Source organism: Melanerpes formicivorus, unplaced genomic scaffold (genome assembly GCF_026170545.1).
Source record: "Melanerpes formicivorus ecotype bairdi unplaced genomic scaffold, bMelFor1.0.p_v2 SCAF_17, whole genome shotgun sequence".
In the NCBI taxonomy this organism is placed as follows: Eukaryota; Metazoa; Chordata; class Aves; order Piciformes; family Picidae; genus Melanerpes; species Melanerpes formicivorus.
The window spans coordinates 12,001,562-12,058,920 of NW_027142369.1; the positions used below are offsets into that span (position 1 = coordinate 12,001,562).

General features: G+C 42.0%; 2 protein-coding genes across 5 annotated transcripts; one reads left to right on the forward strand and one right to left on the reverse strand.

Moving 5' to 3' along the window:
* Nucleotides 1-2,020: 2,020 nt before the first annotated feature.
* Nucleotides 2,021-22,702, forward strand: DHRS7 (dehydrogenase/reductase 7). The gene is made up of 7 exons (XM_068148957.1): nucleotides 2,021-2,172; nucleotides 7,880-8,032; nucleotides 13,855-13,961; nucleotides 15,191-15,430; nucleotides 19,091-19,213; nucleotides 21,570-21,785; nucleotides 22,494-22,702. Exons 1-7 carry the CDS (start codon nucleotides 2,040-2,042, stop codon nucleotides 22,527-22,529), a joined length of 1,008 nt encoding a protein of 335 aa, XP_068005058.1. The 5' UTR covers nucleotides 2,021-2,039; the 3' UTR covers nucleotides 22,530-22,702.
* Nucleotides 22,703-25,218: 2,516 nt separating this feature from the next.
* Nucleotides 25,219-41,384, reverse strand: PCNX4 (pecanex 4). Of its 4 annotated transcripts, none has more exons than XM_068148959.1 (12): nucleotides 41,129-41,384; nucleotides 38,365-38,417; nucleotides 36,998-37,724; nucleotides 35,245-35,424; nucleotides 34,639-35,153; nucleotides 33,740-33,840; nucleotides 33,468-33,590; nucleotides 32,848-33,211; nucleotides 30,123-30,226; nucleotides 28,670-29,697; nucleotides 27,934-28,120; nucleotides 25,219-27,345 (listed from the first exon to the last, which is right to left on the reverse strand). In XM_068148959.1, the coding sequence occupies exons 3-12, from the start codon at nucleotides 37,684-37,686 to the stop codon at nucleotides 27,094-27,096; spliced, it is 3,543 nt and encodes a 1,180-aa protein (XP_068005060.1). In that variant the 5' UTR covers nucleotides 37,687-37,724; nucleotides 38,365-38,417; nucleotides 41,129-41,384; the 3' UTR covers nucleotides 25,219-27,093. The 4 variants fall into 4 exon arrangements, with proteins under 4 accessions (XP_068005060.1, XP_068005063.1, XP_068005062.1 ...); XM_068148962.1 differs by having other exon boundaries at nucleotides 37,283-37,724; nucleotides 41,129-41,382; XM_068148961.1 differs by lacking the exon at nucleotides 38,365-38,417.
* Between the last annotated feature and the right edge of the window lie 15,975 nt (nucleotides 41,385-57,359).

Consider the following 57,359-nt stretch of genomic DNA (forward strand, 5'->3'; position numbering starts at 1 on the left):
TAACCAAACATTTTTAACAGGAGAAATCTATTTTACTCAGTTTTGTTGTAAAAGAAAGGATGAAGCACCGATTTACAGGATAAATTCTCACTACTCACCAGTCACAGGGTGCTGGGACCTTGTGAGCTTCTACTGTGCATCCTCTCTCTGCTCTGCCCAAGCTGCTGTGTACCTGTCTCTTCAAGGATAGGTGCGAAAATCCCAACTAGGAATATATGGTGCAGTGTACATCCTCCTCCAACTTCATCCTGCCTGCTCTGCTGTATTGTGATGCAAAGCTTCACAATTGCATGTGTAGCACCCACACTTAGCACAAGGAAGAAATAAGATCCGGAAGTTGTTTTACAATTATCTGGCAGGGATGGACAGCTGAATTCTGCAACAAGAAAATTTGCTCATCGTGTCCTATTTTTCCACTGAAATGTAAGGAAAATACTTTCAATTACTTGACTTTATATTATTTATGTTTTGTGTGGCATTAAAGTCCGATTACACTACGTTTTGCACTTGCCAAAAATAGGTGTCAACTCATTAAAACAAGAGAAAACAGGGACATAAAAGGCTATCTGAGCTGTGACATGTAACTGTGAACAGTCATAGTTCTTGTGATGGCCTTCCTTCATAACTTCCAAAGGCCTGTGTCTATTCTGAAACACAAAACCCACTTAATTAACAAAAGGTTTCAACACAGTTAAGCATTAGTGCTTTTGACAGAAACAAACTATGTTGTTGGTGGTGTATTTGTAATTTTCTGTCACCTTTCCTTGTTATTTGAATGAGGTTCTGACTGTTTTGCTTAAAAATCAGTCAGAACCTAAAGTTTTAAAGGTAAAACATGGCAGTATTTTGCTTTTGAAAGCTGTAATGATTTTTTTTTTTTTTTTTTGGTGGCAATTCAGGAGTTGATTCATGAATCCTTGAGACATCCATGTGGAGCTGGGACAGAGCAGGCAGCTGTGCAGGGTAAGTGTGGCCAAGTCTTCTGATAGATGAGTGGCCTTAGCCTGTGAAATTTTGGGAACAGGCTGAACAACTGTGTGGCTTGTCCTACAGGAGCTCTGCATACACTTATGTTGAGTGACAAAGAGGCAGGAATTAAAACGGGCTCCCCTTTTACCTCCTGCTGTGAAAGGTTGGTAACATGAAGACAGTTGCATTTTTTTTTCACCTATGCACATAAGCACTAGCAAATCTATGGTGCAGAGCTGTAGATGAGAGTGATGCAACGTCCAGAAAGGCCAGTCCCTGCGTTTTTAGCCCTTGTGAGCATACACCACATGTTGAGAGTTTAAACCCAAGGTCTGAAACACTGGCCAGAGTGAGTGTATACCCGAACTGAATTTGCCTTGGCAGGTGGATGCATGGCCAAGCGTAGCATCACTGGGGAAACCTAGGTGGGGATGACCTCCATGCTGAGAAACGAGCTGCTGCCTCCTGCACAAGGGATGCATCTGGCCTGTGACAAAGGCCAGGGGTGACTGCAGGTGGGCTGGGGGCTGCTGGACAGATGCTGTGGAGGAGGGAGGAAAAGGCATTGCTGGTTCTCTGTGAGGCTCTCTTCAGGAAGGTGGGCACTGGCTTTTCATCTCTGAACACCAGAACCAAACCCACCCTAGAAGTGCCCAGGGGTGTGCAGCAGTCAGCGCCAAAGGCTGAGAAGTCTCCTTTGCCCTCGGGGATACATCCAGGAGGGAAAATATGAGGGCCCCATTCCCAGAAACCGACCATCACATGCATGCCCTTTTCCCTACAAACCCAACGCTTATCACCGCAGCCTTGACTGCGCCAGCCCCAGCACCGTGGGGCTCCCGGGGCGGCCTCAGGACCGGGCAGCACAGGGCAACGAACGGCGAAGCTGGGTGGGGAACAGAACGGAGCTGCCTGCGGAGCGATGGCGAAAGGGGAGGCGGGGAAGAGGCCGGCGCTGGCCTGGCGTGGGGCAGGCGTTTGGCTTCAAGCAAAGCGAGGGCGGCCCCCAGTGCGCCGGGGCCCCGAATAAAAGCAAGCAGCAGGGCGAGGGCGGGAGGGAGTGAGCGGCTATGGCGTGGGGCTGCGCGCTGTGCCTAGCGCTGGCGGGCGGAGCCCTCTTGGCCCTGGTGCAGCTGTTCCGCTGGCTGTGGGCCGATGGCGATCTCACAGTGCTGTGGGCCGAGTGGCGGGGGAAGAAGCCAGGTAAAGTCGCCCACCAGCAGCCGCCAACCTGCCGGCGGAGAGGGACGTGGTGGCCGGGGGCTTGGAGCGGGAATTGGTGTCGCTGGGGGGGCGCCGTGAGGGGAAATGGACTGGTGCTTTGTGGGTAGAAGAGGGGACGCCAGGGACGGGGCTGAGCTAACACCTCAGTCGGGTAGAACCAGCCCCCCGGCACCTGCCTCACGGGCTTGTCCCTAGACAGAACCTTAGTAACTTAATTTTCCTGCCCTGTGTACCTGTGTGCAAGGCGTGTGGTAGTAAAAGACTCATGTCATTAAAGGAGCTCTCTGAAAGCAGTTTCGCAGCAGCGGTCAGCTCCAGCAGATCCGTGGCGAGGGCTGGCTTATTTGGCCCCAAAATGGTTGCTTTGCAGTGTTTTCTGGGCAGAGCCGCGTCTGTAATCGGTATGTGGAGTAACTGAGTCCGCCTGGGGAGCGTGGGGTTCTGGGACAGCGTCGGAGGAAAGGTCGCAATGGTTTTAGCAACTTCTGCACTGTGCTCTGACATGTTCAAGCAGATCTCAGTTTCACAGTAGTGCTAGAGATGTTTGCAATGATATAAACACGGATATTAATGTTTAAATTAAATGGGCTTCCTCTAATGAGAGCTGTCTGAAAGGCACAAGGGAACAGCACCACACGACTGCTGCCTGTGGTTCTCTACCCCTGTTCCGTAAGGTGCTGCTTGTGACACCTGTGGGTATAAAACTTCAGTAAAATGCCATCAGATTTCCAACTCTTGCTCATGTTGATCTTTGTAATTTGCCTACAGTTCCTCCCCCTACATGACAAAGATCTTTAAAAAACCATAGGGTGTAGTTGCTTAATAGAGGCTTGATCAGAAGAGCCACATATTGCCCCCTTAGCTTAGCCGGCAATGGTGATATGGGGCTGCTGGGAGCTGTGCTTAGTGTGGGTGGCTGAGATAAAAGCAGAGAGCTCCTGTTTGTGTCTGACTGGTCAGGGGAAGAGGCTGATCTGAAAGATGTGACAAGGGACACTATAGGCCTGTCCCATGTGGAAAATGAAAATGGATATTGGGTTGATATAGGGATATAGAACTGCATTGAATGATGGTGGATTGTGAAGGTGTGGCTGGGGGGAACGTGGAGTGAGAGAATCATAGAATGGTCCAGGCCAAAAGGGTCTGACCTCCCCACAGTCAGCAGGGATGTCCTCAATTAGACCAGGCTGCCCAGGGCAGTTTGAGTGTGAGACCATGGTTTGGTGCAGATGAAGGCTGGCATTAGGAAGGGCTTGAGGGGACAACTCTGTCTTCTGTTTTCAGTATAAGCGTACTGCTTAAGTGCCTGTCCATATACTGGAGAAGAGAACAGAAGAGATGCACAAATAATAAATCTCCAAGAAACAGAAAATTTTAAGTCTATATGAGCAGTCTTCTGTAATTCTTTGGATATGCAGCCCAAAATTTTATTGTAGCTCCCTTCCTGTAAAAAAAAAAACCAAAACTTTGTATGTGGACTTTTCAAAGATAATGGAAAGACTAAATCTTGACTAATTCAAAGAGAATTGAAACTTGTCCTGAGGGTTCTATTTACAATTCATGTCAAAATATAGCAGCTGTCAGGTCAACATAGTGTTGCCTTCAGTCTTATTTGAAACCTTTTAGCTAGTCTCTAAAAGTTCCTGTATAGACATTAATGTAGTCATTTTCTAATGTAGTTGTTTTAACATAAGAAGAATAAGACAGAATTACAGAATCTCAAAAACATTCAGGTTGGAAAAGACCCTCAGGATCACCAAGTCCAACTCATAACCTACTCTACAAGGTTCACCCCTAAACCGTATCACCAAGCAGTGCATCCAAACAAGCTTTAAACACATCCAGGGTTAGTGACTCAACATAAACTACTTTCCCCCTACTTCTATTTCCCAGCCTCAGTGCTAAGATACGTAGCTGAAATGGTCTCATTTAAGTGGCATTTTGCTGATAGTCCAGCCATCCTAACTGTAGCTAACTGTTCAGGTAGGAAAACAGGAGGGATGACCACTAGAAAACATGTTTGCCCTCCCTTTTCCTCTTGCCTTTATTGTGCACATAATATAACATGCTTTAATATGCAATGTGTGGATCCCATGGGAAAAAATCAGTTTTCATTTAAAGCTGTTATGGGAGCTGTCACTTTTGCAATCATTATATTATGTTATCACTTCTACAACACTGTTCTGGATGCCAAAGTTTTTGGACATAAAAATGCTTACCAGAAACCAGACTGATCTCATGTTTCTTTCTTTTGTGCTGTACACTATAACTATGAAGAAAGGCCTTAATATAGGTAAGATTGGTTCCATTTCAATGATTCAGTTCTGAGGGAGAATTCACTTCTGGATTTTGTCACTGGCAGATGCTGGATTGCATCCCATCTTCTAAATATGTGTGGTCGGGAGACAAGGATGCTGGGTGACTTTTTCATGTGTTGTGTTTAATGAACTGAGCAGCAGTCACCCTAAACAGTTGTTTTTTTCCACAGGCAGAGTAATATTAGCAAGCTAAGGAGGATCCTTTTGCATATGACAACCTATGTATGTGAAAGCCTACTTTTAAAGCTGGCAATAATGGTATGATTCTTCAGGGCTGTGGGGAGGATGTGCTGCTGTAAACCTCCCCACTTCAATTTTTTTTTTCTACAAATCAAATAGCATGGTAACTTCACGTTCCAGGAGCTATAAAATGTTTGGTCTAAGGTGCCAAACAGAGGTATGAAAACACTTACTGGATTACTTGTGATACTGCTCTGTTCAACATCTCATTTGTTATGCCTTGTAACACAGTAGTTAATGGTTAGTGATAAGTATAATCTGCTTTCATTTTTTAATTTGTCATAGTTAATGTTTAAATTTATTTCCAGTAACAACAGGACATTTATTCTGGAACAAGCTGGTGGTCTGATACATGTTCTACAATGGCATTTGAACTAGGTTTTCCATTATGTTAACTCCCAGTAGCTCACTGCTTGGTAACTATTGGCACTGGGGAATTGGTGGATAAGTCTCCTTATCTCAGCTAATTATTCTGTTCACAGAACAAGATCCTGAATAACTGCAGTGAAGCTGCCCAAGACAGGTTGGGAACAGGGAAACTGAGTGGTAGGAGGAAGTGGATTTGTTTTCAGTAGCAAGAGGAGATGAGTGTGGTAAGCAGGGTTGAAAGCATGTCTGTGTGTTCTGTTTGTGTAGTGTCTGTCTATACAGATTTTCTGCTAAAGCAAAATATAGCCAGAGAGATAAACTCCAACATTTCTTGTGGTTAATTCAATGAATTGGTAACATTTTGGAAAAAACTGTCGGAAAAGAGTGTAAATAAGCTTTAGAGGCAGCAGCCATTTGATGTAATGGTTAATACAATGGTTATTCCTACAACTTCAGCATCTCCCAAGTTCATAACCCTAGAATACATCTTTGCTTTGGGAAGTGACTGTTGTTGCTGTTAATGTTTTTAAAAGCAAGCAAAACCCCCAAACAACCCTAAACTACCAAAGCATGCTTTTAGGAGGGATTTTTCTTTGGCAAAAAATACAGTCAGCTTAAAAAAAAAGACAAATAATACTCTCTGCCAGTCCCACAGATTCAGATGAGCTCTGGTAGTCTTGAGTGCTCTCTGCTCTTGCCACAAGGGTGGAAAGTTTTGGTGCTGATCGCTTCATGGGATTTATGTCACTAAGACTCTGAAAGTAGAAATTTAAAGCTGTGTGGTATAGGGAGAACCAGGAAGTAAATCAGGAAGCAAAAGCAGTCCCAGCCCCTGTCCTAGTGAAATAGAAGTACTTTTGTTACATTAAACAAATGGGTTAGTTTCAGTGAGCTGGAAAACCCTGTTTTGGCCTTTTATAGAATAGAGCTACCTTTAAGTCTCAGGAGCTGAATTTGGCTTTGCCATTTGAATTACACCATGGAAGGTTTTTGGTTGGCTAGACACTGGTGGAATACTCTTCTGTACAACCCTAAGAAACAGAAGGAAGCGTTCCTGTCAGTGCTATGGCTATGTGGGTCAGATTTTCACCAAAAACCTGATCTTTAAGAATACATGCAGGTGTTAGACAATGTTATATTCTGGAAAGTGCTCTGATATTAGTGATCATTCAGTCTTAGAAAATATTCTAGAATTAAATGGGTGGTTTTCATCCATCTGTTGTATTTGAGTTTTGGATGTGTACCTGGAAAGCTCAGCCTTTTCCCAGTATCCAGGTGTATCATAGAGCAGGGATGAAAGAAAACAAGGGGGAACAGGCATGTAAGCAGAGGAGTAAAAAGAGTAAGATACTATTATTTTTATTACAGGTTAAAAAGCATGCCTGGGCAGGAATTGTGAATACACAGGAAATGTATACATGAGCTTGCACCTTAGGAACTCTGTGTGCTGTGCTTCAGCCAATGCAGGAACTAACCTGCAGCAGATACAAGAGGGGATGAACACCCATTTGCTTTGTTATGATTAACTGTCTTTCTTCAGAGAATTTTCTTCTGTCACAGAATGTTAAGGGCTGGAAGAGACTTCTAAAGATCATCTAGTCCAACCCCCACTGCCAGAGCAGGATCACCTATACCAGATCACACAGGAATGCATCCAGGCAGGTCTTGAATATCTCCATAGAGGGAGACTCCACAGCCCCACTGGGCAGCCTGTTCCAGTGTTCTGTCACCCTCACAGTGAAAAAAATTTTCCTTGTATTTCCATGGAACTTCTTATGCCTCAACTTCCCCCCATTGCCCCTTGTTCTGTCATTGAGCATAACTGAGCAGAGCCTGACTCCATCCTCTTGGCAGTCATCCTTTACATGTTTATAGACATTAATGAGGCCACCTCCTCTTCTCCAAGCTAGAGAGCCCCAGCTCCCTCAGTCTCTCCTCATAAGGAAGATGTTCCACTCTCTTACCATTCTTGTGGCTCTGCACTGGACTCTTTCAAGCAGTTCCTTGTCCTTGAACTGAGGGGCCCAGAACTGGACACAATATTCCAGGTGCAGCCTCACTGGGGCAGAGAAGAGGGGGAGGAGAACCTCTCTTGACCTACCAACCACACCCCTTCTAATACAGAATGCCTTTGGCCTTATTAGCTATAAGAACACTTTGCTGGCTCATGGTCAACCTTCCATCCACTAGGACCCCCAGGTCCTTTTCCCCTTCACTGTTCTCCAACATGTCAGTCCCTGACCTATACCAATACGTAGGGTTGTTCTTTCCCAGGTGCAAGACTCTACACTTGGCCTTGTTGAGCTTCACTAAACTTCTCAGTGTTGACAATTACTTTGGAACACTCTTGAAGTAGAACAGTATTGGGAAAGATTTGCGTAGGCTTTTGTTTGGATTTGCACTACCATAACTGTTTCCTGTTGTTTCCAAGAATTCTCCCCTTTCATCTGAAGCTCTGTTTGATGAGGCTCTTGTGTGGATGGCTTGCAGAAATGCAATCAGATTTCTTTCATCAGGTAGACAGTCAATGTTTATTCAGATTAGCTTTGGAACAAAGTTCAAGTGGCAAATGAAGAGCTATGAATGATTTCACAACTGCATGTGACCAAAAAAATAAGGAAGTCAGGATTTGTAATAGCCAAAAAATTGAGCATGTTTCTTAAACAGTATCAGATGAGACCCTAGCAGGACCCCAGCAGTGAGTTAAATGTTTACTGGCCCCGGCAATGTGTGAACTACTGTCTCAACTCTTTTGATAGAAACTGAACTGCGTGGCAAAGTTGTCTGGGTGACAGGAGCTTCAAGTGGAATTGGAGAAGAATTGGCTTACCAGCTATCCAAGATAGGAGCCTTACTTGCCATCTCAGCAAGAAGAGAGGATGAGCTGGAAAGAGTGAAGAAGAAATGCCTTCGTAAGTACAGCTTGCCACTTCATTCAAGCAGTTCCACTCCTGCTGTGATGGAGTTGTCACAGAAGTGCTAGCCTGCATATCACAGGAATAAATTTAATGGTGAAAGTAAACTTCATACATAACTCCACTGTATGTTTGAATCCTGTATTTTCATGAGTGAGAGGCCTTTGTCTAGACTTGCATTACAAGTTGCTTCATAAGCTAGTGTTACCTAAAAACCTAATTAGCAATTTCAAGTGCTCTCGTAAGATACTAGATTAAGAAAAGGCATAAATACTGTGGGGAATGCAGGAACAAATCTGAGGGGTATCATCCTATTAAGAACCAAACCATGTAGCTCCATGCTACTCTTCTTCCTTCATACTTGTGCATCTTACAGGCAGACAACTGACTTTCCGTTTTGAAAAGGAGAACAGAAATGCTCAGAAAAAGTTGTTCAGAGCAAGCACAAGAAAGAGGCTCTCCTGTAGATCAGGAGGATCAAATATTAAGTGGAATATTTCTATTTCAGTTATCTTTCACATGCCTGCTGAGTCAGTAGTCTGGCTTCATTCCCTCTGTTTTCTGGATTGACAGCAAGTGGGATAAACAGTTAGTCCATGTTGATAAATAGAAGTTTTGAACGTGTTTAACATTATGTCTTTTTTGGACTTTATATATCCTCGGTAAGTCAGTGTGCCATATTTTATACGCAGTATATTGTGACACTCACTTTCCTGGTAATGTTGACAGAATGTCTACAGTTTACTTGGAATGAATACTGGTGAAAAGTGATGCTTATTTTGGGTTAGCACCTAAACATTTCTAGAAACCTAAAAGTTGCAGTGGGCTGCTAAAAAAATCTATCAAGGAGCTTAAAAAAAATGCACAACTCCTTATTTCTATTTTCTGATGCTTCAGAAAAGAAGCCATGTACATACCTTCAAAAGCAAGCAAAGGACCTGAGTTGACACTGTGGTTCATTGGTGGCTATAGTAAAATTCCACTGCTGTATGATGTAGTGTTTAGTTTTCAGCAAAAGCATACAACTGGATTTGTGTCAGTGGCCCTTTGCTGTCATTGCAAAACTGATAACACTGGATAGACCGGCAGGAGCTGTAACCCTGCACAACCCAGCTTCCCACCCTTTTGCTTGATTATCATGTGTGCTAGACTCGCTAACCGTCTCAGTGGCCCTGTACTGCACTGTCTCTAATTTATCAGTATTTGCCTTCAACTAAGGTGGTCCAGAATTGCACACAGTACTCTAGATGCAATATTAAACTGCAGGCACTTAAAAACGACTTCCCTCTGTCTGCTTTTGCTAATGTAGCCCACTAGCAATGATAATTGCTAGAGCTCATTGAGTTATGTTCAGCTTGCTGTTGTCCTTCCATTAGGACCTCAGGTCTTGTTTGGGGAGCTTATTCGTAGCCATTTGGACTTTGACTGGCAGTACTGCATGGCATTGTTCTGTCACAGGTGTGAAATTCTGCATTTGACTTTGAGCTTGGTGAGGTTTCTCTGACTGTACCTACAGCTTGATAAGATGCCTCTAAATGGCAGTCCTCCCCTCCAGCATAGCAGCTGCTCCACTAAACTTTATCTTAACTAGAAATGTGCTCAAAACTTGTGTTTTGTTGCACCATTGGAGTCATTAATGAAGGGTTACCACTTAAAACTGGCCACCAGTTAGACTGTGAATGGTTGGTTGTTATTCTTCAAGCCCTGTGGTCCAGCCTATTTTTCACATGCATTGTAATCCAGTCATCCAGACCTCTTGTAATTCTCCAATATAGCTTCAAGAGAGCTGTGCGGTCAAGGTGGACATCCACTGCTCCCCTCTTGTCCACAGAGCCAGTCATCACAAAAAGCAATTAAGTTGGTCAGTGGGTGAATGCCTCTGTTAAATCTGTGCTGGCTTTCCACAGTCCTTCCTGTACTTGAAAATGGCTTTCAGGAGTAATTGCCACATAATTTTCCCAAAGACTGAGGTTAGGCTGTGTGCCTGTTGGTTTAATTGCTGGGGAGCTATATGCCAGTTACCAAGTACCTTCCATAGAGGAGTGAGGTAAGCTCTTTTAAGCCTTGCATGTATATATTGGCCTGCTTATCTTTGCAGTTCTTCCATAACTTGGTCTTCCTGTGATGTTGGTAGTATTTCTTTCCCCTGGAGTCCAGCCTCAGGAGTGTGGGACACCTGAGAGGAGATCTTGCCAGTGAAGACTAAGGCAAAGAAGGCAAATGAGGACCTCCTGTTTTTCTGTGCCCTTTATCACTTTTTCACTGTCTTTGTTCACCAGTGAGCTCACTCTGTCTTTGGTCTGCCTTTTGTTGGTGCTGAAGCTTTTGTTGCCTTTCACATTCGTCATGACTTTCAACTCTACCTGAGTGTTAATCTTCCTGTTTGCATCCCTGCATGCTTCAGCATTTGGGTCCCCATGCTTCCTGGGCATCTTGTCCCTGCTGCCACCTGCATGTCGGCTTTTCACAGTTGGGTTCAAGAGGTTTGAGTAGTGTGGGGCGGATTGAGATTAAGCTGCAACATGTGACATGACATGAGTGTGAATTTGGCTGAATTATATGGCATAATTTGAGCTGATAGACTTTAATGTGCCAGCTGTAAATGCTCTATACACTGGCAACTTAACTGGATAATTTTCATGGTAATGTCAGAAGCAAGCACATTTCTTCTGTTCAAAACTCAGAGACACCACCCTATCTTACTTGTTTATGCATTTTACACTGCTTAAAAGCTAAAAAAGAGAGAGAGAAGGAAGGTATCATAAAAGCTATGGCAATACCTGTTGAGTCATGCATAGGCCAGCTCAATGTTTCTCCATAGGAGAAAACAACTTGTATAACTTACATGGTGCCTGCAAGTAGCTTCTGTATATTCCCCAACTGCATTCTGCAACATGAGTTGAATTTCACCAGTAATGGAGAGTGTATTTCTTGCTTTGACTAGGCTCAAATATGATTTAAATATAGATAGGCCAAACAATCTATAAATTATAGACTTCCATGGTAATTGACCTCAGGAGGTCATGTTGTTCAGCCTCTGCTAAAAGCTCATGTTCTGTTAAACAACATCATACTAGATGGAGATAAAAGAGAGAAGGGAAGTGCTGAAGGGCTGAGTATTGTTAAGAGAAACTGCTGTTTTGAATTAACATGTATTGGAAAGAGTTGATCTGAAATCCTCTGGGGAAAGGAGGTGAATCTTTGATGTTGGACCTGATAATCTCTTGAGGCCCCTTCCAGCCTCTAATACACTGTGATATTGTGGTAACAACAAAATATCATTCTAAGCCAGCATTAGTTAGGCAGCTGTCTTTCAAAAAACCAAGTCGGCCTTGGGTAATTTTAACTGTGTTTTAGTTAAAAAGTAACTTGAACTTAATGACCCACCGACAGGGAAGAAGCAGCCCATGATTGCCCAAAAAGAAAATGTCAGGTAGAAGACCTACTGCTTGGGTCATTTGATCCTAATGTGAAGCCATGGAGTGCAAAGTCTCCTATGTAAGGAGACTTCAAAAGCCTTCCAGAAGATACTGTTTCACAGTTGCATAGCTGTGTGAAAGTGGCCTTTGTTCTGGGTAGACCGAGCTTTGAGTGCTGGGTTGTAGATGTGCTGCATATGAAGGTTTGTGCAGTTCACTTTGCAGCTGGAGACACTTCACTGAGGGATGTTAACTTACACATGCTAGCATTGTGAGCTGTAAGATAAGGTCTCCCACTTGTTCCCAAGTGTTTTTCTGTGTTATTTTAATTCATAGAATCACTGAGTGATGGGGATTGGAAGGGTCCTCTGGAGAGCATCTAGTCCAACCCCACCCTGCTAAATCAGGGTCACCCAGAGCAGATTGCACAGGATCACATCCAGGTGGGTTTTGAAAGTCTCCAGAGAATGAGACTCCAACCTCTCTGGGTAGCCTGCTCCAGTGCTGTGTCACCCTCACTGTAAAGTTTTTTCCTTATTTTTAGGTGGAACTTCCTATGTTCTGGTTTGTGCCTATTGCCTGTTATCCTATGGGCACTACTGAAAAGAGACTGGCCCCATCTTCTTGACACCCATCCTTTAGATACTGATAAGCATTGATACGATCCTCCCAAAATTAAACCCTGTTAGTGAGAGGAATTTTGTTTTGCCTTAAAACCATCAGTTTGGTAGCAGGCATAAAGAAGTGGCATATTAGGAGTTATCAGTGAAAGAAATAGAGAACATAATTCTGACAGTGTATAAAGTGAAACATAGAATTGTGTACCTGCCTTCAACTCCATGTCCAGTTCTGGTCATCTGCCAGGAAACCAATGAGGTGAGTGGATGGTAGAAGGAAGTTCAGAAAAAGTAGCAAGAATGTTTTGATGTTTTGCAACATCTATCTGAGGGGTGACAAGAGCGAGGATCCCTCTCCCTAGAAAAGAAGTAAGGACAGTGGTGTATGGTTTGAGGGTGGAAATCGGATGGTACATCTGGTTGATCTAAAAGAACTAGGCCTCTGGTTCTTCAGAGGTTCTTCACATGTAAGACTACTTCCTTCCTTCATTATTAACAGTCTGTGCCTCTTCCTCTGCCTTTTTCTTTCCCTCCTGTGTAGCTTTGTTGGCTGGGTTGGCCATGTGGTCTTGTTAATCCATGGTAGAAACACTCCATATCTCAGCAGGTTTCAACTCGGCAAATCTGCTTGAGGGGGCATGAGGTAGAGGTGTGTCTCTGATAGGACAGTATAAACTTCATAGAGTTCACTGATGTGTTTCTGAAAGAAATAGCTGGAAAGATGCACATGGAGGGACTGGAAGTATTGGTAGCTTTAAACCAGACAGGTGGGTTTATTTTAACCCGTTACCTGAATACTAGTGACCTTTGAACAGAGGCAGTTTATGGATTTAAGTAGCCTCTTTATTTGTACATCACTGTAAAGACAAAGTTCAACCTTATCTGTATATGAAAGAAGTAGTAATAAAAATCTCAGAGCCTTAGGCTCTCTGGAGAGTGCAGCTGGTTAAAGAGGAGCAGGAACACTTAGTTGTGGCTAGGAATCAGTTTAGAAACAAAAATAGTACTATGAGACTTAGTATAAATAAAGTTACAAAAATCATGTTATGTAGTTAAAACCCTGAAAAGATAAACATGGAAGATTTTATTTTTGTGAGTCATCTGCCCCAAAACCCCAGGGTAACAAATCACTGCTCAGGAAATACTTTCTATGGAAAAGGTCAGTTGCTCTGGAGAGACAGTGGTAGAAACACCCACCATGAAGGCTTGATCTTGATGACAGCTGACTTTTTATTTCAGGAGGTGGATATGTTAAAAGCTATCAATTAAGCAACAACCTTCTCCTTCTACCTCCTCCAATAATCTTGTTTGTCTAGACTTCGTCTCACAGCTACTCATGTACCTATTGTAGCGATTTGGGTCTAAATTATACTGTCCTGTTGTCAGGAAGAAACATGCTTGGCCTGTTAACACACAAGCAAAATGTCAAGGCTGCCAATATGCTGAGTTTCTGAATGCCTCTCTGAAAAACTTCAGTATCCTGTCATCTGTTACACTTAGCTATGGAAAATAACTTGGAGAATTGAATTGTCTGTATTGTGCTACACAAGCCTGTTACTTTTCACAAGCAAAAACATAATGATGAGAAAAGAAAGGCTTGGTAGGAGCAGACTGAAAATGGAGATCAAACTGAAAAAACAAAGCAAGCATTTTATTTCCAACTTAATGTTACAGTTTTTGGTATTCTTTTGGTGTAATGTGATGTTTAGAAGCAGATTACATTTCCCATGGTTGTTTTATCAGGAGTTTTACTGGTTCCTATTCACTTTGTGGTTGTTTTTAGAGATTAGCAACTTGAGTGAAAAAGATATCTTTGTTCTGCGTCTTGACTTGACTGATAGAAGCTCTCATGAAGCTGCAACCAACGCTGTTCTTAAGTATTTTGGCAAGGTAAGGTGTGCGTCTGGGATTAAACTCCTTTGACTTCCCTATGTCCTACTCCTGCATTTATGTTTGTATTGCACTTCTCTTGTGGTAAATTCATGAACGCGTACGCCTTTCTTAAGTTTCAGTATTAAACCTGCCCAAAAGTACCTGAATTTTCATCCCCTCTGTTGCTTGTGTCTGGGTGTCAGCAGGCTTTTGCGGCTGCTCGGTATGCAACAATGAACAGATAGTCACTGATCTTTACCAAGAACTGAAAAGTCACTTCCTTGACAGCTCTGGATTGACTGGGACAATCCTCAGATGCTTTTTTAGAGCTTAAAACAGTGTATGAAAGTCAGAACCTTTATTCTGTAGTTTCAGTAATGGATGTAACTTGGGTTCAGAGGCATATGACAGACTGGACACCAGGCCTTCCTTGTTTTGTGCATAGTTATCTGGATTGCTAGTCCAAAGTATGGAGCTAAAGTAAGGAAGCAGCAGTCAGGTGTAACTAACATTAGACACCTTGCAGAGCTTCAAGGTTTTTCATTAGTTCATGGGTATTTCAGTTGTGCAGTGAAATCATACAATTGTTTTGGCTGGAAAAGACCTCTAAGATCATTGACTCCAACTATTGATCTAATGCCACCATGGCTGTTAAACCATGTCCTGAAGTGCCATGTCTACACATTTATTTATTTTTAAACACCTCCAAGAATGGTGACTCTACCACCTCCCTGGGTGGCTTGTTCCAGCCAGACCACTCTTTCAGTATACAAATTTCTCCTGATACCCAATCCAAATTGCCCCCCGCACAACTTGAGGCCATTTCCTCTCATTTTAAATTACTGGTAACAGATTTAGTTTTTCTGTTCTTTGCTCCAATTGTTTTCCGATTTTACACAAAACATATTTTTAGAGGTCACCTTGCAGAATCTGAGAATGAAGTGTTGCTTGCTACAGCGCAGTGAGGTTAGAAAATGTTCTTTGAAATAAACCTTTGCAGCTTCCAGTGTTCCTGTATGAGGAGTTAACCTTGTTTAGCATCAAATATTGGCATTCCTGCTTTAACTCGGCTTGAAGTTAGCCAGCCTTGATGCAAAGAGGAAGTGTATGGCAGGACAGCAACTGCTGATAGGTCTGGTTTGTGTATGGCAGACATCCCTGGAGGGCTGAGAGCAGTTGCTTAAACAATTGCCTGAGGAAGTGCCAGTGTGTGTGTTACATGCCTTTATTATTGTATCTTTCCCAAGATTGATGTTCTGATCAACAATGGTGGACGTTCCCAGCGCTCTCTGTTTGTGGATACAAACCTGGATGTCTTTAGTGCCATAATGGAACTGAACTACCTAGGTACCATCTCTTTAACAAAATATGTCCTGAATCACATGATCCAAAGGAGAAGAGGAAAGATTGTTACTGTGAGCAGTGTGATGGGAATCATGGGAGCTCCTCTTGCCTCTGGGTACTGTGCCAGCAAGCATGCTCTGCAGGTAAGTTACATTTCTGAGATGAGTCTCCTTGTGTAATAGACCAGCATCAGATTGTCTTGTGGCAGAGGACTTCACTCTGTGCTAAAACCACAAGTCTCACCAGAAATCACACACAGCATATGTAGCTTTCTCAGGTTCTGAATGTCCTTTAAAATTAATTTGCTCTGTGTTGTGAAATACCTCAGCTCCCAGTGTAATTTATTTTCCTGACTAAAATTCAAACACTGTCTTAGTTGGACCTAACCACTATGTAGTTCTGTTCTAGTGTGAAACACAAGATCGTAGCCTCTGGCCCTTAGCTGAAGGAATAGCTAAATCTGAAGATTATTCTGTTGCATACTGAAGCCCTGACATTGCCTTGATTCAGTTACAGAGGAAAAGTCACTGCAGAGAGTTTTAAGATCACAGCAAATCTTTAGGACAGTAAAGTGAGAGCAGTGGTTGTTAAAACAGACCTCATGGAGAAATGGGAATTCCTCATCTAGCTGAGAACATCTGAATGAGACGTTCCAACAGAGTCCTGTCATGGTGTGAAAACCTGGCAGTGTCTTACAAAGTTACCTCCTGCCTGACACTTTACTTTCTGTATTTCTTGGGAAGAATTTTCGAAGGTAGTCTTGCTTGTGTAGAAAAATACGAAACCAGAGCTCAGAAAAGTGTCTGGAGAAAAAAGATAGTCTGGATCATCAAAGAATCATTTGTTTAACTAGTAAATGTATCTAGACATATTTGTCTTGCACCACTGTTTGTCTTCCTGCTAGAGTACATTTTGATCTCAGTTAAGATAAACTGCAGCTGTGCTCAGTACTGATTTAAACTGGCATCTTCCTGCTCCCTGCTGGATTTAAGCACAAGAACAGAGTAAATAATTCTGCTTATCTATGGGATCAATATCTTTCTGATAATTTGACTGACACCACCACAAATGTAACAAGTGGCTGACACTACAAAGCCACTAAATACTTGAAAGAATGAAGATGTAGAAGACAGTGGTAGGCCTCTGCTAGTAAAAAGTTTTCTGTTGGTGGGGAGAGGTCTGATGCTTTTAGTTTGAGTGGCAGCAGTGAAACTGCCTATTAGAGGTCATCTTTTGGGTTAAATCTAGTTGATTTAAATGAGAAGAATGCAATGAGCAGAAGCATGAATTGTCTTGATGTTCCTTTACTAAGTATTCTTTCAGTTGAATTATCTTTTGGGTGTGGTGTAGTTGGACTAAGCGTGGCTAATTAGCTGCAGAGCACAAGGAATTCACATGTTGCTTAAAATTCTCGGAACTCTGGCTCTCACGTTAAGATAAAGAACATGGATGAAGCTTTAAAGAGACAGTTAACTAAAATTTCTGGATCAATGAAAAATAAGCTGACTGAACTGCTTATATCCTTGAAAGTGTCTGTCTCTGCTCAGTAGGCAGGTCAGCATCCAAACCTCATTTCTTCTTCCTTTCACAGTAATTCTGCAAATACTAATTGCATGTGTTTAAAGCATGCTCTTTGCAGTATAGATTTTGAAGAGACTCCACCTGAGAGTCTCTTATCAGTCTGGACATGGGCATGAAACTTTCCAAAACTGGAAGAGCTTTCTTGAACTATGAATTTCTTCAGGACAAGTCAAATGAAGGAAGTCTGTAGGAATGGCAGTCCTCTTCAGATAGCCTAGTAGCCCATCTCCAATGGTGACCAAGAGGAAATAGCTCAAGGGGAGGGCAGAGGAAAGCTAAGATCAGGCATAGATAGATGCTTCTCCTGTTGTGTTTGCCCAGCATGTATCAACCTGTATGCTAAGCTCTTCTTGAAGTGAAGATTGCACTTTGGCCACCAGTTATTTAATCTGTCTGACATGAATTCCTCTGTTATGGTGTTTGATTTGTGCCCTGGGGTCTACCCCAGCTGACACAGTTCATGCTGCAACCTCAATTACACCTTTTGTTCATTTTTTCCCCCCTTTGTCCTTTTAAAAGAAAACCTTGTAAATGGGAGTTAAAAGAGAAAGGAAGGAACTCTGCTAAGAATTAAAATCTATTCTTGAAACAATCATGCTTTGATTTGTGTCAGTTGGAATTCTTCATAGCAGTGTTCTACTGATCAAGTTACCCTTTATTTCAGTTCTGGGACTGCTGTAAGTTTGAGAGTCAAGTCCACAAGTTTGGATCTCACTGGTGCAGTGTCTTAGCTGGTTTGATGGTGTTTATGGAGATCATGTGCCTTTCCTCTGCTTGTAGTTCATGGTAGTATGTGGGGGGGCCTTCAAATTACTGCTCAATCTGTAACTTGTTTAGTAAACACATGGACTGCACAGGGCAGCAACCACTGCTCTCTTCAGTGTCTGGTTATCTGGGAGACTTCTAAATGTTTCTGCCATAGCAGAAGTAATTTCAGCCTTACCTTCTTCAGCATCTTCTATGATTAGGTCACTACACTGGAAAGGCCCAGAGATGGCTTAAAGCAGTTCCTGTTCCACACGCTTTGTACATTAGAGCTGGCTTGAGGCTGAGCTTAGTAGAAATACTCAGATTCTTCCTCTTGCACTAAAGTTCCTTTATTGCTTTAAATGTGGGTTTACTTCTGCCTGAATTTAAAGAAAAGCATTGTCACAGGACTGCAAAGTCCATAGGCAACCTAAGATGGAATGAGTCTGGCAATTGGGAAATTAGAGCTTATGTGCTTGGTCATAGGTGTGCAACTCAACCCATGACACTGGCTTTAGTGGATTGTATCAGCAATCAGAGGAGCAGATCTTACTGATTTTAGCCCTGCTGCAATTTAGTTCAGAACTCAGGGTCAGCCAGCCCTCTTGCCTAGGTAGATGGGAGCACAAATTAGGAAGTTTTATTACAATTGGAGAAGTTTATCAGCTTGTGCTCACTATTGTGACACAAAAGTGTGTATTAGAATAAACACAGGGAACTGTTACTAACCAGGTCATAGGTAACACATGGTGTATTTGCTAAATCATAGCTCTACACAATCAACTTTGTGAGGAAACACTGTCCTGCAATGGTCACATTCCCTATGAATAGTTGCTATTTAAATGTACATTGATACAGATACAAAAATTGTGTCCTATTAAATCAAAGAAATACTTGCAGCTTCTGGAATGATAATTTTGCTTAGGTACTCAGCATATTTCTGAGCTGAAATAAGATTTCTATCTGTGTGGATGCAAATGTCAAACTCTGCAGAGAATCTTGTGGTACAGATATCTGTAAGATATTAGGGTGCACCTTTTGTTAATATGGTGAAAGCTTTTCCTCCTCTTACCAAATACCAGTGCCACTTAGTAGAAGCAATTTAAAATCTTTAATCTCACCACAAAGAACAATTCACCTGCAAAAGAGAATTTACACAATATTGCAGTTATTAGAATTGGTGGCACTTCCAGCTCTAAATCAATGAGGCTGGGGACAGCAGAATCTGACTGCAGTTTACAGAAGTTACTGTGTATGGGAGAGATTCCTTAGTGGTTTATAGATCAGTATCTGTAATTACAGATGAAATGTTCAGTTAGCCATTGTGTGAAAAGTTAAAGCAATAGGAATTGCTTTTAGTGTAATACTGTTGTCTTTACAGCCTAGAATTTGTGTGAAAATACGTAATCAGTTAAACCTTGCTACGTGTGGAAACAGGCAAAGGAAGATCTTCACATTCTAGCCTTTTCTTCTAGGGTTTTTTTAATTCTCTTCGGACTGAGCTGACTGACTACCCTGAGATAAGCATTATCAACATCTGCCCAGGACCTGTGCAGTCAAAGATTATACAAAACGTCTTTACGGAGAACCTTGCAAAGGTAAGGACTTGGTTCTGTTGTGATCGTTCCTTTTAAATCTAAAATAGGACTGAGGCAGTGAGAGCTCACCCCTGCACTTGGCCCTGGTGAGGCCACACCTCAAATACTGAGTGCAGTTTTGAGCCCCTGCTACAAGAAGAACATTGTGGTGGTGGAGTGTGTCCAGAGAAGGGCAACAAAGGTGGTGAAGAGTCTAGAGAGCAAGTTTTACAAGGAGCACCTGAGGGAATTGGGATTGTTTAGCCTAGAGAAACGGAGGCTGAAGGGAGAATTTATCACCCTGTACAACTACCTGAAAAGAGATTGGAGCATGGTGGGGGTTTGTCTCTTTGACCAAGTAAGAAATGATAGGATGAAAGACAATGGCCTCAAGCTGTACCAGGGAAGGTAAGGAAAAAAAATTTCACTGAAAAGGTTGCCAAGCTCTGGAACAGGCTGCCTAGGGAAGTGGTGGAGTAAACACCTTGGGAGGTATTTAAAAGATGTGGCAGTCAAGGACATGATTTAATAGTGGACTTGGCAGTTAACAGTTGCATTTGGTTGGAAGAGACTTTTAAGATCATCAAGTCCTTCTATGATTCTTTTAAATCCAACCTTCTAAACTTTAAAGTTTTGCTGTGGGGCCAGTGATCCTTCTGTGGTTTTCTTCTGTTCCTCCTAGCAAACACTAACCACATTTTCTTGCCAAGAAGATGTAGAACTATGTACAGTGTTGTAATTCTTTGTGGTGTCAAGTCTGTATCAAATGAAAATAAGAGTTTGAGAATTGTTATGCTTTCTCTCTTCTAACACACACACAATCTAAGCCTAGTCAGGGTTACTGTCCGGCCACCCTGGGGGAAAGGCCAGGATTTTCTGGATGCAGTTCTGCCCACAGAATGCTGTCCTTTCTGCACAGGTAGCTTTTTGTTTGCCCTAATCACAATGTCCCCTGTTTGGTTGACGCGGCTGCTGGCAAAGCCACTGGAGTCAGCTGATGAGAGGCATGCATTCTTTCCTTGTTAGTGATTGTTCAAGGAGAAAAAGCAAAACCTTCCAACTGCACAATTGCTTTTAACAAAGGCTAGCTAACAAAGTAGCTGGCAAAAATTGCTGCTGTGATACACCAAAATGTAATTTGTCCTAAATTCCATCAATTTAAAGCTCAGGAAGGCCCACTAGGGAGGAGGGACAGGGAAGCAGGGGCTAAGTCTTCCATGTTGAATTGAGTTCTGATAGGATTTTTGGCTCGCAAAACTTCTTGTCTCTGTGAAAGAGCGATCTGGAGAGCTTGCTGAGCAAACATTTCAGAATTCAGCATGGCAAAGGACCCAGGAGGAAGGCCTAATCCAGGTTAGAATTGCTTTTGCTAATGGAAGAACAGATAGATAGAGTGGTCTGTTACTGCTGGAGTGAAATTTACATAAACTCAGAAGGCTGTGGCTTGCATTCACTGAGCAATACGTGTAGACAGGTTTTGAAGATGAGTGTCCCTGCCACCGAAGAAGCCTGTTGCTTTTCTCTTGAGATGGCTGCCCACAGAGCAGAGCTAACAAAGATACATCAGTTAATGGGGAACGTGGCCTCATCTACTAACTTGGTTACTGAGTAATTTGTAGCATGTAACAGGTAGGCAGCTTGGGACAGCAAAAGCTCCTGCGTCTCAGAGCCCTTAGCTGCAGAATGGGTAACCTGCTCTGGTAGATTGAACTGCTGGAATGGATCCAGAGGAGCGCCATGATGATGATCAGAGGATATGGGGACAGGCTGCAAGAGTTGGAACTGTTCAGCCTGAAGAAGAGGAGGCTCCAGGGAGACCTCATAGCAGCCTCCCAGTACCTGAAGGGAGCCTAGAGGAAAACCAGGAAGGAATTTTTTACAAGTGCTTGTAGTGATAGGATGAGAAGGAATGAATTGAAGGTTGAGGAGGGAAGATTTAAAGTGGATACTAGGAAGAAATTCTTTACAAGGAGGGTGGTGAGATGCTGGAACAGCTTGCCCAGGGAAATTATGGATGCCCACTCCCTGCAGGTGTTCAAGGCCAGGTTGGATGAGGCCTTGAGCAAACTGTCCCTGCCAGTGCCAGGGGATTTGGAAAGAGATGATCTTCAAGGTCTTTTCCAACCCAAACCATTCTATAAATCTGAGTTTCCTTCATGGTAAAGCAGAAGCCATGCTTTATGCACACGTGTGAGACTAGAGGATCATGTGGAATGGGGTTCCCCAGTCTGTCTCTGCTGTACTGCCTGGGTTACTCTACTTGTGCACCCTGAAGAAAGTGGGAGGAGTATGTCTGTTGCACAGAGCCTGACCCTTTCTCTCCCTCTGGCTCACAGAGATCCAATTCTAATCCCTCCTTGCTCTCTCTGCCCTCCAGTCCATAGAGAACAGTGGTGATCAGTCTCACAAGATGCCAACTGACCGCTGTGTCCGGCTTACTCTGGTGAGCATAGCCAATGACCTGAAGGAGGCCTGGATCAGTGACCAACCCTACCTGGCTGTCTGCTACCTCTGGCAGTATGCACCCACCTGGGCCTGGTGGCTGATGAACAAGATGGGCAAGAAGAGGATACAGAACTTCAAGAGTGGCATAGTAAGTTTATTTCTCTGCTTGACTTTTTTCTTGCCTTTAGCCAGGGGAATGTTGGGATTGCATTTTGGATCCAGTTATTTTTTTTCCCTTCCTTGCTTCCCTCGCAGCTGATGCCAGGCCAGACCCCATTGCTGCATCCTGGTAGTCTAGAATTACTGCAGCATGGTCACATCACAGTGTGCTGAAGTCATAACATTGTGTAGTGCCAAAAGTCTGGCTCTGATCTTCATCACACAGGCTGAGTTCAGACTTCAGCATTAACACAGAGCTGTGATAGAAGGCACAAGTGTAAATTATTTAATGCAGCTTGGAATGAAGGCTGTTGAAAATATCTCCCTTGGTTGTCTCTAGTTCTTCCAACAAGCACGTAACCATTAAGCAATGCTGCTGTCAGGGCTCTTCACTCAATGTTTATATCCCTGAAGACAGATGTGCAGTGTTCTGTGCTTGCAGTGCTGCTTGCTAGATGGTATTTTTCTTGCTGCATTTTTGTCAAACTTGGTACAAGACCCCCACACCAAAGTACTCCAACAGCAAGAAATCATAATTAGAAAAAAAAAAGGGGGGGGGGAAGGGTGGCCTGAGCAGCATAAAACTTCCTCCCTTCCACACTGCCTGCCTGCTGTCACAGACTCTTTCAAGCAAAATAACACTGTTGGAAAAGGACTTAAGGGGGAAAATTGCTGATTTAATGTCCTTTCACTCCAGGATGCTGATGCCTCTTATTCAAGAAAGAAGAAGTAAGGACAAGCGTGTACAAAATCTGCTGTTCTTGTTCTAAGGCTGAGAAACTTTTCATGTTGTGACTGCAAGAAACCCAGTTTTTTTTTTATCCTTTGCATCTTTGTCATCATGTAACGTGACAAATCTATCAAGCTGTACACACACTCGAGTAAATAAAAATTGCTTTCTAAACATACCTGTTTCATGTCAGATTCCCACAGGCTGAATTTTTATGCTTACAAGAATTAAGAGAGGCAAGACAGTGTGACTTTGTTTTTCTGCTGCTCCAGCAGGCAGTACTTGGTGAGCAGGCTACAAATTCTATATGCACAGGATCCTCTTTCCCTCACTTTCATTCCTAATGGACCTTGAGCAAAATATACCCACAAATAGAAGCTTGTGATGTACAGAGTAAGGATGCACCATGTGTGTTTGTGAAGGGTTCCTTTGGGAAAAGGAGATTATATTTCATCTTTGCCATCAGCCTGAAGGCTGCTGTAGAGGTGGTCTGAGAACAAAATGTGCAGCACTGTCATGTGTATTTAGGGTTAAATCCCTCACCTTCTGGCACAACTCTTAGACGTACTTAATTTTCAGGTCTCTTAGCACCACAGGCCTCAGTTTTCTGGTCTTGTGAAAGCTGAGGATTTAAGCAGTACATAAAGCAGCAGTGGGGAAGGGAGAGTGATAGTAGAATTGCAGCCCCTGCTGTAGGCAGTAGTGAACCTTGTTCTGAACCTGGCTCATGTTAAATCTGTAGAGCATCAGAGAGCGAGCAGCAGGGGAATGTTTCTGTAGCAGAACAGCCTCTAGCTACAAGAGGGGGCACAGTATTAACGAGAAATCCATTTCACAGCAGACTGTTTACAGCCAAGACACCAGTGCTAGCAGCAGAGCTGAATTAGGGCAGACAGTGCATTATAGGCAATTTAAGCATGAAATAGAAGCCAAGCTCCCAGCTCAGTCATAAACCGGCCTTTCTATACAGAGCAGAGACCAATGCCCACAGTACTGCTGGTATACTGGACAGCAGCAGCTATGAGGAACTGAGAAATGGACTCTTAAGAATGTTTACCGTCCTCTTGGCACCCAGTTCTCAGTTCTAAGCATAGTTTGAAAGTACCTCTGTTGTGGAACTCATCTGTACTTAAAAGCTTGGTGATCTTGCTATTGACACAGGTTCTAAGACTTGGTTGTAGCTCTGGCCACATACTATCCAGGTAAGAAAATTCCTTATTATCACTCAATGCCATAAGAATAACAACCAGTTTATAAATGACAGAGACTTCCCAATCATAGCAGATGAGTGACATTTTTAACATGCTATTTACCAGAGGTGAAAAATTAAAGATCAAACAATAAAGACTAATTAAATGAGAAGTGTCTTGTCTCAAGGTGTTCCGGAAGATGGGGAGGTTCACTTGCTAACACACCAGTTCCCACACTGCTATTTGTGAAATGTTCTTGAGCAGCAGTAGTCTGCATGACAACATACAGAAGAAAGCGTGCACTCACTTTACTTCTCTGCTTTGTCCCTACTGAAAAAGTGTAAGTGCTCAAAGAGCAGTTCACTTCTGCTTGAGCTCAGGACAGTTGCTGCTAGACCCACCATCAAGGATTAGGCTGTTGCCAGCAGCATAGAAGGAACACCAGTAGAGATGACAGGGATGAGGTGGTGGTGGAATTAGCTATTTCAGAGGACGTTGATGTTCTAGGAAAACGCTAAAGGCAGAAACTTCCAAAAAGGCCAAAGCATTTGCCATCTGAGAACTTCAGTTCCCCAACACTTTCCATATAACTGATTCCTGTTGCTTTATGGGACACAAAAGGGACAGAGGCAGACTCCAGGACTTGAAGTTTTTGGTAAAGGCTCAAAAAAGGGGATGAAAATCCCCTAACAAGAGCTTCAAACTCTTAAAAACTGATCTTGTTAAATAAAGGTTCTCTAAAGCCACAGTGAAGGTGTCCTACGCTTACCTTTGTGTGATGAACATCATCTGGAAAGCAAGGAGGTGTTGACAAGAAATAAATGATGCACATAACTGGTTAGGAACACTGCACAGTTCAGCGATCACATGGGAAAATGGTGGGGTGGCCCATTGTAAACTCAGCCCTAGATACTGCATCTAGGCCCTAGCAGTCCAAATAGCACCTATGTTACATGTTTACGGGAGCTGCAAACAGGACCTGGTTCAAAGGTGCTCTGAATTCCTCCCTGTAAACCAAACAGGGCATAGTTCAAGAGCATGTGAACAAAACAACGCACTTAACAGGGGCAAACAAAACAACGCACTTAACAGGGGCACTGGGCTGCACAAATCTGTGCTACAGAACAAGAGGCTGTAACTCATGTTTCTGCCAAAAGAAAATGAACATGAAGAAGATTACAGAAAATCACAACATGAATCAGGGTCATGCTGTTGCAAAACACCCTGGACCTCTCTCCCGTGAGGGGCTGCAGGCCACACTGCCTGTGGCCATGCTGCCTGCCATAGCAAGGGACAGGACGTTACAGTGCATTGGAGCACAGCTCCACCTTCCTGCACGCAAACAGGAACTCTGCACCTCACCAGTTCTGGTCCTCCATCTGGCACCCATAAGGATCTTTGCTGGAACACTGGGGCCTATTACAAGCAACACTTTTCAGGACTGGGTACCAGATGGAGAGGAGCAGGGGACAGCAAGAGAAAAGGATCACAGTGCTCTGCAGTTTTTTTCTCAACTAGTTTATTCAGTTTATAGAACAATGAGAGCAGAAATTACAGCCATCTTCAAATAAAAGACTGCTGCTGCAAAAAAAACCAAACAACCCAGGTAATTAAATTTTCTGTGACCGTACAGAAGACAAGTAGGAACAGACTTAGAGTGAGGCAGAGAGGCTTGGTTAGATTTAGGAAAAAAACCCAAACTTTCCAACTGCTGCAAGTATCAGTGAACTACTTCATGAGTTCATGATACTCCTGGTGTTGAAAGTTTTACATGGGATTAGACATTTGTCAGGAGTAGTTTCTTTTGAGAGGGAGCTGAAATCAGTGCCCTTCCAGATCCATTCCTGCAACTGTACTTCAGATACAGTTCACAGCCAAACAAGTTAATTTTTGGTTAGCAGTACTTTTTTTTAACGCCCCTACACACCAAACAACCACCTTTTAAAAGCTGCTCCATTAACATTCTGCATTAATTCCATCCTGTATGTTACATAAGAGTTTTACACCTTGGAGTTTGACAGGTGTTTTCCTTGCCACTTCTGCATTCCACTACACCTTTTGCATGCATCTTGAAGATCATTTATGGTCATCAGCCAAAGAAGCAGCTAAGAGCCAAGTACAGACTCCTGTGACAAATTTTATCTACTACTAAAAGGTCTTAAAGAGGAAAACCAAAAGAAATAAAAGATGGCCAAAACATACAGTGCTGTCTGTTCCAACCCAGTACTAATTCAGTTATGGAGCATATCTGATTTAAATTGATGCTACATATTAAAGGCAGACAATTACCTACACCCTGCTCATGCCAGTAAGCAACTACACTAACCACCAATCTACAGATAAAGATATCTGTGTGCTAATGGCTGGTGGTGGTAAGCAGGATAAACAAGCTACTGGAGAGATAACCCAGACCTGTTTTCAAGGAGACCTGTAATACTGCAATCCAATTGCCCAATTCTGTGCCTTTAACCTGTGGTAAAGTTTAAAAAAACAACAAAAAAACAAAGCCACGTGGCACAGAGAGTTGGGTTTCTGCCCCTCTCCTCCTCACAGGCTGTCACTGTATTTGTGGAAGACTGGTCAGTGATACAGATGTAGGTTGCAAACGACATATACCTCCATAATATATATGGATGTTGGGAGAAGAAGATAGAATTAATGTTTGGACTTAATTTCCTTTTCTCCCTCAATTACACACTCATTTCTTTCATCAGTAGGTCACAGAGATTACCATTGTGTCAGAATGCACACTGCTTTGTAGAACTCTGCCCTCAAAACAAGTCCTTTGGTACAGCTGTGTCTTACAACTTTGTTAACGCATAGTTGGTAACTTATTACAGCTAAGGAAGATCGGTGGAAGTCATAAATGTTAAACCTGAACTCAGCCCAATACAAAATGGCCAGAATAAAAATGAAACCCAAACATATAAATAGTCCTATGTACACTTTGGTTACCAACTCTGTTGCTGAGGGTACTAAAGTGAGCTGTAACCTGTCAGTGCAAGTCACCTGTCCAAGAAAAAACAAACAACATGAAAATAAAATTGGAATGCACCAAAAATAGTAAGTTATCAGAATTATGCTGCTCTTCTCTAAACTGGAGAAGAGAATTTCAGCATCTGGCTCTTCAGCCACAGAGGCAATAGTGTCTCTCATATTCCAGCAGCAAGGAAATAGTTCAAAACTCCCTGCATGCCGAAGGTCCTGGCTAGCACCATCTCTGTGCAAATCATGGATGCTGGCTTGGCGCTGCCCAGCCAACACCATTTCAAGAGTAAGATCTTACCTGTATTGTAGAAATGTAGCACAAACACTTGATTCCCAACATGCAGATGGAATATACAAAATAACAATAAACCAATAAAGCTACTGACATTCTACAACAAAGGCAAATGCAGAAGCTCAGATGAATACACAGGGTAGCCAAGAGGTGGGTCTGCAGCTTGCACAGTAAGGTTCCTTAGGAGCACTGGGTGTGCCTGGATGCTGTAGCGCTCTTCATCATCATTTGTGGCATACAGCAGCTCCCAGGACAGATTTGCCCACTGACCTCGGACAGCTTCGTCATTAAGTTTCCCCACTTGTACTAACAGTTCCTGAAGAGTGAGGACTCGCCCGGTATAAATTCCCTTTAAGAACAAACAGATCAGTATGTTCAGTATGTTCTCCAAGAAAATTCACAAGTGTTTTGAAGACAAAGCACTAAATGAAGCTTTGGGGCTATACACTAGGGATATTGCCCTGTAAAAACAGCAGTGTATAAACCAGTCTCCTCAGTTCACTTCTTCTCTCTAGGAAGGCAATCAGGAAATCTTGCTGCCTCTGAGGAACAATGCAGTGTGATTTTCAACAACAATTGAGCCAGTACAAACAAACTTTGTGTGCATAGCCTTCATGTTTTGGAAGACAATTAATAATAAAAAAATACAGTGGAAAAGGAAACCAAACTTTGATCTTGCTTAGATCACAGAATCATCTAGGTTGGAAGAGACCTTCAAGATTATCAAGTCCAACTATTAACCTAAAACTGCTAAGTCACTGCTAAACCACATCCCTCAGCATCACACCTATGCATCTTTTAAATACCTCCAGGGATGGTGACTTCACCACTTTCCTGATCAGCTTGTTCCAGGGACCAACAAACCTTGAGGAAACAAACCAAAACCATTTACTAGTAAACAATTTGGGAAACAGACATTAGGAACTTTTCTTCTTACCATGTTTGGGTCATGCCCCAATGAAAAAAGGTATGGCTTTTCCTGAAGAACTGCTTGCTGCCACTCAAGATCTGATACCAGTCCAATGTACCAATCATTTTCATATTCTTCCAGATAGTTCACCAGCTCTTTGAAGTTCTCAACTGGACCCAGGCTTGCTTTGTCAACCATAAGTTTAAAGGTATATCTGAAAAGTATAGGAAGCCAGACAGTGAGTAGTGCAGCAAAAGACAGGAGGAAGAAGGAAGACAGCCTCTGCAGGCTACAGAAGGTGGAGAGACACCATTAAATGTTATCAAGCACCAGCAACTCTCTAAGTTATTCCTTGACAGTTGAGTTGCTGGATGGGTGTAGCTCATTGAGATGTAAAGCACATTAGCTTAAACATCCTTCATTCACATCAAACACTGTTCCTGCTGCCTGGTAATGAAGTGCCACACATCTAACTCTGTCACAAGTCTCTCAGGTTATGGGGACAGTGAAAATGGGTTTTTTCCCTACTTCACACAGTGAATTTCCAGTTTTGGAGCCAGCTGTTGGGGAGAAAGGAAGAAGGAATGAATCACTCTGGCAGAGTCTTCACTGCCTGGGGTTCCAGGCAATATTATGTGGGAAGAAGCTCCAAACACATTTGAATGATACAGTTGTAACATAACTACTCCCAGTGAAACAATACTGTCAAAGGCCAGGACTCTTTATATAATTTTTATAATCTGAGGGAAAGTTTTTATTTTACCTGAATGCTTTCAATGCCAGTTGGAACAGTTCTGGTTTGCTGGTTAGCCAGTCCAAACCAACAGACCATGGAATACCACCAGTGTAGGCTCTGAACACGTGGCTCGGGGCAGGCACAGTGTTATCCAGTCCAAACAGACCAAAGCAACATGACAACACTCCATGAATGTATAAGTCTTTCAAAGCTTTATCTTTCATAAGGTCATCAAGTAAATTGGAAGGCTTTTCTTTCAGATGAAAAAAATCCAGCTGACTCAAAATGAAGTGGTACCACTCCTCTGGAAACCTCTGCTTCATTTCATTGAGTTTGGAAGATGGCACTGGGGCTGTTCTCCATTCTTCGGGGATGCTCAATAGCTCAGAGTAAGAGCAACTAAATTCAACTTGAGGTAAAGCTTCTTGCTGCTTCCCTTTGTCTACAGCAGGAAGCCCAAGCACAACAGCCTTGTATAATTTATCTTCTGGTGACATTTCTTGTGGGGTCTCTGTTTCTACAGATCCTGGAATAGACAGGTGTACTTTTGGTGTAGTTCCTATCTGCACAGGTTCTCTTTTGCCTTTAATTCTGCCACTGGGTTCAAGATCAAAAATGTCACTGTCATCAGTCCAGTCCTCAACTGTATCAACACTGAAGCTATCTTCTTCTCTTGGAGGCTGGGATCTTTCTACCTCACCACTAGGCTGAGTTTTTGAAACTGATCCTTTTTTGTTCTTCTTAACACTCCCTGGGCTTTCCCAGGTTTTTGATTTTTTGTAGCAGTACTGGACCAGCATCCATACCAGCACTTTAATGAAATCATCTTTCAGATGCTTTAAATTCTCATGAGAGTCAATTATTCCAGATAACACATTTCTAGCATCAGAATAGAGCCGTACAGGTAGAACAGTACAAGGAGTCAAAATGTGTCCAAAATGGTGATTTGGGGAGAGAATCTTGGTGTGCTCTTGATGTTCAAAGGCCATTCCAAAAATTTCATCAACTCTGTGTGCTTCAGCAGCATGGCAGGATGTTTCCTGCAATTCTAGCCCCTAAAGCATAAATGAAAACAATTTTGGTTTAGTCCTCACCACTACTTATCCTTAAATAGTAGCAAGCTGTTTTCTTGCAACAATTTTTTTTTCTGAACAAATAGAGGTACTTTCCACTGTCAGTATTTCCACAAGTGAACCTCCAAATCTAACTCAAGATAATAGTAATGCTCACTCCAGTATCTGATATAGATCAGTGTCTTCAAAAAATAAGTATCTGCCTCGTACAGATCTTATTAGCCAGCTTATTATATTGTGTCACAAAAGAGATGATAAAACATTTCACATCTGTCAAGAATGTCAGTTGCAAGTCCAGTTAGTAACACCTTAAAAATTGACTGCAACATTAGGCAAGTTATGTTGCTGAAATGTTATAGAGCAAAATTTTTATGATTTCAAAACATAAGTCCTCAGCATGTAGTTACCTTAATGTTAACCCCACAGTAAGTGAAGCCTTTTTCTAGCACCAATATCCACACCAGTCTATCCTGAAAGCGACATAAGTAGTGTGATCCAGGTAGAGAGAGACCTAGACAAGAAAAACAAACCCCAAACCAAAATCTATGGCATTACTGTGGTATTATATTGATGAAAATAGTTTCTACAAGCCAGCTAAGGAATTCAACTGCAAGCACAAAGTATTTCTGCATCAACATCTAAAAATCAGTTAAAATTGGCTACCTAGCACCCTAGAATCTTAAGAAAACTAGTTGTAAAGATACATCTTGGAAGTGCAGCACTTTCCTTGAAAAAGCTGTGGGAAACCCTTACACAACCTGGTCTAGTAGGTGTCCCTACCCATGGCAAAGTGTTGGAACTAGATGATCTCTCAGATCCCTCCAGTACAAACCATTCTACAATTCTCTAAACTGCACAACTACAACATTCATACTGGACCAGCATTAAGCAACACCCACCCCACCCCCCCCCCCTATCGTTTTTTAGAGACAACTTTCACAATTAAAGATTATCTTTGGATGCATTTCCAACAGCACAGTTCCCACAGATGCCACCCGGAGATCTAAAATTATTATGAGTGACAAATACATTGGAGAACATCTAGCACATGAGTATCTTATAATGGCCCTATTTTCTGTGGAGTACAAAGTTGGTTATGGAAGAAATACAAATTGGTGACAAGAAAAGGACTTGACTGTATTCCAGAATGGTTAGAAAACATCCCTTAGGGTGCAAAATGCAGAGTGTAACTGATTCTGCTCAAGTGTCAGCTTACCAGTGACATAATATCACATCCATTTTACAGCTACATAATAGAGGTAGAGCAAAAGCACCTGCTTGTCTTTAAAAATTTGTGACTCAGTATCAAACACACTCAACACCAACAAGATATACCAGAAATCAAATGCAGTCTCTCTGAAATATGTCTGCGTGCGAGGGGAATAAAATCTGATTGTGCTGTATTAAGTTAGACAATAGCAAAAACACAGTCAAGCAAAATAAACTGGAATTTGAAAAGCAAGTGCTGAACAACTTCAGATCACACAAAGCACTTAGTAATTAAAACCACAGTCTGGCTGACTGCAAGAATTAAGTGACATCTCTAAAAAACATAAAATAAAGAGTGGTACTTTTCCTCTCTTCTAGCTATTTCAATAAATAGTGCAATGCCAAAGATCCCAGCAACTGTATTTAGGTTATAGCCTACTGTCAACTTCTTCAACACAATGGTGCTGTTCCGAACCATGACATTTACTGCCAGTTAATGACCTGCTTCTGCTGTCACTCATGCAAGTGACCACTGACTTGCACAGAGAATTTTAGTTTAGAATGTTGTAGGGTGAAATCAGTGAAACCAACCATTAAGCTGTAGTTAATTTTTAAGTAGCCTTTTCTATCCCACTGAGCTAATGAAGTGCATTTTCTTGCTAACATTTTGCAAAGATTTTAATTCTTCTCTCGCTAGCTGTTAAAGCGACTAAAACTCCTTTACATGGAAAAAAGTATGGTTTTAAATTAAAATAGAGACACACAAAGTGGTACCTCTTCATTTTCAACTCATCTGAGAACACCAGTGTTTTTCTTGCTTGAAGACATTCATTCACAGATTTTCCCATTACAAGAGACTTTTCCCCTGGCTCAAGAATAGTGGTTTAAATAATTTAATCTGAGGTATACAGGCCACCACAGTCATGATGGCAATAGAGAATTTTTATATATATACACACAGAGACGTGTGTGTGTGCGTGTGTAAATCCAACATAGATACAAAACACATAAACACAACAGAGGTATGTTTATCTGTTGTATATCTACTATATATATATAAAAAACATACACAGGCTGATGCAGTAGCCAATCCGAAGTGTCTCTCTTCAGAAGGAAAGCAAGCTTCCTAGTATTGGTGTAGAGAGAGGTATTAAAAAAAAATAAAACTAGAAGAGCAGCAAATGTTTCCTACTAAAGCATTTAGATATAGTCTCCAGAAAAGTGTGATTAACTTCCACTGTCTTGAAATATTAGCCTGTTTTTTTCTAGTCAGAAGCCATGTTATAGGGGCTGATGTAAATATTTGTCTCTCATCTAAGGGCAATGATATTTTGATTATTTAGGTTACACAAAGACAGTTTCTCAAGAAAACAAGCTTGCAATTTCCAACTGGGAAAAAGACTGAGCATTTCTTCACCTCCCGTTATAGAATTCTGTGAAATACCATTAATGTCTTTCACAGGTGCTGTCACAACACTGCCCTAACTGCCTGCACAAGACATGCCATTAAGTCTTTTCAGCTGTTTCTGTTCTCAACTGCTAGTTAGGGTACATCATGTAGTTTATATCCAGTCCACATCCATTACTCCTAATTAACACAACCAAATTAGCCAAGTCACCTTCTGGATCCTGTGAATTTATCTCTGAATAAAATAGATTTAGACTAAATGTTAAAAAGAAATTCTTTACAGTAAATTTGGTGAGCCCCTGGAGCAGGTTGCCCAGAGAGGTCATGGGTGCCCACTTCCTGGAGGTGTTCAAGGCCATGTTGGATGAGGCCTTGCACTATCTGGTCTAATGGAGGGCGTGCCTGCCCATAGCAAAGCTACACTGGGTTTAAATCAGATGCTATGATTCTCCTGTTCTTCGGCAAAACACCATTTCCTAAACTACATTCTATCACAGAGTTGCTGCTGTACCTACCGAGGCTACCAGCTGCCAGTGCAGACTGCAGAGCACCAGCCAGGCTGGGAACCATCTGCTGGTAGTACACAGTGTCAGAGCAAACACAGGCTGCAGCACCCACGGGTCCCGGCCAGCTTCGGACAGGCCTAGGAAATCCAATCAGAAACACTGGCAGTGTAAAGAGTGGCAGCAGAGGGGAAGAAAGGAGCGCAGAGATGGCAATGAAGATCAGCAGGATTGGGAAGAAAACAATGTTGAGGGTGATTAAGGTGGCAGTAGATTTACGACGTTGTTTTTTCTCTGTCCACGATGTCAGAAGAATAGCAATGGCAAACTGCAACTTCGAAGCAAACTGAAGCAGTCGATCTCGGAGGATACCAACCTGCACGACACATACAACAAGCACATTTATTTGTATTCTGTCTGCATCATGCCAGAGTCAGCACTGCCAAAGCTGCCTTACCTACTATACTTTTAAGAAAATGAAATGATCCTTGACTATTGCTAGAGTGTACAGCTTAGCACACAGCTTTTTAGCTACTATTTGATAGGCCCTGGACTCTAATTCTCTGATGGGGCAAGGAAACAAAGACTTTAAGTAACAATTATCTGCTTAAATTTACATTTATGACACTTACCAGCAAGAGTCTGATTCCTGTATCAAGGCTCCTGTTCCACCAGAGGTCTGGGCTGAGCACCAACATTTGTGCTACTGCCACAACCACTATATCCAGTAGGGCATTTTCTGTATTCTGCCAGACCTAAAACAGAGATATATTAGACATACATATTTAAGTGCATTCATCTCTCACTGCTGTCATGACCTGGAATATTTCTTCCAGGCCACCTTAATATTTAAATCATACAGAAAAGAATATCTTAGGCTAACATATTGAAAACTCAGAATTACCATCCTAAATATTCTTGTGAATCCAATGCAAACGGACACAGAATGAAGATTTTGTAGTGAATGGTCTAGTGACAGGAAGGCTATCATAGCAAACGGAGACACTGCAATTGAAATAAAAGAATCATTGATTTCTTTGCAAGAACATAATTAAAGTCTACAAAGGTAAGCAGTCTTATTGCAGAATGGAAATCTTGGCATAAAAAGAGCTATCTCCCCCTCAATATTACAAACTCCTCTTTGTATTACTCTTCCAGAATATCAAACAGCATATTTGCACTAACAGCCCAAGATAACAAACGTTTATGTTGCTTCTCGGCTGTTACTTGCTCTTGATTTATTTACCTCAGATAAGTAAAAATAAACATGGGAATAGCACTCAAACCACTTCCCCAAACTGACGCATCTTCACAAAACCCAAATCATTTTGATCAAATTTGTTTCCCCAAAGCAGATATGCTTGTCATTAACCAACGATAAAGAGACCATTCCCTTTACTAGCAAATTGTAAGAATCAAATATTTAGTCTACTTGATGACTCTGAACTCACTTTTGTTTCCAAGTACCTTGTAACAAAACCTACAAGAGACGTTTTTCCCCAAACATGAGTACTGATGTGCTAACTAAAATCCTTTCCAAGGCTTTGCTTTCTGAGTTGAACTTCTAAAAACCTCAACTTTTTAGGTTTGCCCCTTAAAAAGGCATAAATCAGGTGACTGATCATGTTCCAATATTCTGAATTCTGACCTCTTTGCACAACTTAGCAAAACATCAACAAGTATTTCCAGCTACTTGGTTTTTCTCAGTTCATTCATAGACTCTTGCACATACAGCAATTTTAGTGTTGTTTCAATCTTCCTACAAGCATCATCTAACAAACAATAGACAGTGCATTTTCCTACCTAGTGTTAGTAAAATCCTCCTGACAACACCAACTTTCATTAGCCTTCTTTGCTTCTCCATGAACACAGTCACAGTCCTGACATCCTTTGGATAAAAGGGGTTTCGGAAGACTCCAAACAAGTACACTCTCTGAATCTCTCTAAGAATCCACATAATTGTAAGCAATAAGATCAGAAAGTAACTCGCTATAGCCTGAGGACTGGCTGTGGAAAATGATGAAAAGGCTGCAAATTGATGCAGCAGGCTGGCTTCTATGAGAGCAAATGTCAACACAGTCACATAAAAAATAAATTCCCTCCACCCAAATTGTATTCTAAGACCTCTGTGCATATTTTTAGATTTGCCAGAGGCTAAATGGCTGCTCATGGTGTGTTTGAAGGCAAAACCAATCTCACTTAGGTTAAGACTCAGTATGAACCCAAATCCAGTCATGAAGAGGATCACACCGAGAGTGCTGGGAATGAAATACGATGCTATTGCTGTTCCAGCAGAAATGAGAAACATTACTAATAACCTGTGAAGGAGAAAATAAAAAAGATTTGCTTGAAAAGAAAAAGGTTATAAACAATACTGATATATTTTACTATTATTTAAACAACATTTACTTTGTGTTACTTGACATAGGTGAACCTCCTAGTCCAAACTCCAACAGTTGTTCCATTCCCCATAGAAAAAGTGCGTCAAGTGGGGGCAGAATTCCCATTGCCCATAAGAATGGCAGAAAAAGAAATACGATGTGCAAAATCTGGTTTGTCTGCTCTAGAATAGGTGTGTTGACAGCAAACCTGGATAAAAGAAGAAATGTATTTGACTTCAGTGAAGGAAAGGAACTGAGGTGTGGGAAGTCTTTTTAACTACTATGGCAAATCCAGAAGCATAAATATTACATATTCAATCTGCAGCACCTTGACTAGTATCTTTTAAAAAGAAAAATAAGGACAGACATTTACGCTTGGGGCAGTAGTGCACTAATTAGAACAAGCTTATTTTTCATTCAAAGTATCTGAAACCTTTAGATTACACAGATAAGTGATGTAAGTATCCTTAATTGTTTTGATACTGTTGTGATAACATACTCAAGAATCCTAGTGCAAAAAGAAAGAAAGGTTTACAGTCCCTAAAGCTTCAACTGTTTAACAACAAAATGGTATTTTTCAGAATTACAAATGTGAAACTTCATGCAAGTTGGCTTTAACACTGAAATAAATAGCTGTTGCCTGCACAACAAGAGATAAACTCTCTTTAGGAATACAAAATGTTACTTTCTACATAGAAGTATTAAAATCTTCCTATAAAGTTGCAAAGATCAGTGTTGGAAATCTGCATAAAGTCAATCACACACAGCTCACCAGCTAGCTAATTAAGTTAAAGGTAGACTGCTAACATATTAAGTTTCTCTCTGCTTCTTACAATATAAGTAAGTCTCAAAGGAATTTTGTTAGGAATTTAAAGAATGTCTGATTTTTCTGCTCATGAAACTAGACAGAAGAATTTGGGGTCCAAGACCACATATATAATTCTCACAGGAAAAACTGAAGAGGCAGTTAGGGTAAATCATTAACAAAGACATATCCAAGCGCAAAAACCAGTAAAATCAAACTTTTTTACCCCGTGTTAAGTGCATCTGAAGTACCCCAACCATAAAATATGTACATGTGACAAAGTGATATAAATATCACCTGACAGGGAGAAAGAATGCATAAAGTAAATCTAAAAGCATCTTTCCTGAACAGCAAACATTCTAGCTAAGACACATCAGAAAAGTGGAAATCTACAAGTCTCCTATTTGTAGACTGACATAGTTCTTTTGTTTCACATATGCATTTAAAAATTCAGGCTCAAAATCCTTATAGCAAAAATACAGTAATGCTCACATTTGTGTAGCCATTCGTTAAAACCAAATTCATGGTTCTCTTTAGTGTGCAATTAAAAACCCTCTGCAATGGCTTTTCTGAGATCAAAGCAGAAAATATTCCAGCATGAAATCTGGACATAAATCAAGTGTTCCTGAAATTTGCAGCTTTTAGAGCTACAATTCCCGGTCAGTACAGCATGTTTTGAATTCACATCCTCTAAAAAGAATGTTGATACAAACGGTCGTGTTCAAAACAGTGTCTGACAGGGCAGTAAAAAATTTTAGCTGTCCCTTACTCAGAAACTGCTCTTCTTAATTTAGCTGGAATGCTATATAAATTTAAGAACATTTTATGCACAGTAAGCACCTCAGTTTTTATCACATACTCTTCTAGCTTCAATTAAAATCTCAAATTTCCTTAGAAAAATTCTCTCATTGTTCTGATTACAAAAATACACAAAATAACCATTACTTTAATTAGCTAAGTATTGTATTATGTTTACCTGTGTGCAAGATCCACTGCAATAAAGACAAAAATATAGAAAGGTCTCATCAGAGCAGTGATTTCGTAAGTATCCAGCGCTTGGAAAGTAGCTGTTTCGGTAGCTGTGTTTATGATTAATGAATACTCTCCTATACATATCGTCACCCATCCAAATACGAAGATCATAACAGTTCCTCCAATATTGCTGTATAACAAGGTTATTCTATTTGGCAGCAAATACCAAGTTCCCAACCCACACAATACCCCTGCCAGAAGGGAATGAAATATGGTGTTGATTATATACCTCTTGCCAGGAATAATAAATTTTACTGTCTCTGAACCTACACAACTGGAAAATTCAAACTCATCTTCATCTGTCAGGGTATTCTGGATTTGCATTCTTTCTACTGTCACTGTTTTCTGCTTTGCATATAAATTTGCCATCTGAAGAATAAGTGCAGTAACAAACATTAGTCCTCCTGAAAGTGCTGCGGTGCAGTAGTCTTTCATAATACCTAACTGGTACAAGAGTGTTCCTACTCCTCCCAAAACCCATGGTGTCAAGAAAAGAATAATCTGATTCACATAGATGTAAGGAGGAGCACAATAGCCTAATTTAAACCGGGGACCTCCCAGCACAGTCTGTGGAAAGCGCTTCAAGAAGAAGTCCTGTTTGTAATCATTCAGCAGAGGTACATCTGGACCCATTCTTATCACTCAGGAATGCTTCATGAGTATCATTTTTCCTGTAAGAGAAGAAAAAGATGGAAACATTACTGAATCTGGAACTCAGAATTAACCAAGTTACACTTGAATTCTGACATGTTGGTGTTAGTAGACATTAGCCTAAATTACCCACAGCACCTGCTAGAATACAACTACTAAGAAAACACCCAAAATCAAAAAAGACTATTTTAAAATAAAGAATATGGTCATGATGTGAAGCCTTAGGCAGCAAATAAAACATACAAACAATGGAGATGATAAACCCAACTCATCTTCATACCAGAACACCTTCCTAAAACTGACATTTTTTTCCATCTGGTCTGATTGCAATCACACCTTGTCACAGACTTCTCATTCAAGCTAATCCTGTTAATGGTCTCCATATACGAACAGAAGAGTCAGTGATTTCAGAGAACAGCCGCATCATTGCCAAGACACAGTCACACTGAGGTCCCAAAATCAAAGCCTTATGAAATAAACTAACTGTCAAACCAAAAAAATTAGTAGAAACATTCAAAATTGTTTTCCACATCAGCCTTTACACTGCCCTCCCCAAACAGCCTAGATGCAGAACAGGATCTAAGCACTACACAATATATAAACAGTTCACTTTCTGCTTCCAAAAACATACTAAATAAAAAAAAAACCAATAAACAATACTTGTGAGCTGCAGCAGAACTGGCATTTATTCTTCTGTATATCAATGGAGAAAGCTGGGGAAAAAAGGAAAAAAAAATACCTGTAAACACTTACCACGAATCATATAATCAAATGGAAATCAGATATAAATGTTCATTTAGAGATATCAGGCAATGTCAAAATAAAGAATGTAAGATGGCAACTATGATCTTCAAATATAATTTTATGTTGCTAGTCACAAAAGCAAGAATCCATGAATGACAGGTAGAAATACTCAAGCTAAGAAGCAAGGGGAAAAAAAAACAGCACAAAAATGCAGTGCTGAAGCCCTTCATTAATACTAATTAAAAAAAAAAAAACCACAAAGAATGTTGGTATGTGTCAGAAGATTTGCATGTACTGAAATTCTGACTTTCTTCTACTGGATCTGTGTAATCTGATGAATAGGTATTCGCCATCATTGCTGATATATGAAAAATTAAACACTCAGCTGCTGTGGAGCTTCCAGGCTACTGCGATCCTTTCTTTCAACAATTCTAAATGCTTTTGGGTGCTTCTGAAAATAATGTATTCCTTATATTTACACAGATATTGATCATTTGTCTGTAGGTAAATACTGATCATCATGGCAGTCTAAATTAGAAACGGCCAATGAGATATTAGAAGCCACTCATATACATTATCACCACTGGACATTTGAGTTCAGGGTCCACTATGTCAACACTCTTGACAATGAAAAGCAGGACCCCACAGGTTCTAGAACTACTCTCCATGTAGGCTGTGGAATTTTGTATTCCTTTGGATTCTTAAAGTAAAAAATGAATATGGAATATCTCACACAGAACAGTGAAAAATGAGGGGGTTTTAGTCATTGTATTTCAAGCTGTTGCAAGTTTAAGAGAAGGGAAAGGCAGCAGTCTTAATGGAAAAGACACATGTTGACAATGAAGAGGAGTTCCTCACAGTTAGTTCAGGAATTTGAAAATGTAACAGGGACACACCCAAATGAAAACAAATTTCAAATGTAATTAAAAAAATAATTCACCCAATCTTGTTTATAAAATGAAACACAGGAGAGTTACATACGCATGAAACTATGTTGCTGTGAAACTTACATGCAATAGATTTACTTCTTTGTGATACAAACTCAGTTTTAAAAGAAACCACAACCAAAAGCTACAGTTTTTCTTGGAGAACAGTTTTTGGGCAGCTGCGTTTTGCTGCTTTAAGATGGGCATTTTTGTTTAAAGTACTGGTCTGTATTTGTCAGTTTATATTGCTAACAAAATGTTAAAAAACCAGTTTCTGTGTAAACAATAGGCATCTTTGTGTAAGACAAATCTACACACCAACAATATAGTTCTACTTGGTTATACTCCAGAGCAACCCGTAAAAGGATGGGAATTTATTTATTAATGAAAATCCCAAGACTGAAGCTCTTAAACTATGGACATGATACCCTTGACCATACTCCCGGCTCCCAAATAGTCAGGTAGCACATTGAGACTTCAAAGAGGCGCTCATGCATGTTTCCTTATTTCTGTGCAAAGCCCTAGCAACAAGACTCCACACATTAGTGAGTGTTTACAGGACCTGGCTCCAATATACATTCCTAACATACAGGCCTGGCTTGACTTTGACAACTCGCCTGGTTACCCAAACAATCTGCACCACAACAGTTTGTTCATCACTAGCAGGGATCCATGCGACTTAGATACTATCGTAACAGTGATGGTAAAAAGATTTTAACACCACAAGTCACTTAGTAAACTCCTCCCTGCAATAGCCTGGCTACATCATTACTACAAAATAAAACGAAGTAAATTTTGCTCAAAGCCCAGTGACTTTCACAGGAGACTATAACTTTTTCTCTAAGCAAACATCCCCTTTCATGTCCACTGATGGTGGATTAGCTCAGTGCAGTTTGGTTTTATTTCAAGCAAATTGCAGGAGAACACATGTACAGCTCTCAGTCACCTAAGCCACTGAAGCACAGAAGGCTTAAAAATACTTACCTCGGTGATCTTCCAAGTCTTTTCACATGAGACTAAGCAAAGGCTACACACCATCTGCTAGCACAGGAGGGAGGAATGCTAACATGGACAGGGCCTGCCCAGGCAGATCCAGACGCTCCCTGTGCCCACCTGTGTGCCCAGACACCTGCACCTCTACTCCAGGGTTCAAGATGCAACTGTGCTGCAGAACAGCTTCCAACCCAGGAGCTGAACGGAGCAGCCCACTCCTCAACAGCAATTATGCCAGTGAGATTAGGAACATGGCATTTTAGGCCAACACACTCCATCCAGATATGGGATGCGCATCCCTGGAAGGACTGCAGACTATCTCCTTCCACAGGCACCTCTGCACCCAACCAGAGGGGCTCCCATCAGAGACAACATGCTTCCGACCCAGCCACCTCTCCCTCACATCTTCTGCAGGAACAGAAGTTAAAATAATCAACCAACAGACTTAGAAAAATAAAAATAAAACCTTTGCTGTTTTCAGTTCTGGACGGAAGGGAACCTGGGCCCCCGGGGAATGGCCAGTGGGCAAACCTAGTGGAGGTCCACGCCGCTCAGGCAGACCCAGACTGGACGGGCTGTTTTCCCCACCGGCCCTCGGCCTTACACGCTTCGAGCAGGCCCTGAAGCCTCTGACTGCTCCAGGAAAGGGCCCCGCGGCTCCGGGTGCGAGCGGGCAGGTGGGTATCTGCACTCCTGCAGCGAGCCACCGGGGCCGGCAAGAGGCAGCCGCGGTGAAGGGCCTCTACGAGGCGGTCACCTACCTCTGGCCCGGACTCGGAGCAGGTCAGGGGCTTTGCGGGGCGGGGGGAGATGAGGAACGAGATTGAGCCTCTCGGCGGGAGGATGGCGGAGCGCCGCCCCCTCTCCCACTCCAAGGCTGTCCTGGGAGAGCGTGAAGGGCGCAGGCTACAGCTAGGCGCTCCTCCCCGCCAGCGGGGCTTCTCCACCTCAGAGCAGCTGCCGCTGCTGCCAAGAACAGCAGAGAGGGGGAAGGCGGAGGCGGCGGTTAACGGCGGCGGCGTCCACCTCGACTTCCCCGCCCCTGCCTTTCCTCCCCTCGGCCACCGCCGCCATTTTGCCCGCCTGAGGCAGCCGGTGGCGGTGAGGCGTTGTGGGAGGGTCTGTGCTGCCTTCGGGAAATGGCCCCGGCCTGCGGGCTAGTGGTGGCAGCTTCTCCGAGGCGGGGTCGGCACAGGAGCTGCGAGGGGCTGGTCCCCTTCCAGCTTCCCTGCGGCGGGGCTTGCCCCGCTCGGCAGGCTGGTGCCCCGAGCCTGGCGACCACCAGCCGCCCAGCCCGCCCGCTCTTCCCTCAGCAGTACGGGTTTTCCAAGCTCCGCTTTCCACACATAACCATCATCCTTCTGTTGTAAAATAAAGCATGACGCATCTTCCTGGCTGTGGCCTGCCAGCAGCTTCCCAAACTGAAGAAATTTCCTCAGTCCGCAGAAGAGCTGCGGCAAAGTAAGCAACGGCTACCTGCGGCCACTATCGCCAGCCCTGAGTCGGCCCTGGGGCTTCCTAAGGTTTCACTGTCCGTGGCCCTCTTCCGCACTGCCGCTTTCCGAGGCTGGTCCCTCTAGAGGTGATGAAATTGTCACCCGGATGGCTTAGACCGAGTTTCATTCCATCCCTCTGAGAGCTGGCATAGAAATGTCAAAAAACTGCAAAACCAATCAAATTCGTCTGTTTCATCAAATGTCATATAAAATGTTAGCATTCAATACACGATATCCTGCTATTATATTAAAACATTTAGCACAAATACTCTATCTGTAGCATTGTACTATGATATCTACATGATACTAAAATGCTCTTAAAAGCTTCCTTAGTCTTGAATGTTAATGATCTTTTTCTGTTGATAGATAACTAATTCAAGGGGATAACACAGGTTCATAGCTTTAGGTAGAGGAAAAAAACGCATTCTTAGTTTTCTTCTTGGTGAAATGAATTGCAATATTACTTCCCGCTTCAGCTTAGACCCATTAGGCATTGACAGTATTTAACAGAGTGAGCACGCCTAATGTAATTTGTATCTGATATTACTAAAATGTGTAACATTGTATTTGTTAGAGCACCAGGACATGCATATGCCTACCTTGGTATCTATGATATATCACCATGGAAATTCTTACAAATAGCTATACCCATGTTGATCTGAATCCCTAATAAAATTCAACACACAGGCATGTGCTTAGAATTTTAAATAGACTAAAGTAGTTATTATAATCAATGTAATTTTTGTCAGAAATATCAGAAACTTTTTTGTAGGTCTGTTAATCTTTGTCCTTCACAGAGAAGAAAAAGGTTGTTAGTTTGGAGTATCCAGTGTAAAATTTTGGAAGTACTACTAAAGAAAAATGTTCATTTACCTTTACTGAATTTATTTTAAAGGATGTTCAGTGGTACAAATGATACTGAAGTCCAGCTTATTGGAAGACAAATTATCTCAGACAGACTTAATTTTTTTTTCAGGATCTTTTACTTACCCTGCCTTTGAAATGTGTCTGTTGGAGTCCTATTAAAATTAAGTGCTTATGCCTCACTGATATTCCAGGATGAATGGCATCTCTGTCCAGTTCACTAAAGGTCTGTAGCAGGTGTTGCCTTCTGTTCACAGGTTTTGTCTTGTACCAGCTCACTAATACAGTTATGATTTTGTAAAGATGGCGATTCTGTTCTGGAATATGTAAATACCAAATAGCAGTTTCAGGGGGAAAGCAGATGTTAGATTTTTTTTCTTAGCAAGCTCTGCTGCTTGTGTTTCAAAACTCAGAAAAGGCTTCTTTCCTGTCCTCACTTCCTGTGATATCTCTCTTGATCAAAAAAAAAAATCAGAATTTCAGTCAGTACAAACGCCAAGCTATTTGCTGGAAAAGAGAGTATACTATTTATTCCCTCTATGAGTACTAAGAATATTCTTGGTCTTATAAAATAAGATGAAACCTGCTAACAGAGTAAACAGTTCTCAGTAAATTCTGCCAACTTCCAGCCATTTTCTGCAGGTTATTGCACAATGCTGCAAGCATGTGACCTATTCCACGGAAACTTCTCATTTACTTGAAATTAAGATACACATAAAATATTTGAAGTCTTGGGACTTGCTTTTTGTTTTGTGAAAAGACTATTAGTCCTGCCTCTCAAATAGTATTTTTTTCATATTTCTCTATTTTTAAAGTTTACTTTGTTTACAATTATTTTTCTTGCTGACATTTCTCCTCTTTAAAGATAAACCAATATAGTGATTTTTGTTTTGTTTTGGAATACATCCTTATATACAGCAATAAGAGTAGGAGAAAGAGATGATTAATTTAATGATGATTAAGGAAAAGAGAGTTTGTAGGAGGTGATACTTTTAAAGAGAATTAGTACTAGGTTAAAAAAAAAAAAAGGAAAAGAAAAAAAGGTTACTTTAAAATCACATCTTAGAAGTTATTTATTCTCTCTCTTTTTTTTTTTTTTTTTTTTCTCCCCTCCTGTGGTATATTGAGATCTCTGAGCTGGCATTCCCAAACAGAAGATGTCAGAGTGAAATGACTCCTTGTTTTACTCTTCTTGTTCTGCATCCTGTGAGGGATGCATTTATCTGTGTGGCTGTCTGGAGAGCTGCATATACTGGATGTACATTATCCATGACTGTGTTTCTATGGCTCTCTTGGAAGTAATGTCTTTCGACAATATGGCCTGAGGCTGGCAGAAAAACATGACATCCTAGGGAGATTGCTTCTTTCTGGATGACTATCCCTTTAAAATAAACTTTACAAAAAAGTACTCCATTCCTCCATGTGAAACATAACCTTTGTGTTCCTGAAGGAAGGGGCTTTCGATGTCAGTTCTGAGCTGCCATTAGGAGTTCAAGGGTAACAGTCATCCATGCCATGAGTTTTATCAACTGAAGTATCAACTCCCACTCAGCTGCCCTTCCTGGATGGCAGCTAAACATATACTTCGAATCACTTCGGAAATGAAATTTAGCTATTTATTCTGTCATTAATGCAGTATTATTTCTTATTACTTCAGGTTTGTGTGTAATTTTGGATTTTGTGAGAACTATGCTATTCCAGTATTGCTGCCAGTGAAGGAGAAAACAGTGAAGGAGAAATCTGTGTGTGCAGATTTCCTTTCAGTTTAGGATATTCTGAAAATCAGGTGCTGTGAGCTGAATTTTTGTTGTTGTTGAACAAAACAAAATGTAATTTTAAAAATGTTTTCCCCCTCACATTTAATGCTGAAAACATCTTGATCATGGAAGCAATCTAGTTAAATATTTTATGTTTTGGGAAAGACTCACTTGCCATGGAAGTCTCTTTCGATTGCTGTGTTTTGAGAATCTGTCACTGATCTGTGGAGAAAGGGACAGGGAAAGAATTACAAATTGCAATTTTGTTTGCTACTAGAATCGTAAGTGACAGCACAGGATTGACTGTGGGATATTCTGCATCTTTAGTTTGACAGGGTGCAACAGTCCTGTGGCCATGCAGACTTCACAGTTGTCATTTATACCACAGTCCATGGCCACACAGATGTTGTGGTTATAAATGGAGACAGATTGTGTGCAAGGTGCTCTGCTCTGCTCCAGCAACAGACAACCTTTTACTGCCAGAACTCGAGGACAATTTGTAGCTGCCATAGCAGTACTAAACCATGTATCATCTACATGCAAGCAGTATATCCTGTCCTTCAGCACTTCACCCAATTAAGGATGGTCATAGTCACATGTCCAAGTTGTTAAAAGACTAGGTTTAGATTGCTGCCATCCAGCATCCAAGTTTCAATGATTGAAAAACATATTCTTGGCCCCTACAATTAATTCAGAGATCCAAGAGAGACTTATGGGCTTTGTGCAAGATTTGAAACACAGTGAAGTAGGGGTGTCTGGAGGACAGTTTGATGCTAACTGGGCAGAGAACTGTCCTTGTAGCAGAGGTGCTCCAACCCCCTGATCATTTTTGTGACGCTCCTCTGGACCCGTTCCATCAGGTCCATGTCCTTCCTGTATTGAGGACTCCAGACCTGGACTCCAGGTGAGATCTCACCAGAGCAAAGTAAAGTGACAGAATCACCTCTCTGGATCTGCTGGCAATGCATCTTTTGATGCAGCTCAGGATGTGATTGGCCTTCTGGGCTGCAAGCACACACTGCGTGCTCATGTCCAGCTTCTCATCCATCAGTCCCCCCAAGTCCTTTTTTGCAGGGCTGCTTTTTATCATCTCATCCTCCAGCCTGCATTGATAATGAGGATTGTTCTGGCCCAGGTGCAAGACCCTACACTAGGTCTTGTTGAACTTCATGAGGTTCACCTGGGCCCACCTTGCCAGCTTGTCCAGGTCCCTCTGGATAACATCCTATCTGTCTAACACATCAACAGCACCACTTAGCTTGGTATCACCTGCAAACTTGCTGATGGTGCACTCGATCCCACTGTATGTATCACTGATAAAATTACTGAACAGTACTGGTCCTAGTATGGATTCCTGAGGGACACCACTCGTCACCAATTTCTATCTGGACTTTGAGCCATTGACTACTACTCTCTGGATGTGTCCATCCAGCCAATTCCTTCTACACTGAACAGTCTGCCCTGTGTCTCTCCAACTTGGCAAGTAGAATGTTGTGGGGGATCATGTCAAAAGGCTTGCAGAAGTCCAGAGAGATGACATCTATAGGTCATCCCTTGTCCACTGATGTAGTCATTCCATCATAGAAGGCTACTAAGTCTGTCAGGCAGGATTTGCCCTTAGTGAAACCATATTGGCTCTCTGATCACCTCCCTTGCCTCCATGTACCTTATCAGAGCTTCTAGGAGAATCTGCTCTGTGATCTTCCCAGGCACAGAGGTGATGCTAACAGGTTTGTGGTTCCCAGGGTCCTCCTTTCTGCCCTTTTTAAAAATGTGTGTAATGTGTCCCTTCTTCCAGTCACTAGGCACTTCACATGACTGCCTTGTGTGCTTGATCCAAAGTGTTAATTAGTCCTTACCTGTTGCTTGTAATTATGTCTTTAAAAAATCAGAGCAGCAAGGGAAGCTTTCAATGTGAAGATTCTTAAGTGAAATTCCCACAGTTTTGAAGAGTGTTGGTGTACAAAAGAAATGGGACTTGCTCCTACAGCATTACAGACCATTTCGCTAATGAATTTTCCACATGGAGAAGAGATTCACTGTTAGCTATTAAAATGCTTCCCAGGAGCAGAGATGACACTTCAGAGGTCTGTTGGGTGGCAGTATGGGATAGTATACTCAGCAGAGGAGCATTTTGGGTGAACTGCTTGCTCTTGAGAGGAGCTGGTAGGTATGCCTCTTTTTAAACCTCTCTAGGACTGTCCTAAGTAACAGTATCTGTAAAGACACAGATGGTGAAGCCACAATGTTCTGTGCTGGTGCTCAGCACACTGCAGTACCATTAATTAAGCTTTGTTAGTTTGATGTCCAGTTTTTTCTGACAAGGGTTTTTGATCTAATCTTGCAAAATTCTAAAACTCTGCCTTTTTTTTTTTTTTTTTTCTTCTTTTTATATGCAAGTACATTTTAAAAGAAAAGATTTTCATAATTTCTTTGTGTCCAGTTTCTCTAATAAGGTTGGACAGATTCTCACAGTTTCTGTTGCTAATATGATTCCTGGCAAATAGAGCAGAAGGTTCAGGAGAACAAAAGAAATGATCTAATTTTAGTAATGGTGCAGACTGAGTCTGTCATTTTTCTCTCTCTTTTATCCTCCTACCCTTTCTGAATGTCAGAACCTCTCTCAGCACTGAGTCTTTTCAGTTTGAATTGAATTCTTGTTCTTCATCAAGGACTGGGCATGGTGAGTTTTAGATAGTACTCCTAACAGAAGCTGGAGTATCTGAGAGGCTTGTCAGTGAAATTCTGACTTGTCACAGGTAATTTGCTAAGAATGAACTGCTTCTAGTGAAGCCATTTTTGCAAATTAGAAAACCTTATATCTGAAATTTCACTTAACATCTATGTCAGGTTTCTACTACCCATTTTAAATCTTAAATTGAAGGTTGAGTCTAGTAAAGTGTAAAGACAATAAAGTAATTTAGTTCCTGAAAGACAAAGAGGGTTGCATTTAGTGCAGTAGGTCTACTCAGCTTACAAGCTCCTCACACCTCTGTCCAGTGAAGTTCTTTAGCCTGTGTGTAATTGATATATGAGAATTTCTATAGAAGTCTTAACATAAAACATATTCCTTCAAAGGCAATTAAAATACTAACACATTTTAAATTCAATATATGCTTACAGACTTTTCTAGGTTTGGCTCTCAGGGTGTTGTTCTAGTGAACAGCAATTACACTTGTCTTAGTCAGCCTTTGTCTTGTTGTGCTCCTGTTTTGGATGTGAGCAATAAACAGGCTGTATTTGCAGTTTACAGACGTCTGATGTGCAGAAATGGACAACGAAGCAAAGAGTAAAGAATAACATGTTTTGAAGTGAAAATTGTTTGAGCAGTAACAAAATTCAGAAAACATCCTTTCTTGGATGTTAATTTATTGAGTGTACAACAAAAACACTGGTGTGGCTTGAAAGAAATTGTAATTCAACATTTTATATTAAAAAGGTGAAAAATACACCCAGCCTAAGGAGTAATGTTGTTCCTGAACAGATCTACTTAAATAACCGTACCAAACTTGATTAAAAATGTGCAATCATTTTTTCAAAATAAATCATTACTTAGTATCTATCTCTAGTTTGATTAATTTCATGTCATCTGTACAGAGGGGGACAGGCAAGGATTGCAATTAAATCTATAAAACCAATAACCGTATTAATTTCCTGTGACTAATGTAACAGAGCACACTCTTAGGACTAAAATTGGGGTGCTTTAATATTTTCATCTGCAAATGCTTGGTAAAATAATTAGGCAGACCTCTTCTAACTTTGTGACAGACTTAAAAACTGGGTTGAATGATTTTGAGGTAGGAGGAGTATTGCTTCTTAGCTTCATGCCTGTACAATTACATTTACATTGCTTTTTCTGAAACCATTAGGCCTGAAAAAAAAAAAAAGAAAGCTTAAAAGTATTCCTGGAATTGAAGCTTACAAAAGACCTCTGCCAAGCAGGCAATGTTTACAGTGAAAGCTACCTTATCTTGCCCAAACAGCTCATCATTTAACCAGGAAATAGGAGGGAAGGACTGTTCTCTCTCCATTCCTGTTTTCCACGGGTGAAGAGGTCTGGGATGGTTCCACCTGGAGGCTCAGCTGAATGCAGTCTTCAGGCTGGGACAAGATCCCATATCAGCCTGTGGGGCTGGTCACAGCAAGTTGAATGGTTATGGAGAATGGCTACACAGCAATGTTGTTGCCCTCCATGGCATAGTCCTCTGTGCACCTTGCACCATGCAGCTTTGACAAGAGTCAGCTGACCCCTTTGTGTTCTCCCTCTCCTGCCACAGGGCCACCTGCCCACCCCATCCCAGCAGTATTCAGTCTTGCTTATCTCTTACCTCTCTCTGCTCTGGTCCCTGGCCACTGCTCTCACTTGCAGTCATTGAGCAGCACAATATTTCTGTTTTAATGAATGTTCATGAAGTGCTTCTCATCCAGGTACTGTGTAGAAGAGTAGAAATAGACAGGAGGATCTGGGGATTGCTGACAGTTTTCCCCAGAGTACAAGAAGGCCAGTGGTCCCAGGCCTCTCTGTTAGGTGCCCTGTAACCATCTTCAGACTTATTTCCTATGCCTGGCACATATTTATCACAGGATGACTTTCTGGCCAAGCTAAGGTATCTGTAGCCCTATAGGTGAAGCAGAGCCTGTGGCACAGGCCCCTCCCAGTGCAGTCACATGCAGCTGTTGTTAGGGTGCTAATACTGTGGCTAAAGATGTCTGTATTCTCAAGGCATATTCAATCTGGCATAAAGCCCATAGCTAGAGCTCAAATTCTGCAACAATCATGTTTACATTGGCAGGGCTTCGAACAGAAACTCACATTCTTTCCAGCTGGCTCGTGTGATGCTAGCAATTAATTCAGATTTTCCAGTGGCAAGGGTTTGTTGATACAGCTTGTTGATCTTCCTGTTGCAAAACACATCAATAACTTGGAAATAAATTGTCTAGGCAGTCACAGAATCACATCACTGTTGAAGTTGGAAGGGACCTTTGGAGGATGTCTAGTCCAAGCCCTGCTCAAAGCAGGGTCAACTACAACAGGTTGCTCAGGTCTGTGGTCCTGTTACATTTTGAGTATCTCCAAGGACCGAGTCTCCACAAACTCTCTGGGCAACTTGTTGCAGTGTTTGACCTCCCACCCAGTAAGAACTTCTTGTCTTTAGATGGAGCTTCCTGTTTTCAGTGCACGTGCGTTGCCTCTTGCCTTGTCACTGGGCACCACCGAGTGCTTCACTTTTGGAGCAGGTTGGGGTAGGGCATGGTAGTATGAATCTCTTTGGATTCATGGAGATCTGGGATGCAGATATTAATCACTCAGCTCCATTCCTTGCGTGGCCAGATGTAATCCAATGCCTCACCTGGAGATGTCTTGCTGTCTGCCTGCCCTGAAAGTGAAGTTCCCCACACCTCCCTGCTGGGATGCTTCAGTCTAGAGGTGGAAGCATGCCCATGTGTTTAAGTTACTGGACTGAGATGCTTCTAGGCTAAAAAAGTGGAAAGCTCTTTTCATTAAGAGTTTTTTTTTTTTTTTTTTTTAACCAGACCTTCAGTAAATCTGTTAACTTCCGCTTTCTCCCTGCAAATTAGCTGCTGTCAGGTGAATTCAGTGTGGTACCAGGTGGTAGGAGGGAAAACATAATTATTTTGGAAAAAGACAAATCCTGCTTTACACACATAGCTCAGCTCTTTAAAGTAGATCAGAGTTGTTACAGAAAACTAATGATGGCCCCACTTCGTTTAATAGGTCCTGTTAATGGTTGAGGCTTTTTCTTCCTTTTAAAATGTCCATTTTGAAGTCAGATGATTCATGATAATACGTTTTTCCTTTTGCGGTTAACACCTTGACCCGGCATCTTGGCAGCAGCACGGGAAAGCTGTGGTGGTGAATCCAGGTCCCCGGGTCTCTGAAGGAAGTGTATGCCCATGAACGGGTCTCTGGGATTAAGGAGGAAGCGGTGGTTTTAGCGAAGCAGACTCCATTCTTTGGAGGGGTGAAGGGAGGTGAAGGAAGCTCCTGTTGCTTATGTGATTATTGCTAATTACTGTGATTGAGCATCCTCAAGACAAGAATATTTGGTGCCTGAGGTAAAGCTTATTTGTATTCATTCCTTTTTTCAACTGTCTCGTAGTGCCCTCTCGAGGCAGGAGAACAGCCAGTTTTGTTCGTTAAGGCAGCTGAAACAGAAACTGGAAACAGACCTGGTGGAGAAGTTGTTTGCTTTGAAATCCAAATAAAATTTGCTCTAACTCCATGCAAAGTCAGTGGGTTTTGGATTCCCATTAAAAAACAACGACCAACAACCAACCTACGCCAATCTCTTTGTCTCTGGCTTTTCCACTAGAAAGGACACAAAAAGCACAGGGGATACTTCACAGTGCCCTGAGGCCACAAAGGTGCATTTCCCTGGAGTAGGAGCCAGCAGATCATTGCAGGGTTAAAGGCTGGCTGTTTCCACACAGGAAGGAACACATTTCCCACAACATGCTTGTCTGCCCTTGAGTTTGAGCACAAAATGCATCAGGAAGTGCTGACACATTTGGATACTCGAGTGGGTTAGGAAGCCTTGAGACATTAGGAAGGACAGCCTGTGGGCTCAAGTCAAAACAGAAGGTATTATTGTGGCTGTGGGGAAGGTCTCTGTGTGAGGTGCCTGTCCTGCCTGGCTGGGGGGAAGCCAAATGCCTCAGGTGTGATCACCACCCTACCGTGAAAGACTGCAAGCAGTAGGTTTTTGTTGAAAAATAAATATTAGATGCTTGGTCTTGAAATACCTTGTCAGGAATATTTCATCAGCTGACAGCAGGTTGTTCTTACAAGAATACATCATCCTAAATCCAGCAAGGTGCAAGGGCTGGCAATCCAGAGGGTCAGTGAATGCATCACTTTTGGTTTGGACCAGGATAGGGTTGATGCTGGGTGTTGGGTGCAAGGACTTCTGGAGAGATAAGCATGCACTGGGTGCACTCTGATTTACTAGCAGTCTTTCTCACAGCTGGGTAGGATATATTTAACCTCCCTGTGCAGCTTCTGATGTCACCTTTTCACAGGATCCTACTGAGCTGCTTCAGGCTGTTTCTGTCTGATCCCATTCAATGGAGGTTTGAGAAGAGGCACAGGAGCCAATTAGTTCCTGTAGTTTGTTAAAGTCTGTGTCCTTTCAGACCTCCTGCCCTTTCTAGGTGCTCCAACAACAGCCACTCTGGAGTCTGCTATGTCCATTTGACCAAAACCTCTGTTTCTTTGTTTCAGATGAGACGAGTGCAGAGTGCTTGGTACCGATGTAGGTTCAGACCTGGGAGTAGCAGTGGCTGTGTCCATGCTATAGAGATAGCTACACCCTGCACTGGTGCACCTGTGATGCACCACCAAAACAGTGGGATGATGAATGCATCTCTGCTTGGTTGTCTTACCAAGCAGTGTGACACCTTTTCTCCTGATAACAGGACAGCTGTGATTTTCTGAGCAATCTGAACCACCTGGGAAGCAAGATTTTCTCAATGAAGGTTTTTTCACTCTGATGTTCCTCTGTGGCTATAATAGATTGCAGACTTCATGAACTGCAGCCCTTCCTCCATCCCATCTTTTATGTGCAGCTCAATTTCAGAGTATGGAAGGCTTTTCATGTGTTGATTTTGTGCCCATATTGGACACATTTAAGAATACTTCTGTTTTTAAATGTCTCTTGCTTCTCAGATTTTGATGGGGACAGTTTGCAATAAATATAAACAACATGCTGAATCTAAAGGCTTAAATCCCCTTCACGGAGCTGCAAATTGAAGAGTTAAAGGTCGTGTTTCGTTGAAAAAAGGGAACTCCTGGGCCCAACAAGCTTTGTTCACTGTTACAATAGGGAACAGCTAAGTGTGGTTTGAGGTTTCTGTCAAGTTAACCCTGACTTATTTCCATTGTCACAAGTACTGCTAAGAACCCCTTTAATGTGTTAGTAAAGTCAAAGAATGACAGCCAGTTAATACTTTACATTTTGAATGCTGCATTTAAAGCAAAAGCTTTCATTTTAAAAACATCCTTTATTCCCTTTCCCTGTTGCTGGACTAGGGGCTTTTAAAAAAAAAAATCCATATTTTATGTGGTATTAACTTTCTTTTTCTGGGGAAAAAACAAAGTTAGTTTAAATGGTCTGAAACTGACACTGTCTTTAATGTTACCAGAGTCTTAATTTCTCTAAGAGAAAAGTGCAGGTAGCCTGAATCCTCCTGAACACATGCTAACCTGGCTTCTCTGGTTGTTTCCTTCCCTGTGGTCTGTTGGGTTTTGTCCATCCATGGTCTCTCACTCTGTTGCCATTAGCTCCTTGGAGCGGGAACCTTGTGCAGCACATTCGGATCCATGACTGGCCCAAATTGCTATGATTGTGAGAATAATAGCAACAAAAAAAAAAAAGGAAAAATAAGATAACATTTAATCATAATTTTGATTTTTTTGTTTCTTCTGTGAAGAAAGGCAAAAGAAAGATAGCTTCTGCCTACACTTCTGCCTTTCATCTGCAACTGTGCTGGTAGCAAATCAGTGGCTACTCAATACTTGGTCTTGGACACCCTTTGGATGAGTATGAGATTGTGGGGCATGTTGTCCTAGATTCATCTCCATGAGAAGTTGATAGTGGTATGATAACAAGTAGTATTATCTTGACAGCTAAGGAAGAAATGAAGGAGAGAGGTGGCAGGTGTACCTGGTTTCTCTCTGGTCAGGTCAGATGTCTTGAGCATTGAGACCACAGAGGTCCACTGGTGTGTGGTTTGAAACCAGGCTTTCAGAATATGCTGGGGTGATAATCACATTTCTCCCAGCCCCCATACACTCCTCTGTGCCACCCACTCATCTATGGAAAGGTGGCATATTTATTCTGGTAGAATTAACTAATCAAAATATGCTGTTGGTGATTTCAATTATAAATGTTTCCTCCCATTCTTAAAACGTTTCCACTTGTTTTCTTGGCAGGACCTTGAGGATGTCTCCTGAGAGTTCCTTTCACATAGATATGCACAGAATAAATAGTTTATCTCCAGCTCCTGCTGACTTTCATGAATAATTTGATGTAAAAAGCTAAGTTGGACTTTTGCTGGGTTGGATGACATGGGAGTACCAGCTTCTAATCTTTTAACCACAGACCAAAACAGACTTTCTAGTTTTAGAGGCCAAGGTGGCCCCTCTGGCTTCCACTCACCACCAAACTTTCTTGCAAATTTCCAATATCTTAACTTTTCATCCTTTAACTACCTGGTGGGTTTGGGCTCCCCAAAAAATGAGAGAGGGTCTGGGGTTTTCAGCTGATAGAATTTCTCTTGTGGATAACAACTGTTTATTTAAACAAAGATTTGGTGGGACATACAACTGTGATATTTACCGTTTCTTGTTCACCATCAACTATACACCAGAAAATATTGTGGTCACTCCTGGAGGTGAGCAGCTTGTTTCACAGGGTGTATTCATCTGTCCAGCCTCACTGAAGGCAAACAGAATTGCTTCTCTGAGCAATGTCACACATGTGCCTAAATGATTGTAGGAGACTGAAAGGAGTTGGGAGAAGAAATAATAGCAGTACTTCATCTCTCGCAGAGCAGTGCCAACAAAATAATGAAGCCACGTGAATAAAGAACCAACATAATAATCAAGCTCTAACCATTTCTGGAAAATTAGCACTTCTTCCATAACAGTAACGGCTGCTGGGAAAATGGTGCAAAATATTAACTGTCAGGTTAAGCACACCTTAATCAACACGTGCCGAGTCCTGCTGATGTGTCCTCAAACCTGTTACTTAAGTACTTGTTAAGGCCAATTAAATAAACAACATTTTAAAGCCTAATAGCATAAACCACATAAATAACATAAAAGAGCCACAGTGGTTGAATGGGTGGGTGTTCAGCCCTTCCTGATTTAAAACAGTGAAGTGAAAAATGTTGCAGCCCTTGAAGGTGATTTTGAAGATGAGGAAGTGACTGTGCCACACAAACAGCAATCAGAGACAATTAAGAGAACTGGGACAAGTGCCTCATTCTCTCTGCAGACTGCATGGGAAATTGTGCTTTACATTGCGGTCTCGTTGCATTTCAAATAAGGCCCCCAGCTATGTCATTTTCCAAGTCCAACTCAAATCAAAAGATATTGCTTAAAATCTTTCTATTACTCCAGAAGTGAAAGGAATGATTGTCTATGCTGATGAGCCTGGAAGATTGTCTTGGAAAGAATTTGACAGTTTTGTCTCCCAGTCCCATTATGATGTTATTACTGCCCCTGAAGGAGACTGACAGAGCCTGAATACCAGTGTAAGTGCAGGGGTGGTTTAGGATGGCTCTGCTGCTGCACATTTCATGTTGTTTCTCTCCACAGTAGAGAAACTGTGTGCTGTGCATGTGTTTTCTTTTAAAGCTTAATCCGTTGAAGAATCTTGGCGAGACTGTACTGTAACAAAAGAAAAGTCAAGTAAGCTAAAAAAAGCCTCATAAAAATAGGAAGAATGAAAATAGGGATATTTGGAAATAATGATCTATGTCTAATTATAACCCTATCCCTGGGCAGAACCTATCCCTATGCAGAATTCACAGCCCCTGAGAACTGCTTTTTCATGAACCTTCTAGTAAGCATGGAAAAATTTCAGTATGTGGTTCAGAAATTTCCTGATGTGCAGAAGTAGCCTCAGTTTTGTAGCCTTCACAAAGACAGGAATACAATGAGCTTTGAGAGCCCTTGTAGCTCTTTTGGTTGGTCATAATATACTGGAGTGCCTAGAAATGAGCACCTTTGTTTTTAAATGTGCTTGTTTCCTCTGATGCACTTGCACCAGGGCAAATTTAAGTCAGCTGAACAGGTAAATACCTCGATGGATATGTACGTATCTATAGGTAAATACCTAAACAGGTAAATACCTAGATGTATATTTGCCCATTTAGGTAAATACCTACTTATGTGACTAAGTTTCTCCTGGTGCAAATGCTTGTGTGCATTTGCCATTTGTGTAATACAATAATTTTTGCTGGTGTTTAGCATCCAAGTGCCGGGTTCTGCACATTGGCCACAACAACCCCATGCAGTGCTACAGGCTGGGGTCAGAGTGGCTGGAGAGCAGCCAGGCAGAGAGGGACCTGGGGGTGCTGGTTGATGGTAGGATGAACATGAGCCTGCAGTGTGCCCAGGCAGCCAAGAGGGCCAATGGCATCCTGGCCTGCATTAAGAACAGTGTGGCCAGCAGGAGCAGGGAGGTCATTCTGCCCCTGTACACTGCACTGGTTAGGCCACACCTCGAGTACTGTGTCCAGTTCTGGGCCCCTCAGTTTAGGAAGGATGTTGACTTGCTGGAGCGAGTCCAGAGAAGGGCAACGAAGTTAGTGAGGGGCTTGGAACACAAGCCCTATGAGGAGAGACTGAGGGAGCTGGGGCTGCTTAGCCTGGAGAGGAGGAGACTCAGGGGAGACCTTATTGCTCTCTACAACTACCTGAAGGGAGGTTGTAAACAGGCAGAGGTTGGTCTCTTCTCCCAGGCAGCCAGCACCAGAACAAGAGGACACAGTCTCAGGCTGCGCCAGGGGAAGTTCAGGCTGGAGGTCAGGAGGAAGTTTTACACGGAGAGAGTGATTGCCCATTGGAATGGGCTGCCTGGGGAGGTGGTGGAGTCGCCGTCACTGGAGGTGTTCAGGAGGAGACTTGACAGGGTGCTTGGTTACATGGGTTAGTTGATTGGGTGGTGTTGGGTGATAGGTTGGACGCGATGATCTTGAAGGTCTCTTCCAACCTGGTTTATTCTATTCTATTCTATTCTATCTTAGTTATGAGTAAGAAGCAAGTGGGCTGTAGTATGAACATACTAAGTTTCTTACTGGAATATTGGTGGGGGTTTTGTGATGCATATGCAAGACAGTTTACTTAAGATAATAACAAAGCAGAGGAGCTGGAGGAAGGCCTGAGAGAGGGCTATGTGCTAGAGGCACTGCCTGGCTGTGCCATTTCAGGAGCAGTGCTAAGCTAAATGCCTGTGTCTGTGTTTCCTCCATGCTGCAGCCTGCGAGAGCCTGAACCCTGAGGAAACCCAGCTGCAAGTGCCATTTACTTTCCATGGCCTCCATAGAGCTGCCCTGCTGTCACCTCTGTCTGCCTGCTGGGGGAATGAGCAGTGGCCCAGGCACGTGCTGGAGTGCAGAGGAACATGGGGGGACCGTACCTTCTGCTGACTGCCTCAGTGTGGTGCGCAGTAAACCTTCCCTTAACCAGCCATGACTTCTCTGCTCACCATCATGAAAACTGTAAGACAGAGGGGCTGTGGGCTGTATACAGAAGTGATGCAGTCTTTGCCGTCTCCCAAGGAAGTGTCAATCTCAATCTCGTCTCACTATTTTCTTTACAAAAGCTGCTTTTTAATTTTCTTTTTTAATGAAAAAGGCTTTAAATGTAAATGTTCAATTATAATGCTAATGCATAGAGAGCTAGTATAAGGGCTCTTCACTCAGATGCATAAACCAGGCCATCCTGGAAAACAAGAACCTAAATCAATTATTTCCAGATTACAGATTTAAGCTTTCACTTTTCACTGTATAACAGGTGACTGAGAAATTATAGCTACAATAACTACCTGCTACTCGCTCTCCTCAATGCAGTACACAAGCTACCCAGAGCTCTGAAAAGAAAAACAATGCCTTGTTGATTTGTGTGGGCTGCAGAACAAATATGTCCACTAAGGTGAAGAGGAATTTGTACAGGATATAGGCTGCTTCTGAGCTAGAGATTGTAGAATTAGTTTACAAATTGTGAGGACCCCAACAAGAAGCCTTTCCCGATGTGATGTCAGAAAGGAAGTGCAGATAGATCATTCATACTTGAAACTACACAAAAGGAAGAAAAAAATGGCACAGCCATATCCGCTGCTCTTAGA

Excerpts from the sequence above, each read along its gene's own strand:
- DHRS7 (XM_068148957.1), top strand. The coding sequence starts at position 2,040 with ATGGCGTGGGGCTGCGCGCTGTGCCTAGCGCTGGCGGGCGGAGCCCTC. Across the intron at positions 19,214-21,569 it reads TTACGGAGAACCTTGCAAAG|TCCATAGAGAACAGTGGTGA; the intron begins GTAAGGACTTGG and ends TCTGCCCTCCAG. Across the intron at positions 21,786-22,493 it reads AGAACTTCAAGAGTGGCATA|GATGCTGATGCCTCTTATTC; the intron begins GTAAGTTTATTT and ends CTTTCACTCCAG.
- PCNX4 (XM_068148961.1), bottom strand. The coding sequence starts at position 37,686 with ATGGGTCCAGATGTACCTCTGCTGAATGATTACAAACAGGACTTCTTC. Across the intron at positions 35,425-36,997 it reads GCAGTGGATCTTGCACACAG|GTTTGCTGTCAACACACCTA; the intron begins GTAAACATAATA and ends TCTTTTATCCAG. Across the intron at positions 35,154-35,244 it reads CCTATGTCAAGTAACACAAA|GTTATTAGTAATGTTTCTCA; the intron begins GTAAATGTTGTT and ends TCTCCTTCACAG.